A 65771-nucleotide genomic window follows, 5' to 3' on the forward strand; every position below is an offset into this window, starting at 1 on the left:
GATTCTGATCTCATTTGTACAGTGATGACCCCCTGTTGGCAGGTTACTGACCTACGATTGACAGGACGTGAGAGAGTCGACTACAAAGTGTTAATATTCATCACCTCTCTGTCTTGTCAACCTGTGGTGGAGCCTCTTATATGGTTCAGCATTTATACTTGCTATGCCTCTGATGTCTCCTCAGCAATCTTACGGATGGTTCAGGATGAAAGCATTTACACTTCTTTACTTAATTGTAAAGGATTTATTGAAAATATTTTTAAATGTACTTTTTTCAGCTTCCTGAGTATCTGTAACAGGGTTGCGGCAAACATAGCACACAACAAATAAAACATATCATAAAAAGTGTACCTTTGATGCCTGAGCTGGACGAATCCAATTATTTGATGGTTTAATACCTGTTTTTATAAAATACATAACAGAAAATGATCAAATAACGGGTACATTTTTCAAAAGTATTGATGCCTAATTGTCCTCCAATTCTGGAATGACCCACAAAGCTATTGAAAAGTCCTTGATGGGCATGTGCTGCAGGGTGTGTTGTACCACAGACACCACATCCACCCCAGGCCCGACCCGGGTGAGGTTTGGAGTGGACCCAAACTGTGCCGGTTGCCATGTTTGTTTCTACCCATCTACAGCCCATGTCACCCCACCTCTCAGGGACCTGCACTGGCTCCCCATTGCCGCACGAATCCGCTTCAAGGCCCTCGACCTGGCATATCGTGCAGCGAAGGAAACGGCTCCCGGTCAATGGTCTCTAACTAAACACCCTCAAGACCCCTACGCTCTGCATCTTCTGGCAGCCTCAGACCCACTCCTATCCGAGACCTACTCCTATCCGAGCTCCGAGTCCTTGCCCCATAATGGTGGAACGAACTTCCCACCACAGTTAGGACAGCCGAAACCTGTCCAATCTTTCACCGTCTGAAATTATCTAACCCTAACTAACCTTACTGTCATGCACTTAATATACTAACCTACACTGTAGCAACTCAACACTTTGATGAACATTGTTACTCGGCTGATAGAGTTGTACCCTTCCTGCTGGCTTGTTGTACAAAATGTTTAAGTCGCTTTGGATAAAAGCGTCAGCTATAAATGACAAAATGTAAATGTAAATGTACAGCAAATACATTTCCTACAAAAATGGGTTTGTTTCTTATGTACAGATTTCGTTCTTTTTTTCTTCCTTCTTCTTTGGTGTGTTTGGGAGGAAGGCACAGAACACTGTGACCAAACCCATTAGAGCTCGTATCCATACCAGCCAGCCAGCAGGGTCCAGCAAGCAAGGGCACACACAACACCCATTGGACCGTGTCTGTGTGTGTCTGTGTGTATACTGTCTTGCCTGTCCACAGGCAGCATATTTAAACTGTGAGACTTTATTAATGGTCTATTAAAAGCATTGGCACGCTGCCCATAACAACTTAAACTTGAGGCTTAACAGAGACTTTACCATGCTGTACCGTAAAGACTAAAAAGAAATGACAGGGAAGTGAGCACGAAGAACAGCTGAACGCTCAGTCATAGCATCCTAAATTTGCTTTATTTGGCATTCCATTATACCTCACAACAAAATATACGCTTCCCCTTGGATAGACACATTTAATACATCCCGTGATCCCCAGCATTATATATATTTTTCTTAACAAATAAAGATTAAACATTTTTCTTGTAAACATGTTTTCACAGTGTATCTGAAACGTCACTGACAATAATGATAATTATAATTTCAGTAATTATTATACTGTGATAACAATAATATTTTAAAACATATTCATATACAAACATATATGTACAACACATCACATTCATCCTTTTGCATCATTAGAAACAGGGAGAGAGAGGTAGCGAAACATCCTCTTGGTGTGTGTGTGTGTGTGTGTGTGTGTGTGTGTGTGTGTGTGTGTGTGTGTACATGTGTGTGAGTATGTATGTATGTATGTATGTATGTATGTATGTATGTATGTATGTATGTATGTATGTATGTATGTATGTATGTATGTATGTATGTATGTATGTATGTGTGTGTGTGTGTGTGTGTGTGTGTGTGTGTGTGTGTGTGTGTGTGCACACCAAAAAGGAAGAAGTGTGTTCTCCTGCAGTACAAACTCAGAAGCTTGTGATTATAAATCCCCTGAGAACAGACGCTCAGCTTTCCAGAGGACAAACAAAGGGGGGCATATAGAATCCATTAGAGCAGAGGTTCTATGTTCGGTTTGAAACCATTCAAATCCCAGCTGCATCCTTTGCGATCTCATTTAGCTATAATTACAGAGGCTTAGCCTTGCTGTAGAGAGCAGTGGCTATAGGGTTTATCCCACCATTCAGAAACAGACGTTTCTGCCGATTCAGAGCCTAAAATCTCAAATGGCATTAGTGAGGTATTTGTCGTGTTCTCCATTCGCATTCTTAACAGGTAAGACACTGTGGATCTAAGGGTTTAAGACGGGCACTTGAAAAGAAAAAGTTGATATCGCGCCTCGCGAGCTAAAGAGATTTTTAAAATCAAGCAGCCTGAAGATTAATTCCACCGAGCAGAGGCCTGTCTCGTGTACCTTTCAGCCTGTCTCGTGTACATGTCAGCCTGTCTCGTGTACCTTTCAGCCTGTCTCGTGTACATGTCAGCCTGTCTCGTGTACCTTTCAGCCTGTCTGGTGTACGTGTCAGCCTGTCTCGTGTACCTTTCAGCCTGTCTGGTGTACGTGTCAGCCTGTCTGGTGTACGTGTCAGCCTGTCTGGTGTACGTGTCAGCCTGTCTGGTGTACCTGTCAGCCTGTCTCGTGTACCTTTCAGCCTGTCTCATGTACCTGTCAGCCTGTCTCGTGTACCTTTCAGCCTGTCTCATGTACCTGTCAGCCTGTCTCGTGTACCTTTCAGCCTGTCTCATGTACGTGTCAGCCTGTCTCGTGTACCTTTCAGCCTGTCTCATGTACCTTTCAGCCTGTCTCATGTACGTGTCAGCCTGTCTCGTGTACCTTTCAGCCTGTCTCGTGTACCTTTCAGCCTGTCTCATGTACCTGTCAGCCTGTCTCGTGTACCTTTCAGCCTGTCTCATGTACCTGTCAGCCTGTCTCGTGTACCTGTCAGCCTGTCTCATGTACCTGTCAGCCTGTCTCATGTACCTTTCAGCCTGTCTCGCTGACAGCCTCAGCACGTCTATTTATTCATTATGTCCGCTTTCCGCAAACGGCCTTCCGCAAAGCAACTAGTAATCTCATAAGAATTGATATCAGGACAGGTTCCTCACACATTTGTTTTCCATAGTTTAATTAACATCTTGCTAATCGCTTCATCCACAATCGAACGGAGACTTGAGAGCCGTAGACGCTAAGTCTGTGCTTCCCTGGGAGATGGAACTGGTTGCCTTCATAGAAGTTCCATATTATAGCTTGTTAGATTATTATTATGGTCTGGCTCTGTGGGACGTGCACAGCACTCAAATAGATTGGAGAATGGGCCTAATAATGTGTGTGTTTCATTTGAAAGTAATACGCTACGTTACAATATTAATGTCTGTGTAGTGTCACACGTTACGTTACTTATAACACTACGTTTGCGTTACTTTCTAGTTGGATAAATGGAGACCCTCTGAAGAGATATATCTGTTTCAGTCTTTGTTTTTGTATGAATGTTTTGTGAATGTTCTTTAGAGAGAGAGAGAGAGAGAGAGAGAGAGAGAGAGAGAGAGAGAGAGAGAGAGAGAGAGAGAGAGAGAGCTGTGACCTCCTCTCGCTGTCCAGCTCAGCAGCGCAGACAGCACTGTGGTGTGTGTCTTAAGGGAGAGGGCAGACAGCACCGTGGTGTGTGTCTTAAGGGAGAGGGCAGACAGCACCGTGGTGTGTGTCTTAAGGGAGAGGGCAGACAGCACCGTGGTGTGTGTCTTAAGGGAGAGGGCAGACAGCACCGTGGTGTGTGTCTTAAGGGAGAGGGCAGACAGCACCGTGGTGTGTGTCTTAAGGGAGAGGGCAGACAGCACCGTGGTGTGTGTCTTAAGGGAGAGGATTAGGCCTCATGTCGGTTCCACATGGAGACGTGACAAAGCACTTACTCAGCCATCGAATTTCAGCGACAGGAAATTATCCGGTGGATATTTTCTTGGTGGAGAAACAGCACGTGGTGTGGACGATTCTCAATACATTTATATAAACACTTAATTTTGTGTGGTAGCGTGGGTGGTACTTGTAGAGCTGTCCCCGAAGCCTGTTTTTGGGATTCAAACTTTGGCAGGGTTTTTCCGAACGGACGTTCGAACCATCGTTTTTAATCATGCAAAAAAATTGCTCCTAAATAATCTTTCTGGTTCGATACTGTCAAGTCTTGACTTTGGCACATTTACACATATAACGTAGAGCATATGCGCATATTGCGGCGGTTATTAAAAGTAGTAGTACCTGCTTACTGGTCACGGGAGGCTTCAATAACGTTTGGATGGTAATCCATTTTGTGAATACATTTGTTGAAACAACATCTTTGTTGGCCGACGGCTCCTGCTATCTTAACGTTAGCAAGATAAGTGCGCATAGCTTAATTAACGTGCATAACATACCTGTGTAACGTTAAGTAACTTGTGTTCCGCTGGGAAAGTTCAGCATCACTGCATACACTTGGTTTAATCCAAACATCCATTCGGAAAAGTTATATTATGAAATTAGATGGGTGAGTGTGAGTGAGTCTCTCTCTCTCTCTTTTTTGCATGATTGATTAATTTCCTGATAATGTATGACGGTGACCCCTCCTCATCTCGACTAGACTGTTGTGTCTGTGTTCGTGCATGATTTGCATGATTTTTTTTTTTTTTTTTTTATCTTTTTTCCCCTCCATTTTCCTCCGATTTTCTCCCATCCCAATGTTAGTCGTTATGCCAATTCCCAATCCCCTTCCTGGTCGCTGCGCACTTACCCCCCACAGTCGGTCTGGGAGAGTGGAGGCTATCACGTGCTTCCTCCGACACACGTCCAGCCAATCAACCGCTTCTTTTCACCTGGCAGCGCGGATTCTCATTGAGAGGGCGTAGCGTGTGGAAGGATCACACTATCCCACTCAAGTCCTATCCGCGCTTAGCAGGCGCCTCGACCGAACTGTAGGAGTCGCTGTTTACAACGACCCGGACCCACCCCGCCAGCTTCTCCCACCCTCTAATACTGCCAATTGTATTAGTGTGAACGGCCAGCCAAGCTGGTGACAACCCCGGAGCTGTGAGCTGGACTTGCATGACTTTCAAATTATTGTAAGCACAACATAGTACTGTGATATTCTGATATACATCACATTCTGATATATATTTTTCGTGTAAAATAAATAAATAAATAATTTAGATTTCCCGGAAAATGATCTCTTAGGCTCAATAAAGTCTCACTCCTTTCCCGCATAGTACATAAACCGTGAGGGAGGCCCACTGCTCTATGGGAGAACACAGGAGCAGTGCATTGCACAGTTGGCACTGCATAATAAGTGATATTCATAATATACCACACTTTCTAGGTCACCTGACAGAAGCAGGCAAAAAATAAAATAAAAACATGAATTGAAGCCTAATGGAAAACCCTTCAAACCCCTAATGAAAAACCCCTCAACCCCATTTCTAAGGACACTGAATGGGGTTCCTCCATCCCACAAAGTACATCATTTAGGCTGATATCTACATTAATATATGAATCATATTTTCACATCTGTACATATACATATCTACTTACATGCAAACCAAACCCTATGAAATCCCTGACGTGTGCTGGTTGAATGAGATGACTCGTTGGGGATGGCTACACTGGTAATGGATGTACGTCTGGGTACCGTGCAGTATTGTGTTCCTCCAATAGAACAGCATAGAAAAATGAGACATCAGGACGTGAAATTCACAGTTATGGGTTGCTGTTTTTTTTTTTTTTTTACATCCATCACCCCACAAGGCTGTGGGACGAATGCAGCTTGTCCTATACAGGACTCTGAAGAAAATAAGCCTTTGATATGTAGAGTTTTCAGTATGCAAAACCTACGTACATGTTGGTACAAAAATACAGTTTCTTTCCCCCAAGACAACAAGGTTTTGGTTTGGACTGTGAGTGGAGGGTGACTGCGACCTTTGTTACCAACATGATCGTCATGGAAATCCTTCATTCCACCTCTCTTAACTCATTGACTGCCACGCTGTTTTCCCATCTCTACTCAATGGCGACAGCGTTATTGACCATTTTAGCAATGTTTGCGGACCCATCGTGTGTTCTGTATTATAGCTATGGAGACAATAGTATGGCTCATTTGACAGGCATTGTTCATAGTCCAACACTGACTAACCAGTTCATTTCTACATACTGTAGTTTGTGCGCTATTCCATGCTAAACATCACCTCTTTCCAAAATAATCCAGTCTTTCTTCATAGATCGCGAGATATGACACGTTATATGCATTATGCCCAAATCGTTCGGGTTGCTCGCCTGAAACTCTGAATACTTCCAAATCAAAGGTATATACCATATGCGTCATCAAGGGAGGGGGGGGGGGGGGGGGGGTTTAGGAAGCATGCTTTAGGTAAAAAAATACCAGCAGGTTACCTAAGATAGACATTACCTCAGTCAGAAGGTACTCCAAAATGAATAAATCCCAGTCGTCCCATCGTGATCGCAATTATATTGTATATTGGGCATGGCTACCATACGGAAAAGAATAGTTCTGAGGCACCAAATCTCCTCCCGATTGCTATGTCCTGATCCACTCCGAGGCGGAAGCAGCCGGAGATAACACAGTACTGGAAGACAACTGATATCCCCAGTTCAAAAGGTAGGCAATACTGCCACCTGGCAGGATTCGATCGTCATTGCAATTCCAACATAGGCAGCTGTGCCAGGAAGACCCAGGCAGCTTCGAGCGAGTGTTTAGAACGGGGATCAAAGGAAAAATATCAAAGGATCTAAACCTGAGAAAAGTTGGTTGGCGACGAAACCCGACTTTTCTCGGGTTTGGCAGACAATGTGGTATAGGTCCCATGGAAATGAAATAAAATCATATTTTGGGCAATTTTACACAATTCCTGTGAGTCTATGGAACACATCTGTAATTTTCTTTTCAATAAATTTCATTGTTTTGTATTTTTACTGTGGAGCACCACTTTCTGCCCTTCCAATGTCCAAGCTGTTTTTGGCTGGGCTCCGCCCATACTCGCAATGCGCTTTGAGTGACAGTCACCCACCTGCTGTCGAAACCGCTTCCGCATTATTTCCACTCGCTGCTCATATAAACGTATCACAGTTTAGAATGGCTTGTTAACACTTTGAATGCCAGCCACGACATAACACGTGTTAGCCGCCCGCCCCCTGAATGCCCACCACGACAATTAGCGTGAATTCTTTTTATTAGCGATCTGAATTCATATTTCATCAACCGAGTCTACCGTTGGGAAGCCAGCCCCACCAGGAGCTCAGATGTGAAAAAAGCGCCCCCTATCATCTCCCAGATGGTAATGCACACTTTTGGAATGGACTGAATGAAAATGGATGAGAAAAAAAAACTCCGGAATCCACATTTTACTTCTCATGCATGTAACCGGAGATGATCCCAGTCATTGTGGCCCATCAGAACAGCGTGTAATGTGTTTTACAGTATGTAGCGATGGATCAATAAAAGGATCGATTTTTGGAATGGCGATCAGGAATTGGAATAATCTTTTTGGATACCATCTGATCTCAGGTAAGGAATCTATTTGACCAGTCTTAGGATAATCAGACCTGTTTTCACGGAGATATAAGCTTTTCCCCTATGTGTGATATGGCTGTTTGGCTGTGCGAGCGATCAGGAACTAAGAGAATCGATTTTCAGCTTGCGGCACCAGCGTGCATACGTACACATATACTATCGATAATCTAGCGTTTATTTGAAAACGATTCATAAATAGGCCGAAAAATGACAACGTTCTAGAATATTCCAGTACAGGCCGTTTATCACTGAATCTTTATTTTTTCTTGAAAACTAGGGCTTTACAAAATGCTATAAAACGGAAATGAACCGATAGAAAAACAATCCGCTTCGACAATGTTGATTGGAAAATGAGTCATTGATAAGCGACGGGCAGATTAGACACATAATTTAAAACATAGATTAGGCGATATTAACGCAAACATTGAAGTGGATGGTGGGCATTCAAGCACTAAATCGTACACTCCCTGCTGGGCACTGAAAGTGTTAATGTTTTACTAAGATTCTCAACTCAACCAACTTTTCATATTCTCAGAAAACCACGTGGCCAACATGAAACTAAAAGCATCCTAGTCATATTAGCTTCACACGAGGGTATTCAACTGATATTGAACGTATGTAAAGTACCATACCATCTCTACTCCACTTTCTTATTTATTTTGTATTACCAAGGGCAACCACAGAACCAGAAAGAGATAGTATTCACCCTGCTCACCCTGAAAATGTGAGAGAAAGACAGGAGGAAGAGGAGGAAAAGGAGGAGGGAGGGGTATTTACCCTGTGGTCCATGTGGGTTGTGGTACAAGAGAGAAAATACCAGTTTTATCTTTTGACAACCTGATTAGAATCAATACGAGGAACAAGTGACGCTATCTTAGTATTAATGAAAAGTCCCTCGTCTTCAAAACAACATGCTTCTTCTTCTTCTCACAGAGCCTGCTATCAGATCATGCTATAGTGATGTCCTGGTATTGATATCCTATCTCTGATAGCAGGTTCTGCTGTGGGCATGATTGTGATTCATGGGACATGTAGCTGGCTGCAGAATGGATTCTTTTTTTACCAACATAATTCATTGACAAAATGAAAGTGTTTACACTCCAGCGGGTGTCCCAAGGTGCTGAACCGCGAGACGGTGCACTTAAACTGCTATTTTCACTTTTCACAACCACTTTTTTCCCCCCTCTCCATCAGGCAAGTGGGAAGTGTAGTCGTGAGATAGCATGCTAATGACAGGAATGATGAAGGTCACGAAAGACAACCATTATTATTATTATTATTATTATTATATTATTATAAATTATTATATTATTATTATGACATGTACAGATCCCATTGATTTTGTCCACGTCTTTTTGTCCTCTACATTTGATGACCTATGCTGTCTGAGGGGGAACATGGAGGGGGGGGGGGGGACAAACACTTTCCGATTGTTACAAATCATTTTATTGAACAGCTCTCTCTCTCTTGTCTGTGCTGTGATAAGTAATAAAGGCAAGAGGAGGCCTTTCATGCATAGAGGGGAACCAAGTTAAATTCAAATAGCGTGTGGAACAGTTTTAATGACACTAATTTACTAAAGGTTGTGTTGTTTGGGGATCAGATCAGAGAGAACGTTGATACAAGCCACTCTCACTTTCTGCACACACACTCTCTTAGCTGTCCATCGTGTTCGATGATGACGCTTGCTCCAGGGATGGGGAGAGGGGGGGGGGGTTAGCGACGCTGCCGCTGGTGCCACTTCTCATGGGCGTTGAGTCCGATCCTTGAGCCGCACATCCGTCCACAGATGGCGCAAGGGAAGCCAGATACCTGGGGGATGCCAGCCGCACGCTGGTGTCGTTGCGTGCGCCTCTCAGATCTTCGGTCTTGATTCGTTTGGTGTATTTGGGAAACTGCAGTGGCACAAGTGACTTGCCAGGCTGATCTGTCGAGTGCCAGAGTTTCAAGCTGCGTGATGTTTGCACACTTTAGGAGGTCCCTGGTGTAGTCCTTAAAGCGTCTCTTTTGGCCTCCAGCAGCCCGCTTTGCTCCTCTCAGTTGGCCATAGAGGACTTGGCGGGGCAGGCGGTGGTCAGGCATACGTATGGTGTGCCCTATCCAACGAAGATGTTTTTTGGCCACAGCTGCGGCCATACAGATTGAGTTGGTGTTGTTGAGGATGTCTGTGTGCGGGACTCAATCTTCCCAGGTCAGGCCGAGGATCCTTTGGAGGCAACGGATGTGGAAAGCGTCCAGGTTGGTGATGTGCCGGCGGTATGGGGTCCAGGATTCTGCTCCATAGAGCAGAGTGGAGAGACATACTGCGTTGTAAACGGCAACCTTGGTGCTGATCTTCAGGTTTCGGTTTTCAAAAACCCTGCTGCGTAGGTGTCCAAAGGATGATGCCGCTTTATTGATACGTGTGTGTATCTCCGCGTCAAGGGAGCAGCATGAGGACAGAGAGGAGCCGAGGTAGGTGAAATGATCCACTGTTTTGAGTGGAACACCGTTTATGTGAAAACTGGGAGGTGTAGAGGTTTGGGAAGTGAGTTGGGACACACACACAGACACACACACACACACACACACACACACACACACATTGCCTAGGCATTGGTGAGTGCACAACTAACTGTAACCCCACTCCTAACCTTAATGATGAATGATTCCAGGTAACATTATCTTAAGGGACAAGAGATATAAACTAGCCTTGGCTATAATCTGGCTTGTTTATTTTTTTTGTAATACATTGTTGTAATACATTGGAGTTTTGTTCAGTAACTTGCACTGTCCCATTGCAAATAAACATATCAAATCAAAACCACAACCTGTAACTTAACTGCAGTCACAGAGCAGCTAGAAATTGGTGCGCCACTTTTTATGGGAAAACGTTACACAAATGAACCCCTGCAAAGGCGGCTGGGTGGCGCAGCGGACATTGCGCTCGTCACCAACGCAAGAGACACCGGGTTCGACTCCGGCTGTCGCCGTTGCCTCCGGCTTGGGCCAGCCGTCATACTAACTCAATTGGCAGAGTTAGTGGGTGGAAGTCGATGGGTGGTAATCTGGACGTTGTGGACAGCGACTCCTACAGGTCGGTTGGGGACGCCTGCACAGCAGAGACAGGAAATGGCGGGGGTAGTGTGAGCCTCCCACACGTTACACCTCGCCAATGAGAGTCCGCGCTGGCAGGTGAAAAGATGTGACAGGCTGCCTCCTTGTGTACCGGAGGGGACACGTGATGCAAGGCTTCTATCCTCCCTACAACCGGCCAGTGGGGGGCATATGCTAGCAACGTTCAAGACAGGGGAGGGAAGAATTGGCACAGTGGAATTGGGATGGGAGAAAAATAGAAAGAGGAGAAAAAGTTGACAAAAAAAAATAAAAAATGAACCCTTGCAGTCACAATCTATCTCCCGCTCTCTCACTATCTTGCACCTAAAGATTGAGTACAATGATGCTTTAATTTGGTCATAAATTGATCTGTTGATCTCATGAGTATCATCACCTCTGCACATTTTCAGGTGTATTTGACGCATTATAGCTGCGTGACTGATGAGCCAATCACAGTAGCTAGATGTGACTGGTGGGCGGGCCAATCAGACATAGTGGGGTTGACTGACGGGTTGACTGATCAGAGTAACCTGTATATATTATGTAAAATTTAAAAGGAAGCAGATTGGATATCTGAGCGACATCTAGGGGATAGAGATCAAACAACAGTTCTAACATTTTGTGTCATTTTATATCAAACATATCTTCTGTTCGAAAAATGCAACGAGATTGAAAACCTTTCATTGTACGGAATCTTTAACTTACTCTTTAGTTCTCTATCTAACCCTCTCTTTCTGTCTCTCTATCACACACACACACACACACACACACACACAGAGGTACATATACATACTGCTGTCCCAAGGCTCGTTCAAGCTCCCTGATTGCTCCACATTGGTTTCTCCGCTATATTAGGAGCCAATTTGTGAAACCAAACAGAAGTATTCCCGCTCTGCAGTTCAGCACCCTCACCCACCATGTCTACAACCACCATCAATCTGCTTTTATTGACCCTCCTTCAGTATAAATCAGAGAAATAGGGGGAAAGCAGCAGAACAACCAATGCTGAAGCAAACATAGATGTTCTTCTTCTGGGTAAATATTTGTTTTCCCTTAGAGGCGTAATGAACATGACCTTTCACCTACATCTAGTAATTACCAGTGCTAATTGGCATATTCATCCTGTAATTATTTTTTCCCCCCCGTCTGGGTTTCATGCCGTAGCAAGAATGCAAAGCTCCTATGGGACTTCCAGGATAATTTTTTTCATTCGACCTCGGAGCGCCAGCCATTCTCTGTCACAATAAAGACAATTGAAAAAAGGGAGAATAAATATGATTAAAAAAAAGTCATGTTTCTTGCACAACTTGCCTGCTCTCCTTGTTGTTATTGTAATACTATGGTATTGAATAGCTGCAATATCATTGCAATATCATTTAACATCAATGAAATCTTGTGCTCACTTTCGTTTTGAGCTGTCCATATAACACTTTGAGCAACAAACATGTCTTAATAATCATTTTGTATGGGTTCCTATTGAGACCTGACGGTGGACATTGGGGCATAATGCTCCTAATGGTCCAGTACTAGCTTCAGGAGCTGCCCTGGGCACGGCTGCTTGGCCAGGAGTGACATTGACATACCCGCACTACACCAAATTCGATAGAACCGCTGGTGGGTGGAGAGCAGCATGTCCGTGCCCTACCTTCTTCACAGAATCTACTTAGATACATCCTCGATTATCTTGGGCTTCACCTCTCCATCTTCATCTTGGTTCTCCAGTAGACCCATGGGAAGATATGCATAGGCTGATATCCTGCATCGCTAATTAGACTTGAGAGAGCGAGAGAGAGAGAGAGAGAGAGAGAGAGAGAGAGAGAGAGAGAGAGAGAGAGAGAGAGAGAGAGCGAGAGAGAGAAAGAAAGAGAGAGAGAGAGAGAGAGAGGGGGAGAGGGCTCGCATAAGATTCAATCAAACCGCATTTCCCTGGATCCTAGTGTTGACATTTCGACACGGGCCCCTCCCTCACCTTGCATTGATTTTGCTCACTGCATCAACCCTCCATGTCTTCTCGTTCTCAATCCCAATCGATCACCGTCACCGGATCGGCTGCTCTTGTTCATTGACTTGATGCATTATTGATGTTAACTTGTGTGGTTTGCATGTAGGCTGTTTGGCTTACTTAGATGTATGTGCCTACAGCGTATTGGCTTTTGCATTTGGGGTTGTGTGATTATAATTTCTTTTGGCAGTATCACATGTTTGAGGCGAGAGACTGGACCGTCTCCCATAAAATAGGAGAGTTCTTTCCTTCCATCATGTTTGTTTTCAATCACATTTTTTCTAGTTTTTCCCTGACTTGTGATCATCTTGTTGTTCAAACTTGTCTCCTTGCAGTAAATGTCCACCTTCGCCCCAGTTGTCCCTTACGTACACTATCAGTGAGTGTGTGTGTGTGTGCGTGTGTGTGTGTGTGTGTGTGTGTGTGTGTGTGTGTGTGTGTCTCTCTCTCTAGAGGAAGTCACTCTGCACCTCGCTGACAGCCACCTCGCTGTGCATCGACCCTGTGAGAACTCTGGCCGTCCTCTGAGGGGTGTAATCAGGGCAGTGTCCCCCAGACACGGAGGCCTTGTCCGGGCACGCGGGGCAGTGCCTACAGCTTCCGTGGTTCTCCGGGAGCCCGTTGGACAGCCTCGTGGATTTACACTCTTCTTTGCGCTGGCCCGACTGCGTGCAGGTTCCCTTACGGGCGGAGCTGTGCCTGCACAGACATGCGCAGAGCGTCCTCCTGCAGTGGGCCACGTCCCGACCCAGGGACTTGCGGAAGTTGGGCTTGAAGACCAGATAGACGATGGGGTTGTAGAGGGTGGAGGACTTGGCGAGGATAGCTGCCAGGGCAAACGCTATGGGAGGCACGTCGGTCGAGGTACCGAAGGCCGCCCACATGGACACGATGGCGTATGGACTCCATGCTGTGACGAAGCCGATGCAGACTGCCACAGAGAGCTGAGGCCAGAGACACAACACACCAGAATACATGTAAACATAGTGACAGGAGGATTTATCCTCTCTCTCTCTCTCTCTCTCTCTCTCTCTCTCTCTCTCTCTCTCTCTCTCTCTCTCTCTCTCTCTCTCTCTCTCTCTCTCTATTTCTAACACACACATACACACACCCGCATACAGATAGCCTTCAGTACCAGATCTATAAGATAAGATATTCCTTTATTGATCCCCTTGGAGAAATTCGGGCATCATCACAGCATGGGAGGGGACTCAGGGGAGGTACAGGTATGGGCATGGTAATAGAAGAAAGTAGGGGTGGAACGGTTCACAACATCGACGGTTCGGTTTGTATCACGGTTTTGGGCTAACGGTTTTCGGTTCGGTTCGATATACGTTGTTTTTTATTTAAAAAATGTTACACTCAAAAATGTAAACATGCTTCTCATTTATATAAAAAAAGATTTACAGTGGTTTGCCTTGTGGCTTCCTGGTCATGAAAACTACTTTCTTGTGTGTGTGTGTGTGTGTGTGTGTGAGCACAGCGGTGTCTGTGTTTATTATTATTTCATGAAATTGGGAAAATATCTTCATTTTTTACATATATGTTCATTATGTCAAAGGCTTATAATTTGAAACACTCTAAAAAAAAAGTTATAGTGGTTAGAACCAACGGTGGACCTGGGATCACTTTTCCTCTCCACCGCTCCCATGTTAAAAGGCATTTTTAATCTGCTCTCATTCGTTAAATTCTAGATAGAATTACCAAATGCATTGCATAATTCACAACGTCAGGACTTTCGCAACTCAGGGGAAGGTGGGAGGTGCCAATCGGCGGGGGGGGTGCGAGCGAGCGAGTTTTCAACACAAGTGCACCATGAGAACCACCTCTGATCCACTCCCCCTGGTATATAGCGTGTCACACGCTGAAATACGAGCCCCCCGAGCCCGCCTCGCTTCTATGAGGAAGTGCATTTCACGGAGGACCTCTGGTCGTCTGCCGACCAGCGACCAGTGTTCAGCATTCTACCGGGAGATTTACTAATGCTCGCCCGCAGGACATTCTGTTAATAATAAGCGCCTACTAACGTTTAGCGTCTCTGCTATTTCTGACCGAATTAGTCAACCTTTCTTTTTTTTTCTTTCTGATTCTTATTCAGAGGTATTTCGTCGAGTTTACATACGCTGTAATGCGGTATCAGAAATGTATAGAAATATGATAAATATGGCTATTTATCCGGGTTTTTTTTTTTACAATTCCGAAATATATGTAATTTGTTACAGATATATTGAGATTAGGCTATTACTGTTAATCATGGGGGATTTTTTTTTTAAATAGTAAACAGTTAAAGTTATATGGCTTTGATCCAAGGCCAATTTTTGTCAAAATCCTTCAAAATCCTTAGGGAGCCACAAGGGTTAATGTTTGGCACACAAACACCGAACTGACTGAAAAATATAGGCTACATTTGTCAAAGTATTAACTTAGTGCAAACAAACAATATGCTCAGCCAGCACTAGACTTTCCTTTCTTTAATATAAACACAAAAAAACAATGTCAACAATGTTTAAATTCCCTGATTGTCAGTTCTTAATGGAAAGATTCATTTTCCGCTTGAAATTAAAGTGCAGTATTTGAAATACAATGAAAGGAATATGGCTGGATTTCTTATCAAAGGGAAAATTGTCACTGTTATTTAAAATAAATAAATAAACAAATTAGAAGGCCATCAATATAAATTGCAGCATACATCAAACTAACACACACACACTGCACTGTTTCAAAACAACACTGCTCTGTTCATTCTATTTAAAAAATACGTACATTATCGGTCTACAATTAATTAGACTAACATTATTTAAATATTGAGTGCAACTGTGGTGGATTAACGTAATTCGGTGAGTTGGAACTATCTATGGGTTGGGGGACCGCACGGACAATTTAGCATCACGGACCTTCAACTCGGTTACCGGAGTTGAATCGAGTTGATAACATGCAGTGGAAAAGCGACAATAGTCCCGGTTGGAGTTAGTAAACACAGTTGTATGTTAGCCTTCTTGGATGTTGAATAAACGCCTATCATTGTCTTTCAACACCCCGCCTCTCAGACTCCCATTTTCTCCTCTGCTAGCTAGTAGCTACGGTAACATTTCATTGGCTGTATTAGCTGGCGGGCTACCATAGTTAAAACGTGCGTTGTGTTGTACAAACTGTTAACGTTATGGCAAGATTGTGTGTAGGCCTATGTAATGTTAATGGCTATATGAAGATTGATTTATATTTCGCTTGCCATTTCCACAAACTGACTAGCACCTGCAGTGCTGCTGCTGCTGCTGCCTGCAGCCAGCACTCACCTCTCTCGCCTCCGTGCCAAATGATTTTTTATTTTTTATCTGTGCATCCCCTGAACCGAACAATACCCACACGCCCCAAACCGTGGAGGTCGTGTCGAACGGTGTACGGTTCGAATCCGTATCGTTCCACCCCTAGAAGAAAAACATAAATATAGGCAATACAATTGTATCTGAATATAAGAAATGCATGAGAAAAAATCCATGGGGTCCCGAAATCGGGCCCTCACACTCATGCACACAAGTCCCGGCACTTTGCGAACGTCTACCGGCTCGGGGCTGCATTTTCCGCCCAACATATAATAACATATTACATGACGAAACGTCTTTTTACTCGCCGCACGTCATGATGACCACCCTGGACTGTATACGCTCCAGAACTGACCAATCACTGCTGATGATGAAAATGATTGGTCAGTGTTGTAGCCAATGAGTGTACGCTTCCAATGAATGGTGGGGGGGGGGGGGGGGGGGGGTGCGAATATACATGTAGGAACTAGGTGAAAGTTGACGAGCGAAAACGGGAAGTGAATCAGACTTCAGAACACACGGCGGTGGATGTTCGGAGGTTTCGTAGTGGTGACCGGAGTGCCGGATGTCCCGCGATGATGTCGGGGAGTTCGCGACCCTCTCTGTGCCACCCCCCCTTCCCCCTGTCTCCGGCTGTCCCTGAGCAACGACCGGAGTGTTGAATGTCCCGTGACTAAGACGGGGAGGACGTGACCCTCTTGCGCCGCCCCTGTGCTTCAAATAGATCCGCTATCAACTCTATCTTTAATTTTTCAAAATGTACAGTTGCTATTGCATGCACTCATCTGTGTTTCACCACACACATGAGTGCATGCTTACCAACTGTCCGTCTGCAACACTACTATCACCGACATCTAAGAAGGGAGATCCCCCCTTGAACGGCCCTTCTAAGGTTTCTCTCCTCCACATTGCCTGTGGAGCTTTTTTCCCTATTGTTAGGTTTTAGTGAGTTTTTCCTTACCTTCGCGTGGGGTATGTCTGGGAGTGCTTGCATTCTTTCATTTATTTGCATTCATCTAAAAAATGTTTGGACCCTATGGTGTTCTTGTTCTGTTCTTGACTTATTGTTATGTTGTCTTCTTGACTTGTTTAAAGAAGACCTGTACGGCCCATGGGGACATTAACGTGTGTTGTCGGGCCCTATAAAATAAATTTGATTTGATTTGATGATGAGGAAATGGATTTTGGAAAGCTTTTTTTTGGCATTGGTTTTACAAAAATGTCTCTCAAAGACCCATTTCTGAACGTATTTCTATACAATTTTGACCTCTACTACATAAGACTTCCTGCTATGAAACAGCTGTGTTTTCCAGCTCATACCTCTATGCTGGAATATTGGAATATGGAATCTTGCAACGACTACAGAAACATTTGAGTACACAAGTTCAACTCAAGTTCAGACCTCTGTTACTCTATTTCATTAGCACTAACTTTTTTTGCATTAGCAACTTGAATGTTATCTTTCAAAAGAGACCAGGCTCATGCATGTGCTATACGTATAATGTATAAAGCTAAGCGTTGCAAAAAAAAAGTATGCAGTCCGCAAGTTCAAGTAAAATAAAATTGCCACTTTTCTGGGTGCCTGTTATAACAGTGTAAACAATATACTTAACTCTGAATATAACAAGATACAAGATTCCTTTATTGCCACACAACCAGGTTGGTGGTATTAAGAATATGTTTAGGGAAAAAGTGTAATCAAAGGTGCAGATGAGGGTCAGTATGCCCTATCAGTTATATTATACTGTACGTTACAATAAATATCTATTATTTATTATTTATTTATTTGTATCTAAGATTATGTATCTTGCATGTGTTCACCTTCACGATGAGCGTGTGCGCGTTGGTGATCTTGTTCTGTGGGGACATGTGCTGCTGCACGGCCTGGCGTGAGCCCCGCACGGTCAGCAGGATGAAGGTGTAGGAGAGGAAGATGATGGTGCAGGGCACGATGTAGCAGAACAGGAAGAGGCAGACGATGTAGGTCATGGCCGCCGTGCTGACGTTGGGCGCGTGCCAGTCGATACAGCACGCCGTGCCGTAGGGCTCCGGCCCGTACCGGCCCCAGCCCGTCAGGGGCCCGACAGCGAACACAGAGGCGTAGCACCAGACCCCCACCACCATCAGGAAGGCGTGGCACGACGAAAACTTGTTACCTGAGGGGAGAGGGGTGACAGGAAGACATAGGTGAGGGGAGGGGAGGGGAGAGCGGAGGGAGAGGTTACTGACAGATGAGGAGACGGAGGAAGGATAAGAAACGAACTGAATAACAACAATATACCACTGTGGCATATTGAGTCAGATTACCCCTGATGCTGATAATGTGGAGTGGGGGGGGGGGGGGGGGGGGGTGGAAGAGGAGGAGGAGGAGGAGGAGGAGGAGGAGGAGGAGGGAAGAGATATATGATGAGAGAGGGCTAGTATTTAAATGAAAGTAACGTCTAACTCAATATTTTAAAAACATCTTCTGTATATTATCTGTATATTAGTGCGGCGGAATCATGGAATCTATTACAACGTGACCTAGAACTAAGCACTCTTGTGTCTTTTGGACGTTTTAGACTTTTTTTTCTTTCGATAACCGTCGTCCACCATCAACATGAATATGAACTGTATTATTATTATTATTATTATTATTATTATTATTATTATTATTATTATTATTATTATTATTATTATTATTATTATAGTTATTTTTCTGACTATGTATTTATGATTGATCTATTGTTTTAAATTGATTGTGTGTCCTGTTACATATTGTGTGTCCTGTAATGCTCTGTACACTCAACGCCATTGAAAACGAGGGTCTCCCTCAATGACTCCTGAGTAGGGATGCTCGATATTGGCTTTTTTACCGATACCGATATACCGATATTGTCCAACTCTTCATTTCCGATACCGATATCAACCGATACCGATATATGCAGGGTTCCCCCCCCCCCCCCAAAAACGGAATAATTTCAGGTAATTAACATTACATATCTCTTGTCGTGGAATTAACACAACATTATGCATACTTTTGACAAAAAAATATCTGAATGTGTTCTTACTTGCTTGCCTGCAGGTAAATAATGGTTAAAAAAATATTATAACCATAATTTTTTAATTTTTTTTACCGATACCGATAATTTCCGATATCACATTTTAATGCCAATATCGGTAGGCCGATAATATCGGACATCCCTACTCCTGAGTCATTAACTAAAGTATAAATAAAATAGAAAATAAAATAGTAACGCCGTTCGTGTGGTCGGCTTCACTGCAACATGCATCGCTGTAGCCTCTATGATCAAGCAGGCCTGCGAGGGTGCCCTCCATAACCCGTTCACATGCTTCCTCTGTTCCTCTGCGCGCAGAGCGTGACGCACACGTCCTCGGGCATGTTCGCAAACATGGGTAAATCGCACGTGGCCCTCGGGGAGGCCAATGTAAATTTACCAACTCTGTTCATCAACACCAGGATCCCTCATGTGGTACTGTATGTGCGGGGAGATGAGCTGCCTGCCGGCTTCACGGTGATGCCGTATTCTTTTGACGTTCAAAAACTATTACGCAACCTTCCCGTCGATCTTCCCACCCCAGCCCCAGGGCACCGTACGCATGTGAACAGCATAATCACAGACGCCTTCCTTTCAGTGACGGGCTCAGACGAACACTCTGCTACAGGGCCTTATCTTTCCTTGAAGTATACAATCAATGTTCCTCTCACATGGTAAGGCCTTGGGGTGGATTGAGAGAAAATATCTTTGATATGGTGGTGCAGAATATATAATATTGCCTCCAAACGGTTTGTCAATTTGTCAGTAGAAAAGAATGTATTCATGGGAGACATCCAACAAAGGGCAATGCCTTTGTATACATGTAACTGAACCCTTGCACTTCTAACTGGGTTGAAATTGTATCTTTATTTTTATGTTTGAAACAAATCCTGATAAATATTGAAGAACTATTGTTTTGTTTACATTCAAGGTGTGTTTTGTAGCCAATTCAAACTGAAGTGTTGAGAGGTATCAGAAGTTCTGAGTCCGCGCTATGCTAACTGAGAGGATGTATGCATTATTTTCCCCATCATAGTTAACCTCTTAAGCCACTTCTACAAGACATCTATCTAGAGACATCTATGGTCAGTGTTTTTTCCATTTTGACGGTGAATAACACCATGCTAACATTAACCAGAATTTAAACATTTTGCTCATCCAGCACCTTCTTGAGATAAAGTGTACAAAAAAATCTAAGCAAATGAATAAAGGGCAGATGATTTACAGGGGGTTTTACAAGGTACAAGATACAAGATAATTTAATGCCACACAACGATGGTTGGTGGTAATTGCTTTCGGTACAGCATGTTAAATAGCACTGGGATATCAACATGAAACATCAGACATCAAACGCCCCCCTCCCACCTCCCAATGCCCACAATAAATAAATAGATACATAAATACATACAGGACAGTCACATATAACAGTACAGTAGATACAGTACTGCATTTTTCCATCCGGACACATGCAATTTGAAATATGAATATAGAATATCAGGCCTATAAATGACCTAATTATGGCCAAGTCATACATGGATCGGGCCAAATCTCCTCTTTCCAATGGCAGAGTTAAATCTGAATTTAGTATTTTTTCACCGGATTGCGACACAGTTTTTTTCTAGACGTTCACAGAAAGGTAAAGAAACATACGTTGTATTTTATGGCAATAACGTTGAGGTTTGTTTGACCCGTGAGATATAAACACGAAAATCACGACAGAAAAATTATGTGAAAAATGGTTGGACTTTGATTGTTGGCGGCTGGTGTGAGCTCATATTTCCCTAATAACACTTAACACTAGCACAGCCGACAAGGGGTCACATGACCCCTAGGCATTTTCAATAAATGTATCCTTGTCACTCGGTCGAGCTCCAGCTCTGTCACTCAATGACTTTTCCTTGGCACGGTTTCTGAAATTTCAAAATGACTTCAGGAAAATGTAATTAGAATGTTAGGGTCCTACTAATCACCACAAAGTACCAGAAAATACTCTAAAGTACCCCAAAATACCCCAAAATACCCCAAAGTATACCCCAAAATACCCCAAAGTACCCCAAAATACCCCAAAGTACCCAAAAATAGCCCAAAATACCCCAAAGTACAGCAAAATAGCCCAAAATACCTCAATGTACCACAAAATACTGGCTCAGAGGTAGAGCAGGTCAACTAATGATCATATGGTCAATGGTTTGGTCAGTGGTTTGAATCCCAGCTCCTTCTGATCACATGCCGAAGTGTCCTTGGGCAAGACACTGAACCCCAAATTGCTCCCAATGAGCAGGCTAGCACCTTGCATGGCATCTGGCTGCCATTGCTCTGTGAGTGCATGTGTGAATTGCTGAAGGAAAGGCAATTATAAAGCTATTTGTGCAGGTACAAAAGCGCTATATATGTGCAGTCCATTTCCCATTCCCAAAGTACCACATATTTTCAAAACAAATGTTTATTTTAACACATCCACCGCCATAAACGGCTTACGACGGGTTTGCTGATCATGCGAATTCCGCCAATCCACGGTGTACGACGTTATTGAGATCATATTTCATTTTTTCGCCATGGTATTCATAATTCCGCCACCCAGCCTCTGCTGAGACAGTGGGACTCGGCACAACCGTGCAACGCTTCAATACCGTCGCCTTCAAGACGACGAGGACGGAGAGCCGGCATCCGAAACAGACTGAGAGCCAGGCGGCACAGGACGCCACTGCCCAGTATATTGCTATCCAATGTACAATCAATAGACAATAAACTGGACGACATCAGAGCAAGGATTAAATTCCAAAGAGACGTTAGAGACTGCAATGTTCTCTGCTTCATCGAGACGTGGTTGACGCCGGACGTCCCAGACCACGCTATCCAACCGGCCGAACACTTCTTCATCCACCGCAAGGATCGAACAGCAGAATCAGGAAAACAACGGGGAGGTGGTATAGCCTTCATGTTAAACAACAACTGGAGCAATCCAGGCAATGTGAAAGAACTTTCGAATCACTGCTCCCCCAACCTGGAGTATATAACCATCAAGTGTCGGCCGTTCTTTCTCCCGAGAGAGTTAACATCGATAATCTTGGTCGGAGTGTATATCCCCCCGCAAGCCAACACAGGCGACGCGCTGTCCAAACTCCATGACGAGGTAAACAGAATCCAAGAAACGAATCTTGACGCTGCTATTGTAGTCCTGGGCGATTTCAATAGCGCCAATCTGAGGAAAGTATTACCAAACTTCTACCAGCATGTGACTTGTAACACCAGAGGCGGCAAAATCCTAGACCATTGCTACTCGCAATTCAAGGGTGGTTACAAGGCTAATTCTGCCAGTGGCTTTGGAAAATCCAATCACAACGCCATCTTGCTTTCCCCGGAATATAAACAACAACTCAATGCGCGCCGGTAGTCTCGCAAGAGGTGCAGAAATGGTCTGTCGAATCGGAGGAGGCGCTCCAAGCTGGACTGGAATGCACAGACTGGAATGTGTTCCGCGATAACACAGATAACCTAAATGACTACACAGAGACAGTGCTGGACTTTATATGTACTTTGGTGGAAGAAACAATCCCCACTACCACAACTAGAGTTTACCCAAACCAAAAGCCCTGGGTAGACAAATCCGTCCGTGAGGCTCTGAAAGCAAGAACTGCAGCCTACAATGCCGGGCTGGAGGCAGGCAACATGGATGACCACAAGGTGGCGACATGCAACGTGAGAAGGGCAGTAAAAGAAGCAAAAAGGCGCTACAGGGATACAATTTAACTGCAATTTGAACAGGCTGACTCCAGAGCTATGTGGCAGGGCCTCAGAACGATGACAGACTACAAAGGCACCTCCCTCAAGCTGAACAGTGACATCTCCTTAGCAATTGATCTCAACACCTTCTATGCAAGGTTTGAGGCTGGTAATAACAACACCAGCCCACAGGCCACTGCAACGGAGGGGGGGGGGGGGGGGGGACTGCTGAGGGAGAATCAGTGTTCAGGGCAACGGAACATGAGGTGAGGAGGACCCTTAGGGGTCACGCTGGAGCTTTGAACCCGTCGGCGGAGAACAAAAGAATTATAATCCCTCTTAAATGCTCAAAAAGGACATCTTTTCAGAAATCGATAAAAATAGAAAAATTGCCATTTCTAGTGCTTTGACATGTAAGGTATACGTCCCCCAACTTACTAAACCTAATACGACTTGTAAATACGTTTAATTCTTGCTAGATGGTATGATTGTAATAATCTCCATTTGCGATAAGAACTACATCGCGTCACGAAACGCACATACATGGACGCGCGCACACACACAATAGCGGCGTGTGCGCTGTGAATAGGTGTTACACCCCCGCAGAGGCGTGAGACTGGTATCAGAGCCTACCCCCCCATCCAAATTCTAAACATAATATGTATGAATTATCTGTTGCAATAATATCCACGGGACTCGACTTTTTGCAGTCGTTTCTCCTGCGTGAGGAGTCTGAGGACATTCGCGGACATTCTCTCAGATAAAGAAAAAAAAAAGCTTACATACACACACACACACACACTCTCGCTCTCTCTCTCTCAATTCAAATGGGCTTTATTTAACATTAACTACTGTATGACAGAGTGCGTCTGTGTATACGAGGTATGAATGATCACTGGCTGCTGTGTGACGAGTTTGCTCACCCGTGCTGTCTAAACACGGACCGCTTTAGTTGACAAGCTTACATAAATTTCGGGGTCATTTCATAATAGCAATGTGGACCAGCTCTGTAACCAGCTCTGTAACAACGCATCTCGCTAGTTGACAGCTTACGCATGATGTAAAAATTGCAACGTTTCAACTAGAAAGGTAGGCTCAGTAGAGCCCAAATCTCTACCAGACGGGAGCTCTCTCTCTCTCTCTCTCTCTCTCTCTCTCTCTCTCTCTCTCTCTCTCTCTCTCTCTCTCTCTCTCTCTCTCTCTCTCTCTCTCTCTCTATTACTATACTATTATATATCTATATATATATATATATCTAAATGTCTAAACCTCGGTCTATCTAGTGTGTGTATACACCAGTATCACTGACTACCACGGCAAGCCTATAGAAAATGATTCTATTTAATAATAATAATAATTATTATTATTATTATAAATGTCTCTCTCTCTGTTTCTTTCTTTCTTTCTTTCTTTCTTTCTTTCTTTCTTTCTTTCTTTCTTTCTTTCTTTCTTTCTTTCTTTCTTTCTTTCTTTCTTTCTTTCTTTCTTTCTTTCTTTCTTTCTTTCTTTCTTTCTCTCTCTTTCTATTATATTACTATTATATATCTATCTAAATATCTAAACCTCTGTCTATCTAGTGTGTGTATGCATGGCATCAAATCAAAGTGTGTGTTGCTGTAGGCCTGCCTGTATTGATCAGTCACACTATACCCCCATTCAGCCGTAATTGTTCCCTGCTGGGCCTTTGTTTCATGGTGTGAATTAGTCATTGACATTGACATCACATTGCATTCTGGGAAGGAGTGTAGTTCCCTTATCATTAGCTGAATTCACTGAATTCTCTTCAGAGGCTCCTGCTGCAAATTGGTAATGACTGTACCAGAATGTTTGATAGGACATTGATTGAAAACTATCGTCTCAAATTTGACAATTGATGGCTTATTTTGAAGGTATGAATCTGTAATTTTACATTATGTAACAAAAAAAAGAGAATATTCTGAGAAGGTGGAGCTAGAAACTTTAGACCTCAGGGGGTTAAGAAAGTGAATATCAGGAAGGCAGCAGGCCCGGACGGTATCCCCGGCCGCGTCCTAAAAGTCTGTGCCGACCAACTGGCCCTGGTATTCACTGACATATTTAACCTGTTCTTGGAACAGGCTGTCATCCCCACCTGTCTGAAGAAGTCCACTATCATCCCTGTAGCCAAAAAATCCAAGCCTGCTTGCCTCAACGACTACCGCCCTGTAGCTCTCACCTCTATAGCCATGAAGTGCTTTGAGAAGCTAGTGAAGGGCTACATCTGCTCCTCCCTCCCCACCAACCTGGACCCCCTGCAATTTGCATACCGCCCCAACAGGTCCACGGAGGACGCCATAGCCCATGTGTTGTAACTTAATAGGCCAGGTTAATGATTATGAGTTATATTACATATATGTTAATAATATCGATTATTGTTTACCTTTGAAAGAAGAAGTGGAAGAGTGTTTGTTTATTCTAGTCAGAGATACTATTATTTACATTAGTCACCACGTTAGTAGAAATACAAGTCCCAGGATGCATCGCACCTGCTACCAGCTGCGTCCTTTTAGGTGATTGACAGAGCGTTTTATGAATGAAACTGATGAGAACTCAACTGTAATGTAACGTGCGCTGAAGATTCTATATAAAGTACAACCTATTGGAATCCGACGTATTGGACAATCTATTCTTTTGGAAGGTAGTTATTCTACATTTTGGTGCCGAAACCAGGGAACTTTGGATCATTTGGATATAACGATAGAATGGATGAAACAGAACGTCAGAGTGAAATAGAGAGACAGAAACGGAAGCGCGGTGCCATCAGAGGTGGTACTACACGTATTTTAAATCAGATTGACGCTGAGATTGGAAATGAGGCTCCGAGTGTTGAAGACTTGACAACTATGTTGGATGTACTGGCATCGAAGGAGGACAGTTTGCTTGAAATAAACCGGGAAATAGAGCAGCTAACTTTGATGGATGATTTGGACGCGGAGATTGAATCATCGGAGACGTACAAGGAGCGCATCATTATCCAACGGAGCCGCGCACAACGAGTGATAAGGAACCAAAAGGAACTGACAGCAGAGGCCTGGCGGGTGAGTGATACTGAAGCAAGATCACAGAGACAGTCAGTAAAGCTACCAAGATTGGTCATTGAGAAATATAATGGAGATGTCAGTAAATGGCAGGAATTCTGGAGCCAGTATGAAACTGCTATTCACAATAATGATGGACTGTGTAAAAGAGAGAAGTTTACTTACCTGAAAACCTATCTCACTGGACCAGCTGCAAAGGTAATAGCAGGACTGACATTAACAGATGATAACTATGACAATGCGGTCACTTTATTGCAAAATAGATTTGGAAGGAAAGATCTACTGATCAGTGCTCACATGTCAAAACTACTGAATCTTACTCCTGTGAAGAAAGCCTCTGACGTGAATGCATTGAGGCAGCTATATGATGAATGTGAAATTCAAATGAGGAGCTTGGAATCACTGGGTGTAGTATCAGAAACCTTACGGAAGCCTGCTATGCCCAATTTTACTGCAGATGATTCCAGATAGCATAGCTCTTGAATATAGTCGTCAGAGGGGAGTAGATGATGAATGGAAAGTTTCTGAAATAGTCACATTCCTACAGAGGGAGGTTCAGAGCAGAGAAAGAGCACTGCAAATGACAACAACATCCAACCATCAGAAAGAAGAGAGCAAGCCATGGAAACAGGCCTACTCATTCAGCGAAGTGAGACCAAAAAGACCCAGCATGCAATCTACTGCTACACTGCATACAGCCAGCCAGGTGTACAACTGTTTGTTTTGTGACAGTGCTTATCACAAAGCAGAACATTGCCCAGACAACAACGTTATTGAACGTAAAGACAGACTAATGCGAATGGGAAGATGTTTTGTGTGTTTAGGACAGAAACACATAGCCAAATTCTGTAAAAAGCAGGTCTCCTGTGCAACCTGTGGAAGAAGACATCACATTGCTGTGTGCACTGGCAAGAAAAGTGAGGAGCAGAAACCCCCTGTTTCGGAAGAGGCTGTTGTTTCCTCAGTCATTCCTCATTCAGTGAAGATGAAACCAGATGGACAGAACACTGTGCTGTTACAAACTGCCAAGGCATGGGTGGAAGGCCCAGGAGGCAGGGTAATAGCTCGTTGCTTACTAGATGGAGGGAGTCAGAGGAGCTTCATCCATGAGAACCTTGTGAAGAGCCTGAAGTTACCAGTAATGAGACAAGAGAAACTCACTCTTCACACATTTGGATCCTCTGTCCCTACAATGTCACAGTACAACACAGTGAAGGTCACCTTGAGGAATGTCTGGGACACCCAGCAAGAAATCGAAATAGAGGCTATAGAGACCCCACAGGTGTGCTCAGCAGTGATGAAGGTGCCTGGTGACCAGGTTCAACATGAGCTCAAGAAAAAGGGTCTGAGACTGGCAGACTTCCCAGGAAATGAAAGTGATCCAGAGATCTCCATCCTGATAGGAGCAGACTATTATTGGCAAATAGTATCAGGCAAAGTGGAGAGGCTGACAGAGACTTTGGTTGCAGTGGAGAGCACCTTTGGATGGTCTGTGCAGGGGCCTGTGTCCATGTCAAGTGTAGCTGAGGCAGCATGCATGCTCATCCCCATTGATGAAGACACACTTGTCTCCAATCAACTAAAGGCATTCTGGGAAATTGAGTCTCTGGGTATAACAGGCGAGAAAACACAGAACCCAGCAGAAGAAGAAGCTCAACAGATGTTCGAGAGAACAACAACCTTTAAAGATGGGCGATACCAAGTGGAGTTGCCATGGAAGGCAGAAAGAACAGAACTCCAAGACAACTACAGAATCGCTAAGAAAAGGTTTGATGGTCTGAAGAAAAGACTAAAGAAAGATGTTACCTTTTACAGCAGGTATCATGAGGTAGTGGAGGACTATTTACAACAGAACATAGCAGAGGACGTGCCGAAGGATGATGCAAGGACAGACAGTGTGAAATACTACTTCCCTCACCACGCAGTACTCAGAGAGGACAAGGTGACGACGAAACTGAGAGTAGTGTTTGATGCTTCATCTCATGAAAATGGCCATCCATCCCTCAATGACTGCTTGTTCACAGGACCCAACCTGAACCCAGACCTCCTCAACGTCCTGATTAAGTTCAGGCAACATGCGATCGACTTCAGAGAGAGAGAGAGGAGGAGAGAGAGGTCAGAGGTCATCATTCGGCACGCATGCGATGCATGAATGCGATTCGTATCTGCGATTAACCCATCCCGTCGTCCTTCCCCCCCAAGGGCAGCCGGGAGTAGACAGGCGTCAACGTGAGCCGCGCCAGGGGACCAATCCAAGTGCTCCTGTCCGTCTTCGTCAAGGACGCCACAGCGTTAGCGATCTATTGTTGTTGTGCATGTTTTTCCATTGGGTTTATCTTATCGGGGGGGAACCCTTGCGAGCACGGGGAGAACATGCAAACTCCACACAGAAAGGCCTGGGAGATACCCCACCTGGGTAACTGGCATCATGGAAACCTGGTCCCCAAGCGGGAATCGAACCCTGGACCTTCTTGCTGTGAGGCGACAGTGTTAACCACTACACCACCGTGCCGTTCATGGCAGACATCAAGAAGGCCTTCCTGCAAATATCCCTTGCAGAAAGGGACAGAGATGCCGTGAGGTTCTTGTGGCTCACTGGCCCACCAAAGGGAGAAGAGGAGGAAGAGCCACGAGTGTTAAGGATGACCAGAGTGGTCTTTGGCGCTTCCCCAAGTCCATTCTTACTCGCTGCTACAATCAGGAAACACCTGAAACAGTATGAGACAGAACATCCATCCGTTGTAGAGACATTGAGAGAATCACTTTATGTCGATGATTTTATTGCAAGTTCACACAACGTTGAAGAAGCTTACACTGTGACGACAACTGCTAAACAAATGCTGTTGACCGCAGGCATGGACCTCTGCAAGTGGATGACAAACTCTCCTGAATTGATGGAAAAATGGGAGAAGAGCAAAACTGACCTCACGGTGGTGCCAGAGACACACGGAGCGGTACTGAAAGTGCTCGGCTTGGTATGGAGGCCAGAAACTGATGACTTCACATTTGACTTAAGGCCACTGGTGAGCATTCTAAAACAGAAGGAGAACACAAAGAGAAGTGTTCTGCAATCGTCTGCACGCATTTATGACCCCCTTGGGTTCCTGACTCCTTTCACAGTCCGAGTCAAGTGCATGTTTCAAGAAATGTGGGAGAGAGGACTCTCCTGGGATGAGGAGCTACCACCTGATCTGACTCGAGAATGGCAACAGTGGTGTTCGGAGCTCCCCCAGCTACACCAGTTAGCTATCCCAAGATGGTACAGAATAGACCTGCAGACAGAGAACAGCCATCTCCTGAAACTACATGTGTTCTGTGACGCCAGTGAAAGGGCTTACAGTGCTGTGGCCTACCTGCAGGGCGAAAACCAAGATGGAGAACTTAGAACGAGCTTAGTGGCATCCAAGTCCAGGGTAGCCCCTCTCAAGAAAATGACACTGCCGCGCCTGGAGCTCATGGGAGCTGTAATTGGGGCAAGACTAGCCAGCCACTTGATGAAAACTTTGAAAATGGAACACAAACAGATCACAATGTGGACAGACTCTATGATTACGCTGCACTGGATTTGCAGCTCCGCTCACAAGTGGAAACAGTTTGTCTCAAACAGAGTGACAGAGATCCAGTCCTTGACCAACCCAGAGTCATGGTCACACATAAAAGGGAAGGTAAATCCAGCTGACCTCCCTACCAGAGGACAGACTGTGGAAAACCTGATACAGAACAAGCTATGGTGGTACGGACCTGAAGTTCTGACAACACCTGACCAGTCACCTGATCAGTCAGAGGAGACTGATGAGGGCCAGGTTCCAGAAGAAGTTCACACAGAACTCAAGTGCCATCACCAGGTCACAATACAGCTTACTGCAAATGACGCAGATCTCTCTGAACCAGTATTGGAGCTGGCAAGATATAGCAAACTGAGAAGGGTCTTAAGAGTGACTGCCTGGATCAAGAGATTCATAACCAATGCTCAAAGGAAGACAAAGACACAAGGAGAGCTGACTGCTGACGAGCTCTTTGAGGCAGAAAGGTACTGGATCAAGACAATACAACAACAAAGTTTCAGTCAGGAGATCAAATTACTGAAGACAGGAAATAATCTGACGAACGACTGTAAAATAAAGGAACTCCAACCATTCCTGGATGAATATGAACTGCTCAGCGTGGGAGGAAGACTGCAACAGTCCAACTTCACCTTCCGAGAGCAGCACCCGTGGATTCTGCCCGGAAAACAAAGATACTCAGAAATGCTGATACAGTCCTGTCATGAAAAGATAATGCATTCAGGAGTGAGGGACACCTTAGTACAACTAAGAGAAAGATACTGGATCCTGCATGCTAGACAGCTAGTCAAGCGTGTTTTAGCAAGATGCACTGTCTGCAAGAGATTAAAGGCAAAGGCTGGATGTCAGATCACTGCACCTTTACCAAGAGACAGAATAACTGAATCCCCACCCTTCGAAGTCACAGGTGTGGATTTTGCAGGACCGCTTTATGTGAAGGCAAATGGATCGGTGACAAAGTCATACATTGCACTGTTCACCTGTGCTGTGACCAGGGCGGTACACCTGGAACTTGTCTCAGATCAGTCGACAGAGAAATTCCTGTTAGCTCTGAAAAGATTCATTGCCAGAAGAGGAATATGTAAAGTTATCTACTCGGACAACGCAAGAACATTCAAGAGAGCTAAGCTGGACTTGAAGGAGCTGTGGAAGGCCATCAAAGACCCACAGCTGTTGGAGTTCTTCTCAGAAAAGGGCATCACCTGGAAGTTCATAGCCGAGCGAGCTGCATGGTGGGGCGGATTCTGGGAGAGGCTCGTCAGATCCGTAAAAACATGCCTAAGGAAGGTGCTTGGAAGAGCTTCACTCAACTTTGAAGAGATGTGCACAGTCCTAACGGAGGTTGAGGCTATCCTGAACTCTAGGCCTCTGACCTTTGTGCACAATGAAGTGGATGAACCACAGCCGCTGACCCCAGCCCACTTCCTGGTGGGTAAAAGACTCACGTCTCTGCCGCCCAAGACATTCCCAGTTGACGCACAATGCTCAAATCCTAAGTGTAAAGAGCTCAACCGAAGATGGAAGTACAGGCAGAGACTCGCAACCAGCTTCTGGAATAGCTGGCGTAAGGATTACTTGCTGGATCTGAAATCAGCACATCGCTGTGACACGCCGTCACCCACCCCTCTGAAAGAGGGTGACATTGTACTCATCGGAGAAGATAACACTCCCAGACAAACCTGGAAGCTGGGAAGCACACAGCAGCATCACACCTGGACAAGAGGCAGGGGAACGATGTGAGAATGCTATTCATCGACTACAGCTCAGCATTCAATACCATAGTCCCCTCCAAACTCATAGCCAAGCTCAGGGACCTGGGCTTGAAATATGACCTCTGCCAGTGGGTCTTGGACTTCCTGACAGGTAGACCCCAGGTGGTGAGAGCAGGCAACTGCACCTCCTCATCCATCACCCTCAACATAGGGGCCCCCCAGGGCTGTGTTCTGAGTCCCCTCCTCTACTCCCTGTACACACATGACTGTGTGGCTCAGCGGAACAACAACACAATCATAAAATTTGCTGACGACACAGTAGTGGTGGGCCTGATCTCTGCAACCGACGAGAGGGCCTACCTGGAAGAGGTCAAGGTCCTGGCGGGATGGTGCCAAGAGAACTGCCTCTCCCTGAACGTCAGCAAAACAAAGGAGATGATTGTGGACTTCAGGAGGTCGGGGGTCAGGGACTACAGCCCCCTCAGCATCGACAGGGCACCGGTTGAGAGAGTGAACAGTTTTAAGTACCTCAGAGCCCACATATCCGAGGACTTGACATGGACCACACACATTGACAGTTTTGTGAAGAAGGCACGACAACGCCTCTACTTCCTCAGGAGCCTAAGGAAGTTTCAAGTCAGTCAGAAGATCCTTAAGAACTTCTACTCATGTACAATAGAGAGCATCCTGACTGGCAATATCACCTCCTGGTTTGGGAATAGCACCGCACAAGACCGTAGCAGACTACAGAGAGTGGCACGTTCAGCCGAACACACAATTGGAGGGGGGCTTCCCACTCTCCAGGACATTTACAACGAGCGGTGCAGGGGTAAGGCTAAGAGAATTATCAAGGACTCCAGCCACCCAAACAACTGCTCTTTGAACTGCTGCGGTCAGGCAAGCGATACCGGAGTCCCATGGCAAGCACAGAAAGACTCAGAAGAAGCTTCTATCCCCAGGCCATCAGGTTGCTCAACGAACAATAACACTATGCAACAACCATCAAACACACACATCCACACGCACACACTCACTTTAAACAAACAACACACTGCAGCATCCACTCTCCACACTTTAGAACACCTAAACACACTTTATATTTATTGGTAAAGGATTTGCACTACAACCCATACCTCAGTACACCTTACTGTAAATTGTACCTAAATTGTACCTCATCCCATTTCTGCTTTGCACTATAGTATATTGTATATTAGTATATTGCATAGTATATTGTATATTGTATGGTAACTCAGTTACTCCTATTCTGCATCGAACATTGTACATATGTATATACTGAACACTGTGTCTACGTATGTGACTTCTATTTATTTATTTATTTTATTTCATAATTATCTTTTGTCTAGCACAGTCTCTGAAGCGTAACAGAAAGAAGCATTTTGTATAAAAGTATTCTGTACTTCTGTATGACAACTATTAAAGAAACTTGAAACTTGAAACTGGTGGATGATCGGGCGAGTTACAACCGGAAATGGATCTCTGGTGATCTCGGTGCATCTCGGAAATCCGTCCGGCAGTCACATATTGTTGCGGGACTCTAGACACACATCTGTGTATATGGATCGCTGCCATAACTCAATAATCGATATGATTTGGGCGTTTATTGCGCCATACAAACCAGAAATGGATCTAGTCGATCAACGTCAAATAAGTGGGATCTTTTTCCTCCAGTCTCATCGGCGAACGGTAAGAGGACAGTAACGTTACTTTCAGCTTGATTGTGTATTCTTTTCAATGCAAACCGCTCTGATCAATATATCACCCATACTACATAAAGCATTTACTGATGATCACGGAATTATAAACGCCCCCCCCCCCCTTTCATCCGCGCATGATGAATCATAACGTTTAGGATCGTATTCAGTTGGATTTTTTAATATAGCGTGTATCGCGAATAAACTGCAATCGATAATCTATATTATGCGTTTAGGCCTATAACTAGTGTTCTAGGAATTACTGCAGAAAACTTTATTAATTTGAGATTAATAATAATATATTAAAATAAACATTTGTTTTGAAAATATGTGGTACTTTGGGAATGGGAAATGGACTGCACATATATATCGCTTTCCTACCTGCACAAAGAACTTTATAATTGCCTCTCCTTCACCAATTCACACATGCACTCACAGAGCAATGGCAGCCAGACTCATTGGGAGCAATTTGGGGTTCAGTGTCTTGCCCAAGGACACTTCGGCATGTGAACAGAAGGAGCTGGGATTCAACCACCATTAGTTGACCTGCTCTACCTTTGAGCCAGTATTTTGTGGTACATTTAGGTATACTTTGGGGAACTTTGAGGTTCTTTGGCGTATTTTGGTGTATACTTTGGGGTATTTTGGGGGTACTTTGGGGTATTTTGGAGTATTTTGGGGTATTTTGGGGTATACTTTGGGGTATTTTGGGGTACTTTGGGGTATTTTGGGGTACTTTGCGGTAGGGGTGGACGGTATGGTCTAAAATTTATATCACGGTATAATTTGAAGCATAGACGGTAACGGTATATATCACGGTATCATCGTTTTTGATAAAAAAAAATTTTTATTTTATATAATTTTTTTTTTTTTTTATAAAATATATATATTATATAATTAGACTTGTACTTGTATTATCTGCGAGACATCGCCACCACGCAACAAGCTCCACTGTCTGTGTGTACTCTAGTAGCCTCCAGCTACGGCCAGGATTCTCCAGAGCTGCACCTGGACCTATACTCTAGTAGCCTCGAGCAGAGCTACGGCCAGGATTCTCCGGCGCTGCACCTGGACCCTATTGTATTGGTACTATAACGTTAGCAAGCCCTCAGCTCGAATACGCATCGAATCAGTGTTATAAGACATTGATATCAGGAGCTATCTGTAGCTACTGCTAGCCGGATATATAACGTTAATACAACGCCTCAGTGAATTATTTAGTTCAATGGGACATTTCGTTTTGAACGGTGAACTAATTTGCGTTAACGTGAGCTAACGGCTAACGGAGCTATCATACACGTCTACTCTACTAGACTTGATGGAGCGTTTGTTGATGTCAGGAGCTATCGGTAGCTGGCCGACTAGATACCGTTCGGTTAGACAATGCCTCATCATGTATTAAACTAAAAGTGAATAGTTGACTGGGTCATTTTGTAACGGTAGCTAAGCTAACGTTAGCTCAGGGAGACGTCCCGTCCCACTAGACTACTAGTAGACCCGTGTTTACATGCGTGCGGGAGGGGCTGGCACGCCCACTGCGCGAAGCCTCCTAAATAACTTTTTCTAGTTCGCACATATCTATTATCTATGACTAATTCTATCTATTTTTAGGGGCAAATGCGAGTGAAATAGTCGCGCTGTGGTTACATGACGTCATTGCTATTTTAGAGCTGCACTACCGGTTATACGGTATAGTCAAAATCCATACCGTAGAGCAAATTCATACCGTTTATACCGTATACCGTTTATACCGTCCACCCCTACTTTGCGGTATTTTGCTGTATTTTGGGGTACTTTGTGGTATACTTTGGTGTATTTTGGGGTATTTTGGGGTATACTTTGGGGTATTTCGTGGTACTTTGGGGTATTTTCTGGTACTTTGTGGTGATTAGTAGGACCCGAACGTTATTCCACATATGGGCCGTTGGAACAGACGAAAGTCACAGCACTTTGCGAGCATCTAGCGCAGGGGTGGCCAACCCGTGGCTCGCAAGCCGCATGTGGCTCTTTGCCCGTCAATGTGTGGCCCATCCAAATGTTTTTTTATTATAATATATTATTATTATTATTATTTTTTTTTTACTCAAACCTACATTTCATTGTGGTAAACCTCATATTTTTATATTCAGAGGTAATTATATAGTTTACACTGTTTATTTTTCTCATATAAGCTGTCGGGTCGTTTGACCCGTTCCTGGCGGGAATTAGTGGCATGCTGAAAATATACACTTTGACTGCTGTTTTGATAGGGTTAGGGTCTTTACTCTTGGCTACATTTGAAAAAGAAACGCAACATTACTTAATACGGACTGTATTGATCTATTTATGATGTGAAATAAATCTTGTACCGGGCTGATTGGGCTTAAGAGGTTAAACATGTATTTTAATTTGTAGACAATGCAAACGTAGATTGATTGATTGATTGATTGAAAAGTTTATTAACAGATTGCAGAATGGGTACAGTACAGTACAGCTCAATACATACAATTGTTAAGAGGATGCAGACCTGAGAAAGACTTTCGTCTTGTTTCCATCAGGGTCCCCCATTTTCAATTCATCATATGACACACATGACATACAGATATACAGTACTGCTACATCTATACATTTATGACATACCAGATTTTCAAATACAGTACTGTTTGTGATACTAAAAAAATCCAGAAGAAGAGTATATACATTTGACATAGAAACTGTGCATTGGGGGAGGTTGGGTAGGTGGGGTGGGGCTGTACATTGGAGGTGGGGGGGGGGGGTTGGGTAGGGGGGGGGGGGGGACACTGTACATCGTGTGCAGTTATAAATGTGAACATGTGTCACTTGAATATAAACTGAGTAAATACACATTTTCAGTGTTTCCTGTGTGTGTATCTGCTAACAGGGGATTGGCGTTTTATTATTGACTTATACAGGTATGTGCAGTATTTATACTGGTTGTATTTAGCACATTATTTAGCATTTTTACATTCTGTATACATTTACACATTCTTATTAAAAATCACCTTTGGTGTTAATGATAGGATCTATATTATTCATGTATCATGCATAGTGTAAATCAACATGTCAGTCCACACTATGCTAAGTGAGAGGAGGGGATTGATGATCTGCATGTATAGAAGCGACTGCATGTTACAGAGCTTGTTTTATTGTGGACTTCACTGAAAGAGCAATGAGCAGCAGCTTGTGCTCCTTCAATCAGCGCAGCCACAGAACACAGATCACACAGACGTAAACGGATGTGCATCCAGCCAGATATATAACAGTTGCAGGCCAGGCACACCCGTTACACACTGAAGAACCATAACACTATTTTGAAATTGCCTTGGGCAGGCCATGTATTTGCAGTCGATCCAAATCACTTGGAGTGTGAATGTGATACATCACAAGAAGGTGATCAAACTTTAGATACTCGTGTTTGAAAACACTGTTCCTCTGAAAACTTGAAATGGAGTTATATGGTTATTCGTCTGCGATACCCAATTATACATTATCATCAACATACTAAAAATACCATACATGTATAGTCTGATAAGCCTTCAGTGACGTAGTCCATAACATAATAGGTCATTAGCATATTGCATTGTACGGTATGTTTGAACTTTTCACACATGCTTTGCATCTAGAAGGGAAAAGGCTGAGTTGAAGGAGGATAGCTATATAGTTCAAAGTTCAAATGTCTTTGCACTATGCTTGGTTGCAGGGTTAGTGGTGGAACATTGGGGCGTGTGATTACAATCTAGTGTCAAGATGTCTGTCGGTGAGTGAGGGAGGGAGTGAGTGAGGGAATGAGTGAGGCCAGGACTTCATGGGAAAGACTGAGGCAGCCCTTGGCGCCACACCGGCCTCCTAATTGATTCGTAGTGGGGCTCCCTTGCTGTGCAGCCAGTGTGTGTGAAGGGAGGCTTATCTATATAAGTAGGCCTACCACACAGCCTCTGGCCAGAATGAGGGGAACAGAGGATTGGGAGAAAAAGAGAGAGGAAGGGAGAGGAAGAAAGTAATAGAGAGGGAGAGAGAGAGAGAGAGAGAGCTTAGCTGGATATTAGTCGCTTGAGGGTCACCAGGGTTGGTGTGGTGAATAAAGACAGTTTTGGACTGAGAGTGGAGCCGGGGTAGAGAAAGTGGGCTAGCTAGCTATTACAGATGGCTTATGTCTGATGTGAAGCGTCCCTTCACTGATCAAACCCTCCAGCTACAGCACTTGGAGGCACTGTGCCGTTAATTCTATCCCAACCGTGAGAAGGCAGGACTGGGGGTTTTGTATCTTACAAAATGCCTTGAGAAGAGTGCTCTTTTTGTTTTGGTCTGACATGCAGGTTGGAGCTATATTGGGGGGTTGGGGGGCTATACTGTAGGGGCGAGGGGTTGCTATTGCTGGCCACATCTCAGGCTCTGCCGAGAGAGGTCTGGAAAAATTCACAGTATAATATGTATAAACCACACATCAGACCAAATCAGATACCAAGCGGCTCTTTGGCCTAGAGGTTGTTGTTGGACAGCATGACAGATTCCACCTCAAGTATAACCAACATATATAATATTGTATATAGTAGGGCTATCCCTAGGCTGGTCAAGATATGCCTCCTAAAGTGTGTAAACGGAAGTACGATAATCTGTCAGCCTTGAGAGGGGGATTGTCGTGTATGTTGTCTAACTATACACAACTACATAATACAATAATCACGGAGATGTTGTTAGCTTGAACCCATGGCTTTAATGACGTTGTACCCCCAACCCGGCAGTACATAATATGACCCGTGCGTAACGTAAGCACGCAGGACAAGAGGGGCGTACTGTATGTAGCCTAACGTTAAGTAGTCCCTCTACTACTCCATACATTACAGGGATAATTACATGTAACCCCTTAATCCTGGGTCAGATGTGCACAGGCTTTCCGGTTTCGACAAAACAATTATAGAAACGTGTGAAGTGCACAATATTACCTTGTTTAAGCCACTGCACCGGCTTTGCCTGAAGAATTTACTACATGACCGGAACGTTCTACAGTAGCTTGTTTGCCGACAGGATTCGGGAAAAGTTTGGTCCGTTCGGAGGCAGCTTCCAGGGGAAGTACATAGACCGGAAATTCTACCCCATTGACACTTTCGGCAGTCGTTTTTTACCAGGCTTTATCTCATGGAGGAGATAAAACTAGGAACGAGGTTAGGCTGTCTCCGACTAAGGATTTGGATAGTCGACTTTGATTGGCTGAAATTTGCAGATAGTAGTCGACTACCCCCCCGAATGCAAAAAAATCCTTTCGATCGATTAGTCGACTAATCGGGGTAGGCCCTAGTATATAGTATAGAGCTTATGCTTGGCATCCATTTCCAATAAAGAAAACTCATAGAACAGAAATGGTGACATTGACTACTATATCTCTCCAAACTCTACGTGGCCATGTGATACTGACATGATTACCATGGAGCGCGTGTGGGCTTGTGGACTGTGATCGAGGCCTATAGGTCTATGGCGCCTTTCGATCCAGAATTTATCACTGCCAATACTACACAACATCAAAGCAATTATACCACATTGATTATCTATTAGCCAGTGTAATCTATCTGTCACCTTTTCTCTTTTTTTTTTTTACTGTAAAATAGTTCCAAACACCACCCCTTCCTTTCTAATAATACACGTGCTCCATCTCTCTCCTTGCCATCGCAGACCTCCAGTGCAGTGAGTCACACGGGGGAGGGGGCCCTGCTGGACTTTATTCCTCACCCAGAGAGTCCCCTGGTGACTATCCATCACCAGCCCCAGGCAGTTCGCTCTCTGTTGAGATTCAATCCAACCTTCCAGGGAACCACAAGGTCAGGAATTACCAGTGGTGGGAGAAATAAGGAATGAGGAAGGGAAGCGACCGCGCTGTGCCCATTGTATCACCGACCGGGGACTAATTCATCCGCCAGTATATAGGTGGCCTCATCAGGACAAGGCTATACCTGTGTGTAGCCGGGACGGAAGCATTATAAAAGAGCGATGATTTAGGGAGAGAGATTCATCTCTAACATGTAGCACTCAGACTTTCAGTCTACATTTTAATCAACCTCCCAAATGCCCTATTTCCTCCTGTCGTTGTATGGCTCTATCAGGAAAGAAGTGACAGCATAAATTAACTAGATGGTGATTGACATCGGGTATTTCCCCGAATGGCCCGAATTCTCAACCCACCTTTTGTGACCATGCCCCTAATTTCATCCATTGAGGAGTAGTTCACAAGGCCAGATGGCTCAGAACTTGACAGGCCTATATGGTAAGGCAGAAATATTGGTCAAGATTTGTGGAAATTGGATCAGGAGATACACCAATTTGAATATTGAATGTATTGTCTGATGGTGGCACTAGAGTAAAGGTCATGGGGTCACCAAAATGAGAGAGTTCATCCTACAGGGATCATGCATGTGCATTGCAAATATTTTAAAGCTGTTAGAGATACACTAAAGTGAAGATTGGGTTGATAGGGTTCATCCTCTAGTCTAAAGGTCATAAATGTGCAGAGTAAGATTTTAAAGATTTGAATGGTCACATTCACACAAAGGACCTGCCGTGATATCCATAATATCCTTGAGACTGTTGTTCAGGGATATAATTATTGAACATGTGACACTTGGAAAGCTGATGAAATCAAAATTCCATAGAGTGATAGCTTGATTTCTAGATGAAAAAGTACTTAAATATGGTTTAGGATGGTTTGTCTGAATGTATATAATATTATGACATTTTAGGGATAATTACCAGAAGACCCATATTTACATCAGTCCAAAAGACCCATACTTACATCAGTAGGTAGCACAGCAGGTCATCACTGACATCCATAAACTAACATTAATCATTCATATGTAAATCATATTTAATAAAAATTAAAAGAAAGTATGCAAATATAGTCTATTATTCAACGATAATCTGTCAGCCTTGGGAGGGGGATAATTACATGTAACCCCTTAATCCTGGGTCAGATGTGCACACACACACACACACACACACACAAACACACACACACACACACACACACACACACACACACACACACACACACACACACACACACACACACACACACATACATCCAATCGGATTCCAGTAGGACGTGTCATCCTCTGACACCTGATGTAATAATGTGACACCAGCTGAGGACTAAAGCTCATCAGAACTTTTATCCAAATGTCCTCTCCTGAGGTCACTGCTAACTAAGCTACTTGACACACAGGTCCCACAGCTCCCACGCTCTGTGAGGCTTTTAGGGGTGCACGATACACCGATGCTAGAAAAGTATGGTGATACCCAGCCGTTAACACATTCCCGGCCATTAGATTAGACGGGCCGCACTCTAGGACGCCAGCTTTTCATTACAACTTTTCACTGTGTGTGACGTTGTTTGTAGAGCTACATCTATATTTTCTATTATAGTTATGTATCCATTGTCATTGTCAATTGACAGTATAAACCTTCCCTTCAATATGCCATAAAGAAATAATTTTTTCATCAATACATTCCCGTTTTATAGCCTAATGAATATGAGCGTTATATGGGAATGATCTGGGTGAATTCCTGCAAAGCTAGTTATAAGGCGCTAAGCTAATAACGTTAAATCGATTGGCGTTTTGTCCCTACACAAGCTAGAGTTAAAAATCAAAATGCATAGGGCGGTCAGGTGGCGTAGCGGAGATTGCGTTTGTCACCAACACCGGAGACGCTGGATTCGCCTGTTCGAATCCAGCTCACAGCTCCGGCGTTGTCACCAGCTTGGCTGGCCGTTCACACTAATACAATTGGCTGTATTAGAGGGTGGGAAAGCTGGCGGGGTGGGTCCGGGTCGTTGTAAACAGCGACTCCTACAGTTCGGTCGGGGCGCCTGCTCAGCGTGGATAGGATCTAAGGGGGGTAGTGTGATCCTTCCACACGTTACACCCTCTCAGAAAAGAAGCGGTTGATTGGCTAGACGTGTGTCGGAGGAAGCACGTGATAGCCTCCACTCTCCCAGACCGACTGTGGGGGGTAAGTGCGCAGCGACCAGGAAGGGGATTGGGAATTGGCATAACGACTAACATTGGGATGGGAGAAAATCGGAGGAAAAAGGAGGGGGAAAAAATAATCAAAATGCATATGATCGGTATCATGTTCCACCATGAATGCATGAAAGGGGGGGGGGGGCAGGGGAAGTAGTTTCTGATTATTGATGATTACCAATAACGGCATTCGTTATTACAACAACATACGCTGATCAGGGGGTTGGCTATGAGAACAAGGCCCGATCAGGCTGAAATTGACGTAAAATCGCTCTTACCTGTGGCCGGTTGGATTCCAAAAATTATTTCCCAGTTATTTGATCGCCATCTGGTAGATCGATATGTCCATTGGCTGATGCTATATTCCTTTACTGCATACGGCGTCGCAAAAAGTATTCCAGGCGATCGGGCGAAAAGTCCACCCGGAGCGGGAAAAAAGTTACACCAGGTCTGAAACAAGGATTACTGCATTCTCGAGACAGCGCCACTACTAGGATCTGGCCGGTACTGTACTTTCCGAGTCCCAATATGCCTTTTCCAGCCAAAATACAGCTCTGTGACAGTGAATAGGATATTAAAATCGAATAAAAGAAAAAACGAGTTAAACACGTATATATACGTGATTGGCCTTCAAGCGCTGGATGGCCGAGATTGTGTTAAAAGCGGAGCCCAATACTGTTGTTGCTGTTGTTGTTGGTTGTGGTGGTGGTGCTGGTGTGTGTACGTGCGCGGGGGTAGGGGTGGGTGGCGTGGGCGTTGTATGTAAGCCAATGAGCACAAGGTGTGTACGTCTACTGTGGATACAACAAACTGCAATCTATGTGTATTTGTAGCAGTGACCTTGTGGGGGGGTTGAGTACACATGATTATTTGTATTCACGTGGAATCAATTCAAAGGGTTTTATTGGAGAGGCCTGTCGTCTCAGGGGGCTACCGTGTTCTCCGGTCTCCAATATAAACACTCTGTCTGTGGATAAACACAAGGGAAGCTCTTTAAAAACAGCCTTGACTTTTAAGAGGCGATTGTTCAGACCGTCTCCGACATGGAAACTAATAAGAAACAGTGCGCTAGTCTTTAAAAGCCCATCGAAATCAAAATAGATGTTTATGTTCTTTTGTCACATAGTCTTGCACTGATTGTCACTTATACACCAGTATCTGTCCCAACAATGACACAGGTTGTTTTGTAGGTATTCTTAATGATATTTTAGAGTTTGTCATTTCCTGGACAATTAAACAATAAAGAAAATGTTGATGAGTCATCCTGCACACGGGGGCCTACACAAATTTACCATCCAATGAAATGCTTTCTAGAATGACATTTCCAGCACATTGTAACTTGTAACTAAGGTAGCACTCAAACTCTTTAACTAAATCGAACAATTGTTCAATGTTAGCTAGCTAGCTAACGTTATTAATGTTGCTAACGTACATTGCTAACGTACATTGCTAACATTAGCTTGCTAGCTAATAGGTCGACCGTAATGCACATTCAGCACTATTGGCTACTGTAAATGCCAATCAATATCCACAACAAGTCCCTCCCTAACTTCCTGTTTTTACAGGAAACACATGAATATGTGGAATCAAATAGCATTCTGCTAGCCGTTTCATGGGGACTTTAAGACCCTGCGATGCACAGACAGCGCTCCAGATGTACACAAAAAGTACACATTATTCAATCATATAATCTCTTCAAACTGCTGCACATTTTAGGATTACCTACACGTGACGTGTTTTCAAATCAGTTATGACTAAGTAGTGTTATTGTAAGTGACCACTATTTTGGAGTTGGAAAAACAAAAACTACAATACTGATTTATGGGTTATGGGAGTCTCAGCGTGAAGTTAATATAAAGTCTAACAATGAATAATGAATGTTTTTTTTTTGTGTGTGTGCATGCAAATCCGGGGTATGTATTGGGTTGTGGTTTGTCTACAGTGAAAAAGATTAATTGTGCTCGTTAGTGGTTGACTGCTTGGATGCTTTACAATCATGGAAATACATATGCATACTTGCATGTAAACAATCTCTTTCTAACACACACAGACACACACGCACACACATACACCCGTGGTCCAACCCCTCTGAATTTAGCTAAATTAAATCAGAACACCTTCCTTTAGGGAGCTCATACCTTCCTACATCCTCTGTTCTCCCCTCACTTTCGTTCAAGGATGAGGGAGCACTCTCTCCCCTCAGGACAAATTAATTAATCTCAGATCTAAGTACAAATGCACCAAAGCACCTCTTGCTGCCTGAAAATTCCCTTGGATACCAAGGACTCAGGGGGCAGTACTATCAATTTCCAACTTGAAGGACGCAAGTCCTTTCACAACTGGTTTATATCAGAGAGAGAGAGAGAGAGAGAGAGAGAGAGAGAGAGAGAGAGAGAGAGAGAGAGAGAGAGAGAGAGAGAGAGAGAGAGAGAGAGAGAGAGAGAGCGTGAAAGAACAAATATAAAGCAAAGATTTAAGATTTAAGATATAAGGGTGTTTCATCCTTCAGAGAGAGAGAGAGCATTAAAAAGAGGCATTTCATAAATTTTCTTTGAACCTGAATCCTGTAACTTTCTGTTGTTATAATTGAATTGAATTTTTTCATTGAAATTGAAAACCTTTATTTATCCCCGAGGGGAGATTCAGATGTCCATTACAGCATGACAGCAATACAAATAAAAATACAAATAAACTGTAAAAACAGTTAGTGGAAACAGTTAACCCTTTCACTGCAGCACTACCAAAATGGTTAACCCATTCACTGTGACAATACACAGAAGGTTAACCCTTTCACTGCCACACAACAGAAGGTTAACCCTTTACTTTACTACGGCGACCGTCGGTTGTGTGATAGTAAAGGGTTAAGGGTCTGTAGCGTGGCAGTGAAAGGGTTAATACATAGCATACACTTATTAGTATGTGTTAAAAACAAGATGGACAAATACATAGGGATAGAAAGCTAAAATAGGGCTAAATAGATCTAAAACTGATGAAAAGAAAAAGAAACAAGTCCAATCATGATGTTAAATAATTAAATTAATTGGTTACAGTCCACAACCCAGCTCCTCCAGTCCACGGCAGTTGGCCCTTCCTGGCCCTGCCTGGTTGTGGAGCCTGATTGCCACCGGCACAAAGGACTGCCCAATGCGCTTTGTGGTATGTCGGGGGGGGATAAGTCTGTGGCTAAACGTGGACCGCATTGCGGTCAGCTCATCATGAAGGGGGTGGCAGGGGTTCTCAAGGATAGCATACAGCTTCCTCCTCGTCCTCCCCTCTGCCACCACCTCCAGACTGTCCAGGTCCGCTCCCACCACAGAGCTTGCTTTTTTGACCAGAATCAGACATAAAACGTAGTGAACTGCAGATGCTATTTCCTCAACTATTGTTATCTGCCAGTGTTGTAGTCACTAAATCTTAAGTCCGAGTCGAGTCCCCAGTGTTTGAGTCAAAGTCCAAGTTTGAGTCAACAAAGAAGAGACTGAGTCAAGTCAGAGTTGAGTCCCAACTACCCTAGTCAGAGTCTGAGTCCAAGTCATCAAGGTTGAGTCCACTCCACTCTAGCACTCAAAGAGCTGACATACAAATAAAAAAAGGTCTACATTAAACATAAATGACACAGCGGGGACCATTTCAAATTTTGGGAGTTTATTTACTTTGTGACACAATAGCCAAACAAATACACTAGCCATCAATATCTTATGCCAAATGATTAGGGCCTATTACAAAAAATATTTGAAATGAATAACTGTATTTACTATTTATCAATTAACAAGTCAGAGTCCTCGTCTGCACCTTCCGAGTCCGAATGCAGTCAATGCTCGAGTCCAAGTCCGAGTCATCAGTGCTCAAGTCCAAGTCGAGTCACAAGTCCTGAAAATCAGTCCAGGACTCGGACTCGAGTACTACAACACTGTCATTTGCAGGAGGCCCAACACAAGGACAGAAACAGTGTCTGCAGTTCACTAGAGGTCTGCTCTCCCCCATCTGCCAGAGTTCCTCAGGGGGGCCAATGAGGCCGAGCTCTCCAGACACAGCTCCTGTTTTATCACATGGTCTGCATTTGGTCTACATTTACATAGCGCTTTTATCCAACGCGCTTTACAACTTATGCCACACATTCACACACAGACAGCGGAGGCAACCATGCAAGGTGCCAACCTGCTCATCGGGAGCAGTTAGGGGTTAAGTGTCTTGCTCAAGGATGAGCGGGAATCAAACCGGGAACCTGCTGATTACCAGACGACTGCTCCACCTCCAGAGCCACTGTTGTCCTCGCAACAGAACGATAGGATTCAGGTTAAACATTGGCAAAGTACCTCTTTAAATAATCACAACAACTTTAGTCTGGAACAGAAAGGGATTCTAATCGCTGATGATTAGATGAAGATTCTTCAATCGTTAATTCTTATCTCATTTAAAATGCTCAGCACCATCAAATTTCATTGCCTTCCATTGCCCTTTCTACAAATGTATTAAATGTGTCCTTGTGCCATCCTTGCGAAGCTTTTATTACCTTGCTATTACTGGACTGTTATAAACAGATCTGTACCTGGGAAATTTTTGACCTTATGATATGATTTTAATATTATTAGGACAGAACAGTTACCGTACCTTTAACCCTCCGAGACTGACCTCATTATCTTTCAGCGGCTGTAGTGTAGCTAAATTTTACATTGACCTAAACCCTTTCACTACCACACTACAGAAGGTTAACCTTTCACTACCACACTACAGACGGTTAATCAAATCATTGTATCATGACACTCTTTGCTATGAACCAATGAACAAAATGGGGTAATTAAGGTAATGGTTAATGCATATGAAGGGAGAAAAGGTACAGTGATCTCAGCTCTCTATCAAGCTCTGCTGGGGTGTAGGGTAATTCAACAATGTATATAAAAGAAAAGTGGGGAAAGAGAACTTGGGATTGGGATGACAGAGGAAGAATGGTACAATGTATGCAGGGTGTAACACTCAGCCACTGGTTCAAGGGTATGGAGGGAGTTTGGCTGAAAAGATATTATTAGGTACTTCATAACGCCAGAGATTAAGGGGAGATACACACCAGAACAGAATGTATGTTGGAGGTTATGCGGCCAGGTGGCGGCAGATCACACACACATATTAAAGATAAGGGAGTATTGGGAAGGAGTATGGGAAGGATTAAAGGGGATATTGGGTTATGAAGTGCCTAAGACAGGCTTGGTGCTATATCTGGGGAATCTGACACAGGAAAACATACAAGGAGAGGACAAATAGCCAGCTGGTAAAGATACTACTGGTAGCCAGTAAGAAAACCATAACAAGGGTATGGTACAAGGTGGATCCACCTACAAAAGCCACGTACAAAAACAGTGGCTGGGTGTAGTGGAGGAAATATATGACATCGACAGATTTACACACATTAAGGGTGCAGGAGGAGAAATTTGGGTAAAAATGGGAGAAATAAGTTGAATATAAAATACCTCTTACCACGCAAGACCCCGTATACGGGCGTGAATATTTTTTAATAGAATAATTATAGATATAATTAAAGCCCTATGTGTTGCCTGTCGATAGCCGTTTCAGGCGACAAAATCCGTTGAGCGGTTCTCGAGTTACATGCCGATATGTGAGGCGTACGCCGAAGTAGACGGCATACTTAAAAAAAAATCAAATACCACTCCCGACTCGAGCCTCTACTGTACTCCATCAATCATTTGGCGATCTCGAAAATTATTGGACAGGGTTGTAAGGAATGAGTGTGGCTTTCCAATGGTACCCCACATGGGAATGAGCGAATCAGGGATCTAAGTGAAAAGTCACGAGCGAAAACAGGAAGAGAATTCTCTGTCGAATGCATTGGAGTCGATGACAAAATCGTTTTCTGATCTCTTTTTCTTTAACTTTTTACCAAAACCGCCTCTAATCACTCATTTCTGAACGGATTTTTATGAAATGTGGACATCTACTACGCAGCCATACCAATTCTTTGGGAAATACTACTTCTGGACGTGAGTAACACGTTTTTCTACAACTCAAGTTCAGACCTATGTTACTCTATTTCATTAGCACTAAAAGTGAATTTTCTTTATTTTATCAGAAACTTCAAAATGTCTTCTTTCAAAAGAGATCAGGCTTATGCATGTGCTATAAGTATAAAGGATAGTACCGTACTTTTCGGACTATAAGCCGCGGCTTTCCCCCCCATTTTTCGACCCTGTGGCTTATATAACGGTGCGGCTAATCTATGGATTTTTACAGCTAACTGGGCTCGCTCCCTCAGCTCTGTGACCATCAGATCAGACTCGTAAATCTGCTGCAGCAGTGCACGCCTTGCCCCTCCTCCTCCTCCCACTCACAGTCGAGCCCTCCTCCTCCCCCTCACAGTCGAGTGCATGAGCAGCTCCTCTTTCAACATAACTGGCTAGCTACTGATAGCTCCTGATATCAACATCTGATATCATCGGTTTGGCATTCGATTTCGCAGTAGTTGGATATCGTTCCGTGAGCTAACGTTAGTAGCTACCTAGTGTTGGCTCTATCATTCCGTGAGCTAACGTTAAGTAGCTACCTAGTGTTGGCTCTATCGTTCCGTGAGCTAAAGTTAGTAGCTACCTAGTGTTGGCTCTATCATTCCGTGAGCTAACGTTAGTAACTACCTAGTGTTGGCTATATCGTTCCGTGAGCTAAAGTTAGTAGCTACCTAGTGTTGGCTCTATCATTCCGTGAGCTAAAGTTAGTAGCTACCTAGCCCCTTCCGTGACTGCGATGTGCAAGCCAGGGGCTGGCTTTTGAATATGCTTGCACATCACAGTCACGGAAGGGGCTAGTAGCTACCTAGTGTTGGCTCTATCGTTCCGTGAGCTAACGTTAGTAGCTACCTAGTGTTGGCTATATCGTTCCGTGAGCTAACGTTAGTAGCTACCTAGTGTTGGCTAAGTAGCTATCGTTAGTACCTAGCTACCGTTACTGTTCAAACTAAAATATTAATAAATGGGAGCTTCCTCAAACAGCCATCTCTTTCCCGACAATCCCCTCTGTGCACGAACCCTTACATTATGGTAATTAAACATTAAAACACCTGCAGCTTATAGTCCAGTGCGGCTTATATATGTACACATCATTTAATTTAGCTGCTGCGGCTTATATTCAGGTGCGGTTATAGTCCAAAAAATACGGTATTTTGGTTGGCAAAGAACATATGCAGTCCTCAAGTTCAAGTAAAAAAAATCCACTTTTGGGGGCGCCTGTTAAGAGGTTATGGGCGCAGGAGGAGAAATTTGGGTCAAAATGGGAGAAATGGGTTGAATATAAAAGATAAGTGAATGACACAGCAGACTATATGGAACGAGAACATGATGTCACATACTGAATAAACAAGGGAGAAAGCTCACATGTCACCATGTCACTGTATTGTTTTGATCTTGTCTTTAGTTTGTTTTTGTTGCATGCTTGTTTTGGTACAGGACAGCCTTTGTGGGTCTTTATAACTCGAATGTTCAAAAAGTGTTTTATAATTTATCATTTATTATTGTAAGTAAAAGAATAAAAAGGGGGAAAAAAAGGATGTGGGAGGCTGTGGATGTCTTACCATAGTTTGGGCAACAGATTTTCAGCCAACACACAGAAGAGAGGACAGTGAGGTTGGTTAGACTGGACAGGCCGAACAGTACGCCACAGAACGCATACACCATACAGGTGGTCTGATTAAACATCCACCTGGGGGAGAGAGAGAGGGGATGGAGAAAGAGAGGGAGATGGAACAAGAGAGAGGAAGAGAGTCAGAGAGAGAGAGAGAGAGAGAGAGAGAGAGAGAGAGAGAGAGAGAGAGAGAGAGAGAGAGACCATCATCAGTCACTCATCCTCAATTGACATCCTGACATCCGACATGGGATGCCTCTACCTGTCACCAGTATGGTTTGACACCGAATGGCCAGATTGGGGCCCGACATATGAAGAGGGAGATAGATTGGCCCCCAACCCTGGTTGTCCGGCACACAGCCTGCTACACTAATGCACCTTGAGACATTCACAGCCTGGTGGACAGAAGCCCATCAATCACTTATTCTCAGGAGATCAGAGAAGCGAGGTTGATTGCAACAGGCAAGCAGGGGAGAGAGAGATAGAGAGAGGTGGAGAAAGGAGAGAGGTGGAGGGAGAGAGGAGAGAGGTGGAGGGATATAGAGAGATGGGGAAAGGGGGAGGGAAAGAGAGAGGTGGAGGGAGAGAGAGGTGGAGAAAGGGGGAGAGAGATGGAGAGAGGTGGAGAAAGGACGAAGAAGATAGAAAGATGGAGAGAGCTGGAGAAAGGGAAGGGAGAGAGAGATGGAGAGAGGTGGAGATCGGGGGGGGGGGGGTGGAGAGAGGTGGAGAAAGGGGGAGGGAGGGAGAGAGAGAGAGATTACCATTACACTGTCCGTTCTTTCTGTTGAATGTTCCCTGGCTTTTATGGTGTCTTTGATGAAGACATCGCAGCCATTGCATCAATCTCTCTAATCCCCCTCTGGAGAAAAGTGTTATGATTCCCTGAACACGAGCGCACACGTGTCCTCCATCCACCTCCCCCGACCCCTGCCAACACATGCATGCATGCGCGCGCACACACACACACACACGCACGCACGCATGCACGCACTCACGCACGCACACACACACACACACACACACACACACACACACACACACACACACACACACACACACACACACACACACACACACACACACACACACACACACACACACACACACACACACACACACACTGTTATGTACTGTACTGCACCTGAGGGGGCGCACTAACTAAAGTTCTAAAGTTCCTCTCTGACTCAACTGCAATCCCCGTCAGATTAACCTCATTACTCCACAAAACACGTACATACCGTTACACCAATACTTTCTTGAGCACATAGTACACATTCACCTAACACACACCCATGAACATGGACTGTCTATATGAAGGGACAGGGACTCGTACTACTAACCACTTCAGCAACACCCTTACACTGTAACCTGCATCTCCTCTGATGCTCACCAGAGTTCTGCATGAAATCACTTTCATCCTGCCGCCTTTGGAAGAAACCAATACCATAAGGAGAGGGGGTGTGTGACGTTTTGAGTTGTAATTTATGACATAATTAGAAGAATACGTGATGGTAAAATGATCAAATAAAATTATCCATATTTGTCTGAATGTACCTGCATAAAACCGCTCTATATACTTACTTATACACCTGCCCCATCTCCAATCTCCCTTTCTTTTCCAAAACACTTGAGCGCATTGCTGCCTCCCAACTCCACTCCCATCTCCAGTCCAACACCCTCTACGAACCCCTTCAATCTGGCTTCCGTCCTGCTCACAGCACCGAAACTGCACTGGTTAAAGTCATCAACGACCTCCTCATCTCCACTGATTCCGGTGCCCTCAACATCCTGATCCTACTGGATCTTAGTGCAGCCTTTGACACAGTGTGTCACTCCATCCTCCTCCAAAGGCTGCACCAACTGGGTGTTGAGGGCACAGCACTTGACTGGTTTTCCTCCTACCTCACAGACAGACACCAATTCATCTCCCTCTCCAGCCACACCTCTTCCCCCTCCCCAGTCACAACTTTCTCAAATTAAACAGCGACAACACAGAACTCTTCACTATCGGCACAAAAACCACCCTCAGCAGATCCGGTCCCATCACACTCACCATCAATGACTGCACCATCACCCTATCCCCCCTAGTCCGAAACCTTGGTGTCCTCCTCGACCCCACCCTCTCATTTGACCCCCATGTCCGCTCCATTGTAAAAACATCATACTTTCACCTCAACATTGCCAAAATACGTCACTGCCTCTCCCCCCCTGCTGCTGAATCCCTCATACACGCCTTCATCTCCTCCCGCCTGGATTATTGCAACTCCCTCCTCACTGGCATCACCTCCCGCTCCCTCCATAAACTGCAGATGGTCCAGAACTCAGCCGCCCGCCTCCTCCGTGAACACATCACTCCTGTCCTCTACTCGCTTCACTGGCTCCCGATCAAGGAACGCATACACTTTAAAACACTACTCCTCACCTTCAAAACCCTCCATAGCCTAGCCCCCCCTACCTGACTGATCTCCTTCTTCCCTACCGCCCCACCCGTTCTGTCCGGTCCTCCTCCACTGCCTCCCTCACTGTCCCGACATCCAAACTCAAAAACTTTGGTGATCGGGCCTTCTCTCGCACTGCACCCCAACTCTGGAACTTCCTCCCTCAGTACATCAGAGACTCCCCTACACTCTCCACCTTCAAATCTCGCCTCAAAACCCACCTGTTCTCCCTAGCCTTCAACCCCCCCCCCCCCCCCACCCATAACCCCCCCCCCCCCCCCCCCCCCTCCAACCCGATTGATGTCTGTTCCTGTCGCTCTGTCTTTTTGTGTTATCTCATGCTGCTTTTCCCTGTTTCCCCCATGGTCTCATGTTCCTTTTTTGTTTCTTAGTTTTTTGTTTTCTTTGTTTTTACTATGTTCCTATAACTACTGTCAGCGGCTTCGGGTCATTGAGAAGCGCTATATAAATTAAATTAATTATTATTATTATTATTATTATTATATAACCCATAGCTCTGTATGATAGTAGTACAAGTAGTAGTACAATAATGCTGTATATACCATTGTTAAATGTAAGTAATAATATGATTGAATATAACTGCACTTTAACTGTTCCACAAGAGGGCGCTATAGGCGTAAGGAGACGCAGCTATAGCAGCTGACGTCAGGTAGCAGGTATAAGAGGGAATGTTCCCTCCCCCTCTGTCTCTCTCACTCTAGCTCTCAAGGAGAGCAGGTCTCGTGGTGGAAATGTACATATGAAATAAACCACGCCAGTTAAGGCTAAAGAGGACCTCGTTGTCATGACCAGTTATTTTGCTCCCCAGGTGACTCTGTCAACAACCATAAATATCTATTTATTCTCACCGCATATATATCTATCCACACCAGTCTGTACTTACCTGCACATAGACCTTTTACATATCTGTAGATACTTTATCTATATCTGTACATATCCTATTCTTACTAGTTACACTGCTGGCCAGTATAACTACTACCATACTGTCTTTATACAGTACCTGTATCACTGTACATACATCTGATACATCAGTAGTACTGATTTGTGTATTTTGTACCCAGTTTAATCACCTGTACATTGTATATTGCTGTTGCACTTTACTGCTACATTTGCACTCTGGTTGGATGCCAAAATGCCTGAACTTCAAACTTATTTCTGTTGTACTGTACTTGTGCTGTATAATGACAATAAATTGTAATTGAATTACAATAAATTACATATAAATGTAATATCTCATACGTGGCACAACACAATGTTGAGACGACGCGGGAATTTAAGTTATTGCTCCCAATGAATCTAATCTAATCTACATATTGTTAAAAAATAGTATATATAATAATAATTAAATCTTAGTTTCAATGGGCGTGACGCTTCTTTGAGGCAGTGTGAAGGCGGCATATAATGAAAACAAAGGTGGAAGTATATACACAGTTGTATACATTGCCAGATATCCGTGTGGCTATGCACCAGTCGTAGATGGCCGTGCCCCGGGAGCTGGCGTGCAGAGAGAGACTATATGGCAGCAAGCTGGTGACTGCAGTGACCAATACAGAGCTTCATATTCTCCTCAAACCAGTGATTCTGTTCGGACAAACCTGCTGAAATTAGCAACAAGTACAGTATACTGTGGCCTTGACTCGTCACCAGTGGAGAAATGCATTGTCATGGGGAGAAAATGGAGAGGAGAGAAGATGAGAGGAGAAGAGAGGAGAGGAGAAAGGAGACATGATGAAATGAGAGGAGGGGAGAGGAGGAGAAGAGAGGAGAAGAGAGGAGAGGAGAAAGGAGACATGATGAAATGAGAGGAGAGGAGATGAGGAGAAGAGAGGAGAGGAGAAAGGAGACATGATGAAATGAGAGGAGAGGAGAGGAGGAGAGAGGAGAGGAGAAAGGATACATGATGAAATGAGAGGAGAGGAGGAGCAGTCACCTGTGCGCGAAGGTGGAAGGTATGGCCATGGGGAAGAGGGTGACAGTCATACTGAGGTCACTGATGGACAGGTTGACCACGAAGAACTCAGCCGGCTTCAGGGACGCCTTCTTCCTATAGGCCACGAACAGCAGGATCCCATTCCCCAGCAGAGACAGTACACCTGACAGAGACGGAGGAGAGGGAGAGACGGTCTTAATGGTGACAGATGACGAAGGGAGAAGGGGGCCCTGGTCATATCTGAATACCAATTCATAATGTGCCATATAGTCTGCTAATAATTCACTAGTATAGGAGAAAATAGACTTACCAAAAATGGTGTACACGATCCCCAAGAGGAAATCATTCTCTTTAGATATGCGGGACACAAACAGGGACACTTCAGTGGCATTTCCCATCTAGAGGGAGAAGGGAGAGAGAACACAGCGATAAGGGAAAGTGTCTGCAAGGAGGGAGAGCACAGAGATAAGGCAAAGTGTCTGCAAGGAGAGAGAGCACAGAGATAAGGCAAAGTGTCTGCAAGGAGAGAGAGCACAGAGATAAGGCAAAGTGTCTGCAAGGAGAGAGCGCACAGAGATAAGGCAAAGTGTCTGCAAGGAGAGAGAGCACAGAGATAAGGCAAAGTGTCTGCAAGGAGAGAGAGCACAGAGATAAGGCAAAGTGTCTGCAAGGAGAGCACAGAGATAAGGCAAAGTGTCTGCAAGGAGAGAGAGCACAGAGATAAGGCAAAGTGTTTGCAAGGAGAGAGAGCACAGAGATAAGGCAAAGTGTCTGCAAGGAGAGAGAGCACAGAGATAAGGCAAAGTGTCTGCAAGGAGAGAGAGCACAGAGATAAGGCAAAGTGTCTGCAAGGAGAGAGAGCACAGAGATAAGGCAAAGTGTCTGCAAGGAGAGAGAGCACAGAGATAAGGCAAAGTGTCTGCAAGGAGAGAGAGCACAGAGATAAGGCAAAGTGTCTGCAAGGAGAGAGAGCACAGAGATAAGGCAAAGTGTCTGCAAGGAGAGAGAGCACATAGATAAGGCAAAGTGTCTGCAAGGAGAGAGAGCACAGAGATAAGGCAAAGTGTCTGCAAGGAGAGAGAGCACAGAGATAAGGCAAAGTGTCTGCAAGGAGAGAGGCCCTGTGCCCTCATGGTATTTGGTTGTTTAAACTGTGGATGTTATAATAAGACAGTGGGTCTCATTCCCGAACGAAGTTACGACAAAAAATTCCGTCTTAGCCAGATTTCGGCCCATTTAAGACATATTAGGGCTGGGAGTGGGAGTCCCCAAATGTTCCTGAGATCAGATTTGATCGTGGCTGAGAGCAGATTTAAGAGTGCTGAGGAGCACTCTTAAATCTGCTCTCAGCCACGATCAAATCTCATGATTGATTGACTAATTTAAAATGTCATTATAACTTGACAGACTGTGTTCTCATAGTGATTCCTTCACGTCAACGCTACAGGCCTCCTTGGAATTAATTACTTAATCATAATTAAAATAAATATGACAATATTTGTACGATAAGAAATTACGCATTTGATGTCGGAAAAATAAATAATATGGATTCATCTGATCACAGGGCAGCTGCTTAACCATATCTGAACCAGCTATTTTGGACAAATGTATAATTACTTTAATTACTCAGATATTCAAACACAATTATGCAATTATTGTGAAATGATTGAAAATAATTATTATTTAATGCCTTCTGTGGAATTTGTATTTCTTATTTGTTACACATCTGTTTTAATGATTCATTATATACATTTGAAAGAATGCAGGTCAACATGCAATGTATCCCATTGATTGGTATACAATGGGACAGACCTTTGTTTGATTGATTGATTGATTGAAAACTTTATTAACAGATTGCAGAATGGGTACAGTACAGTACAGCTCAATTACATAAGGGGATGCAGACCAGAGAAAGAATTTTGTCTTGTTTACATCAGGGTCCCCCATTTTCAATTCATCATAACATATATGACACACACGACACAGATAGACAGTACTGCTACATCTATACATTCATGACATACCAGATTTGCAAAAACAGTACTGTTTGTGATACAAAAAGTGTCCAGAAAAGAGAGTACATTTGACGTAGAAACTGTTGGAGGAGGTTGGGTAGGAGGGGTGGGTGGGGGATAGACTTACACTCTACAAGCAAAACTGTACATTGGAATATTGACAAAACCATACTTGGTCATTTACTGTACATTGGAGGGGGTTGATATAGCTATAAACCTGCATTCCTTCGAATATATCATTAATCAATTAAACTTATATTGAAATACACTATATAGCCTATACACCAACACTGAAATGACAGTGGATAAATAAATAAGAACTAAAGCTAATCGGTGGAAATAGACTGCATTAATATTCCATAACAAGTCTTGTGTGCGCCTACGAATGAACAGTAGCCTATAGGCTTAATTATGGAATAATAAGCCATACTGCGTTCATTCATTACGCCCGCCGTAGGCTATATATGTTATATTTCATTCATTCATTCATTCATTCATATACAGTACAGCACGCGCGTGTGTGTGCGCGCGCGCTGCGGCAGGTGTACCGCAAGCTGTATATGATGCCAATACATTAATCTAATTTAGTTTTGATGCCGCGCAAGCGTGATTATGAAACCTAGCCGCATTTCTCTGAGACGCTCTCTGATTGGCACTGACTGACGCTAGGTTTCGTAATCACGCAGCTCACAAGACTCGCAAAGCACTTCCGCCAATCCATTTGCACACAGCTGCGTCACTAGTTGCCTTATAAGGAGCTCTGGAGGCGTTGTTTTGTATGCAAATGAAGTGAACGGGAATGCGCTTTCGAGTTTAAGACAGAATGCCATTCTCCAAGCAGATATCAGATCATATAATTTGTGCGACCTTTTCAGCCACTTATGACATATTACCAGCATGTTCAGGACTCAGAGTGAACTTGTCATTGATTATGTCTCAGTGGTTCCAAGATAAGTCTTCGAGAATATATCTTTGAAAAAATTTCGGGAATGAGACCCAGTGACTGTACAGTAGTTAATGCATTGAATTGAGAGGAACATATTATGTACCATATATATATATATATATATATATATATATATATATATATATATATATATATATATATATATATATATATATATATATATATATATATATATATATATATATATATATATATATATATATATATATATATATATATATATATATATATATATATATATATATATATATATATATATATAAACTAAAAGGAGAATACCTTCAAGGGAAAGAAGGGACCGCACACTCCACAGGACTGGTTTTTGCTTTTTTATTGTTGCACAACGCGTTTCGCTATCGCTTCCTCAGGTGCTAACCAGATGTGCACGAGTCTTATTTAGTTTAATATATATATATATATATATATATATATATATGGTACATAGTATGTTCCTCTCCAAATTTATACAACAGGTAGGTCCGACCATGCATTGTGATTGGTCGAGAGTGTTCTAAACCGTGAGTATATTCATGATACACTCACGGTTAAATCACCATGAATATACCACTGCGCTGGCTTTAGAATGTTGTAGAAAGTTTCAACTGCCCTTCATCAAACGGAAACTGTCAACATGACCTACTGATCTTTTTCCCCCCTCCTTTTTTCCGATTTTTCTCCCATCCCACTGTTAGTCGTTATGCCAATTCCCAACCCCCTTCCTGGTTGTTGCCCACTCCCCCCTACTGTTGGTCCGGGAGGCCGGAGACTGTCACATGCTGTGAGGTTTTGTCCGCTCAATCAATTACCTTCACGCACCTGTGGTGCATTCTAATTAGTTCCCCTGTGGGCTTTAAGTACCTCGCTCTCCCCTCTGTCCCTTGTCGGGTCGTGCCGTATCATTCCGTATCATATTCTCTATCACCAAGACTCCTTCGGGAGGTCCTCTGTCTGTTTATGCTGTTTTCATCTCCGGCGTTAGATGCGCTCCAGCCTTCGCCTCCTGTCGCCGTTGCCTGAGGGAGACACTGGACTGCACTCTCTAGACTTCCACGGGAGGTTCCCAGTGTTCCACTTCAGACCTCCGCGCAGCAGACGTCCTGACGCGCATCCAGACCTCCGCGCAGCAGACGCCCAGACGCGCATCCAGACCTCCGCGCAGCAGACGCGCTCTTCACTCCAGACGCGCATCGCTTCCTAATACTCTACGGGAGGATGCGTCTCTCCGAGCCGACGCGCTCTTCCGCGCCGGCGCGCTCTTCCACGCAGACGCGCTCTTCACTCCAGGCGCGCATCCAGACCTCCGCGCAGCAGACGCGCTCTTCACTCCAGACGCGCATCGCTTCCTAATACTCTACGGGAGGATGCGTCTCTCCGAGCCGGCGCGCTCTTCCGCGCAGACGCGCTCTTCACTCCTGACGCGCATTCAGACGCACTCCAGATGCGTCCTCCGTACCGGCGCGTACTCCAAGCAGTCGCGCACCACTCAGACCTCCGCGCCAGATGCGCCCTCCGTACCGGCGCGTACTCCAAGCAGTCGCGCACCACTCAGACCTCCGCTTGGACAACCCGTTTCCCGTGGCAACGCGCTCGCCCCGTTCTGATCCTTCTCTCTTTACGCACAGTGCCTGGGTGAGTTTTTATGACTGTCTTTTATCCTATTCGTTTTTCGTGTGTTTAAAGACACTGAAGAGATCCAGCTTTTTGTCAGACTGTCACTCACCCAGCGTCAGCTTTTTGGACTGTTCATTGGGATAATATTTGGCCTTAACATCGCTCACTGTGTGTATACACACCGAAGATATTATCACTTGGATTTGTATTTGGGACTTCGCTCACAGTGTTTATTTGCACCGAAGATTCTATCACGTGGATTGTGTTTGGGACGTTACTCACAGTGTGTATATACACCGAAGATTCTGTCACTTGGATTACTCTGTTTTTGGGACAAGTCACCTCTCCTGTCACCTGCTCTGTTCCCCATTGTACTCTGAGCTAATCCCGCTCCCTCTCTCCCTCTCGGTCCCGCTTACCACCTCGGAGATCTGCCGAGAGAAGTCTGCAGAGCGGCTCTGACGTACCCACCTGCTTCCCCAGACTAACCATCCCGGGAGAAGCTGCAGAGCAGCAACATTCATTAATGCTTGTATCCCAGGCCTTGTTCTGTTTTCTCTGTCCCAGTATGCAGCTCCAGCCCTCGCCCTGTTCCAAGGCCTTACCCTGTTTTCTCTGTCCCAGTATGCAGCTCCAGCCCTCGCCCTGTTCCAAGGCCTTACCCTGTTTTCTCTGTCCCAGTATGCAGCTCCAGCCCTCGCCCTGTTCCAAGGCCTTACCCTGTTTTTCTCTAGTCCTCCTAGTCCTCCCTGTCTAGTCCTTCCAGTCCTCCCTCTCCCCAGCCCGCCTCCGCGGGCCTCTGTCCCTGTTTCCCCACTCTAGTCCTCCTAGTCCTCCCTGTCCCCAGCCCGCCTCCGCGGGCCTCTGTCCCTTTCTCCCCTCTCTAGTCCTCCGTTTCCTCCCTGTCCTGTCCTCCTAGTCCTCCCTGTTTCTGCCTTGTCCCTTGCCCCGGCCCTGTTCCGTTAGCCTTCCCTTAGCCTTCCCCTTAGCCAGCTCGCCTCTTAAAGGCACTGTACCTTTCCCATTCTTGTTTCCCTGTGTTTTTGTGTTCTCCCTTAAAGGGACAGTGCCGTTTTCTTTGTGTTTTCAATAAATGCCCAGTTCTTGGCTTACTCTCATACCTGTCTTGTGTTGTGCGATTGGGGTCGGTTACAAACTCCGACGCATGTGCAGCCAGCCGAATGAAATTCCATAGCAATGAGACATCTTTAGGAACTATTTTTCTACGCCAAGTTCACTGAAATCGATATAAAAGACCCCAGAATTGTCTGTATTCATCCTATATTTTTCCAAACGGTGCAACTTGCTGTATAAATGCAATAATACACTCGAACCTGTGGTATGTCATGAATATTGCCACTCTGTGATGCCTGTTCTCGTGTATTATTGCTTAAATATATATTTATTCTCACCACATATAAATCTATCCACACCTGTCTGTATTTACCTGCACATAGTCCTTTTACATATCTGTAGATACTATCTGTATCCCTTACCTACTCATACTAGTTACGCTGCTGGCCAGTATGACTTACTACCATATTGTCTTTATACCTGTATCACTAATACTACAACGCTGTACATACAGCTGATTAGCCCTAGACTCAATACTACTAGTAATTTGTATATTACATTTGCACTCTGGTTGGATGACAAACCTATTTTCATTGTACTGTACTTGTGCTGTGTAATGACAATACATTTTAATCTAATCTAATCCAATATCTCATACGTGGCACAACACAATGTTGAGACAATGCGGGAATTTAAGTTATTGCTCCGAATAATTGAATTGGAAGGATGGAAGAAGGTCTGTGAAGGTCTATTTAACCTCCTCCTTTCACCTCTATATAGTTGTATTTTTCTCCTCTCCTCTACAAGAGATAAGGCAGCAAAAGGCAGCGTCACGCAGAGGCGTGTGGCCATCTGCACAACAACAGCATAACTCTTCTGCACAACAACAGTATAACTCTTCTGCACAACAACAGCATAACTCTTCTGCACAACAACAGTATAACTCTTCTGCATAACAACAGTATAACTCTTCTGCACAACAACAGCATAACTCTTCTGCACAACAACAGTATAACTCTTCTGCACAACAACAGCATAACTCTTCTGCACAACAACAGTATAACTCTTCTGCATAACAACAGTATAACTCTTCTGCACAACAACAGTATAACTCTTCTGCATAACAACAGTATAACTCTTCTGCACAACAACAGTATAACTATTCTGCATAACAACAGTATAACTATTCTACATAACAACAGTATAACTATTCTGCATAACAACAGTATAAATCTCCTGCATAACAACAGCATAACTCTTCTGCACAACAACAGCATAACTCTTCTGCATAACAACAGTATAACTCTCCTGCCTAACAGCAGTATAACTCCTGCATAACAACAGTATAACTATTCTACATAATAACAGTATAACTATTCTACATAACAACAGTATAACTATTCTGCATAACAACAGTATAAATCTCCTGCATAACAACAGTATAACTCTCCTGCATAACAACAGTATAACTATTCTGCATAACAACAGTATAACTATTCTACATAACAACAGTATAACTATTCTGCATAACATCAGTATAACTATTCTGCATAACAACAGTATAACTCTCCTGCCTGACAACAGTATAACTCTCCTGCCTAACAACAGTATAACTCTCCTGCATAACAACAGTATAACTCTCATGCATAACAACAGTATAACTATTCTCCATAACAACAGTATAACTCTCCTGCATAACAACAGTATAACTCTGCTGCATAACAACAGTATAACTCTCCTGCCTAACAACAGTATAACTATTCTACATAACAACAGTATAACTCTCCTGCATAACAACAGTATAACTCTCATGCATAACAACAGTATAACTATTCTACATAACAACAGTATAACTCTCCTGCATAACAACAGTATAACTCTCCTGCATAACAACAGTATAACTATTCTTCATAACAACAGTATAACTCTCCTGCATAACAACAGTATAACTCTCCTGCATAACAACAGTATAACTATTCTGCACAACAACAGTATAACTATTCTACATAACAACAGTATAACTCTTCTGCATAACAACAGTATAACTTTTCTCCATAACAACAGTATAACTCTCCTGCATAACAACAGTATAACTCTCCTGCATAACAACAGTATAACTCTCCTGCATAACAACAGTATAACTCTCCTGCATAACAACAGTATAACTCTCCTGCATAACAACAGTATAACTCTTCTGCATAACAACAGTATAACCTTTCTCCATAATAACAGTATAACTCTTCTGCATAACAACAGTATAACTTTTCTCCATAACAACAGTATAACTCTCCTGCATAACAACATTATAACTCTGCTGCATAACAACAGTATAACTCTCCTGCCTAACAACAGTATAACTCTCCTGCATAACAACAGTATAACTCTCATGCATAACAACAGTATAACTATTCTACATAACAACAGTATAACTCTCCTGCATAACAACAATATAACTCTCCTGCATAACAACAGTATAACCCTCCTGCATAATAACAGTATAACTCTTCTGCATAACAACAGTATAACTCTCCTGCATAACAACAGTTTATTTAATGTGTAGTAACACATTTGTAGATGCTTTGAAAAATTGATATGAAAAAACGACTATACTGTACCTCCATTTATTTGTTCATGTTCAACAAATGCTTTGTTAAGACATTCATAAAACACCTATAAATCATTTGCAGATGCTATTGTGTGCCCTAATCGGAAGTGAAGCCTATTCATCATTAACAAATGTCTAATACAGTTAATTATTTGTTAACTTTTTAATCACCTGTTACAAATGTTGTAGACAGCTTTCGGATACACCCTTCTTTGTGACATCAAACAGTGACAAAATTAGGACTATAGATAAATGCAATTTTATTAACATATAAAATACATGTGCATAACATATCGTGTAACATGGGGGGCACTAGGACCCAGGAGTACCCTGGTCAGGTATTGACAGAGTATGTAGAGGAAGTATCACGCGAGTGAGACTTGACTTCACATGTGTTGCCGTCTGTTGAATGGAGGCACGATACATTAGCAGAGCCAAGTTATTCGTGCTGCCCCACGCTTTTAAGGTATGAGCAGGCTAAACACCTTTTTTGTTGGTAAATCTATTCCATCATTTGAATTTCCGACCTACTGTACAAGTCTTACAGTATATGTTGTGTAGACGTGTAGACAACTACATGCCAGCTGGACCAGCTACCCTACCCACTCCTCCAGACCATAGCACCAGACATCCTCCCATTCCTAACTGCAACCATCAACTCCTCACTCAACTTGGGGATGGTCCCCACCTCCCTAAAACAAGCTGGAGTCATGCCGCTTATAAAAAAACCAACCCTGAACCCCACCATCATAGGCAACTACCGTCCTGTCTCTCTTCTCTCCTTCCTTTCTAAAACACTTGAACGTGCTGTATCCAACCAACTTACTGCTTATCTCTTACAGAATGACCTCCTAGACCCTAATCAGTCTGGCTTCCGGACTGGCCACTCCACAGAAACGGCCCTCATTGTGGTCACAGAGGCACTTCACTTAGCAAAAGTGAAAGGCCTCTCCTCTGTCCTGATTCTCCTAGATCTATCTGCAGCCTTCAACACAGTCAACCATCAGATCCTTCTCGCGGCCCTCGCAGGAATGGGAGTGGCTGGTTCTGCGCTGACATGGCTGACATGACATCATACCTCAATGACCGCTCCTACCAAGTGTCATGGAGAGGGACCCTGTCGGCCACCCGCCCCCTGCGGACGGGTGTCCCCCAGGGCTCGGTTCTAGGACCCCTTCTCTTCTCCCTCTACACTAAATCACTGGGTAACATTATCACGTCTCATGGCTTCTCCTATCATTGTTATGCCGACGATACTCAACTCTTCCTCTCCTTCCCTCCCTCAGATATCCACATCTCTGAGCGGATCTCGGCCTGTCTGTCCGACATCTCGGCCTGGATGACGACCAACCACCTCAAACTGAACCTAAGCAAAACAGAATTGCTCCACCTGCCGGCCAAATCCTCCCCCCTGACCGACCTTTCCATCACAGTCGAGAATGCAGCTGTGACCGCGTCCCCGACCGCCAAGAACCTTGGTGTTGTCCTCGACGACCAGTTGAACTTCTCTGCTCACATCGCAGCGACAACCAGAACCTGCAGATTCCTCCTGAGCACCGTCAGAAGGATCCACCCCTTCCTGACAAAAGAAGCCACCCAACTCCTTGTCCAATCAACAGTCATCTCCTGCCTCGACTACTGCAACGCACTGCTCGCTGGCCTCCCGGCCACTGCCACTAAGCCTCTTCAACTCATTCAGAACGCAGCGGCCCGCCTGATCTCAAACCTACCGAAGTCGGCCCATGTCACCCCACTTCTTAGGGACCTGCACTGGCTCCCCATTGCTGCACGAATCCGCTTCAAGGCCCTCGACCTGGCATACCGTGCGGCAAAGGGAACCGCTCCCGCCTACCTCCGGTCAATGGTCTCTAACTACACACCCTCAAGACCCCTACGCTGTGCATCTTCTGGCCGCCTCAGACCTACTCCTATCCAAGCTCCGGGAGGGTCATCAAGGAGAAGTCGCCTATTCTCAGTCCTTGCCCCACAATGGTGGAATGAACTACCCACCCCAGTTAGGACAGCCGAAACCCGTCCAATCTTTCGCCGTCGACTAAAGACGCACTTCTTCAACCATTATCTGAAAAAAGAAAAAAAATATCTAACCCTAACTAACCTTACTGTCATGCACTTGTCCTAATAAACTAACCTACACTGTAGCACTCAACACTTTGATGAACATTGTTACTCAGCTGATAGAGTTGTGCCCTTCCTGATGACTTGTCGTACAGAACTTGGAAGTCGCTTTGGATAAAAGCATCAGCTAAATGACTAAATGTAAATGTAAATGTAGACGTACTTGATGTGGTGGGCGCTAACGTTACATTTGAATTATGTGTTTGTTCCTGTGCTCAGTATATTGCGGTATGTGGTTTAATGTGGTATAATTATTAGCATTTTCAGGCTGTATAGGCGCCAACATATAAGAGTTGTAGGTCGGAAATGATGGAATAGTATGATGAAAAAGTAAACAAATAATTAACTGTATTAGACATTTGTTAATGATGAATAGGCTTCACTTCAGATTAGGGCACACAATAGCATCTGCAAATGATGTAGATGTTTTATGAATGTCTTAACAAATAATTTGTTAAACATGAAAAGACAAGTCTGGTAATTACTTTGTGTGTATTCATAAAAGTCCACAAATAAACAAACTATTAGACATTTGTTAATGATGAATAGGCTTCACTTTAGATTAGGGCAAATTATTTATAGATGTTTTATGAATGTCTTAACAAATCATTTGTTGAACATGAACAAATAAATGGAGGTACAGTATAGTTGTTTTTTCATATCCATTTTTCAAAGCATCTACAAATGTGTTACTACACATTAAACAACATTATTACATGGCGTTTTCACATTCGCCGAAATGCTTGCTTGTGATTGGTCAATAGCGCTCGTCAGAGGTCCGATATTACTCGATAACGGACCTCTGCCGAACAATAATGACCGCTGTGCGCAGCTGGACCAATCAAGCCCACTACACACACTGTATCAGTGCTGCTCAGCATATGCACAGCTGCACTCAGGCCCCGTTTAGACGAGCGTTTTGTGAACAGAAACCGCAAAAGTCATCTTGCGGTTTCACTTTTAATTTTACGTTTAGACGAGCGTTTTGGAGTGGAATTCTCCGTGCAGACGACGCTGTAACGACGGAGACCCGCTGTCACACGATTGGCGCATATGTCACATGACGTGCTGTGAAGACCCGCCCTACTCTGCCTCTGATTCGCAGACTGTGGATGGGGAATGTGATTGCACCAAAGCAGAGTCACTCACAGACAGTGGGTCCACTCACGCCGCGGCGGGACAGATTCTTGTGTATTTAACCCTTTCACTGCCACACGACAGCCGGTTGTGTGATAGTAAAGGGGTAACCTTCTGTCGTGTGGCAGTGAAAGGGTTAAAAGTACTGCCAATGTAGCCTTCAAGTGATCTCCGTTGATATAGTCAGACATACTTGCTTTGTTTACGTCTCGGCTACTGGCGCATACCTGCTACCTGCTACCTGTGACGTAAGCAGTACGCGCGACCAGAGCCGTGACAACCCGTTCGTCATCGTTTTAACAGATTTATACGTTTTGATAGTTTAGACGAGATCGCAAAGCTTTTGCGTTTCTAGGAATTCCACCCTGGAAGGTAGTCTCACTTTTTTGCGGTTTCACCCCGTAAAAACGCCATTTCCGTATAAACGAAAGGCACATCTGCAAAAATATTTTTGCGGATTCACCTGCTAGCGTTTCCGTCTAAACGGGGCCTCAGTCATGCAATCAGACCACAGACCTGCCGGCTGCCGATAATAATAATCACTTTATTTGGGCTGACAGAGCCACAGAACAACTGCGTCTGCATTTGATCTTGTCTTGTCGATGAATTAGGTATATTGTTAGTAAGTTAGCCATGTAATAAGCGGGATAATGTATAGCCTATATTCGGTCATTGTCGCAAAATAATTGACCTTCACTGACGTTTAAAACACCTCAGCTGCGCCTCGGTGTTCTAAACTCTGTGTCGGTCAATTATTTTGCGACAATGACCTCGTAGCTATACATTATCCCTTACTTATTTAATGATGAACAAATCAAGTACAAACAATGTTGTTAATGAGTTATAAATAATGTAGAACTAATTTGTAAATGTTATATAATCATAGTTATAAATGATTTAATAATTATTTACGAATGTATATAAATGATTTGTTCATGATTAATTCATTATCTACAAATACCTTATAAAGGTCTTATAACTGAGTGTTATTATAAGGTGTTACCTATAACTCTTCTGCATAACAACAGTATAACTATGCTGCATAACAACAGTATAATAATAATTTATTCGTTGTATATAGCGCCTTTCAGGAAACCCAAGGCGCTTAACAGAAGAGGTATATAACTATATTGCCCTGTCAAGGCTAACCGCAGTAACTTGAAAAAAGTCAAATTTGAGTTATGAGTGAAATTTTACTTGTCAATAAATGTTTTATCTTGTGACCAAGTTTCAGATGTTAATGTCGCTCAGTTTTGGAGATATGGGGTTTTAAAAACTGCAGTAACTA

At 44.0% G+C, this 65771-nt stretch overlaps 1 protein-coding gene across 1 annotated transcript; it reads right to left on the minus strand.

The window, feature by feature from the left end:
• Positions 1–13239: 13239 nt before the first annotated feature.
• opn7b (opsin 7, group member b) lies at positions 13240–53336 on the minus strand (the record flags this gene model as incomplete). The annotated part of the gene is made up of 5 exons (XM_084333281.1): positions 13240–13734; positions 17932–18266; positions 48497–48624; positions 52939–53101; positions 53249–53336. The coding sequence occupies 5 exons, from the start codon at positions 53334–53336 to the stop codon at positions 13240–13242; spliced, it is 1209 nt and encodes a 402-aa protein (XP_084189407.1).
• Between the last annotated feature and the right edge of the window lie 12435 nt (positions 53337–65771).

Source organism: Notolepis coatsorum, assembly GCF_963971535.1.
Source record: "Notolepis coatsorum genome assembly, chromosome: 17".
Taxonomy (NCBI): Eukaryota; Metazoa; Chordata; class Actinopteri; order Aulopiformes; family Paralepididae; genus Notolepis; species Notolepis coatsorum.